At 55.6% G+C, this 70863-nt stretch overlaps 3 protein-coding genes; 2 read left to right on the top strand and 1 right to left on the bottom strand.

Annotated features, from left to right (window-relative positions):
• Positions 1 to 39269: 39269 nt before the first annotated feature.
• CHC_T00005868001 (hypothetical protein) lies at positions 39270 to 39512 on the top strand. Its single transcript, XM_005717499.1, has one exon. The coding sequence runs from the start codon at positions 39270 to 39272 to the stop codon at positions 39510 to 39512; it is 243 nt and encodes an 80-aa protein (XP_005717556.1).
• An 802-nt stretch (positions 39513 to 40314) lies between these two features.
• Positions 40315 to 40689, top strand: CHC_T00005867001 (hypothetical protein). Its single transcript, XM_005717498.1, has one exon. The coding sequence runs from the start codon at positions 40315 to 40317 to the stop codon at positions 40687 to 40689; it is 375 nt and encodes a 124-aa protein (XP_005717555.1).
• A 1205-nt stretch (positions 40690 to 41894) lies between these two features.
• CHC_T00005866001 (hypothetical protein) lies at positions 41895 to 42516 on the bottom strand. XM_005717497.1 is given in 2 exon segments: positions 41895 to 42153; positions 42154 to 42516. The coding sequence occupies 1 exon segment, from the start codon at positions 42514 to 42516 to the stop codon at positions 42154 to 42156; it is 363 nt and encodes a 120-aa protein (XP_005717554.1). The 3' UTR covers positions 41895 to 42153.
• Between the last annotated feature and the right edge of the window lie 28347 nt (positions 42517 to 70863).

Here is a 70863-nt window from a genome sequence, read left to right as displayed (position 1 = left end):
GAAGTTATCCCACATTTTGGTACTCTTGTGGAGGGTATAACTCTTGAGGTTGAGCCGCACGCGTAGTCGCTCGATCGCGCGCAGAACCGTACGGACGGAAAAGGTTGGGAAATCACCGCGTCGATCGCGAAGCGTATTCGACGATGAACCAACCGGAAGAAGGGGGAAACTCCGCCTCCGGGCGTATGAGCACCGCAGTGGCAGTGGCGCACTGCACTCCCGGGTGGAGAACCCGGAAGCCCTGCTGCAGCCGCCACCGCGACCGGGCCGCGCGCGAGCGTCCGCATCGGATTTTTTGCCGGCCGCGTCGGCAGGCACCGTGAATCGCGTCCAATGGATGACCGACGCAATTCAGCCGCGCCTGCAGGCCTGGGTCGAGGAGTTCCTCACTACAGAACTCCCCCAAGTCGCGCGCGTGTGCCTCGACCGAACGGTGCCCGCACTCGTAGACGAGCACGTGCGCAGCGCGATACCACCGCTTTTGGACGAGCTACTACCCGCTCTAGTCCAACGCGAGGCGGTGACAGCGCTCGCTACTATGGACGAAGAATCCCCGTCCGGTACGGCTCTAAAGGAAGCGATCAGCTCCGCCGTGGCCAATCGTCTGGCCACGACCTTTCCCGCCGAAGCAGGAGTCGACGCGCACGCGCAGCGCGACTCAACCGCTCCGGATTTTACGCTACCGCACGCTGAACCGATCGGCGTCGCACCCGGGATCGGTATAATGGCCCCTCACCCGGAGGGTAAGACCATTCACCTCCCACCAATTTATGGTGCTACAGGAGGACCTACAGTAAATGGCCCTCCCGTACTCGCCGATACGGCTGGCCCCCGCGGGACAGAAAACGCCCGGGGCGCGTCGCGACAGAAAAGCGACAGCCGTATCGGTCGAGCAGAAGAAGCGCACCCGGCGCTCAAGGATATAACTCGGAGGGTACAGAAATCTCCTCCGAGGAAGAAGACCCAAGACGTCGCTACAGGGCGACGCGCAAGAACCGCGACGGACGCTACGCGCGATACCGCGATGCCGGAGGGGTCGGTTACCCCTCCGATGATAACGGCGAAGGACGCTATACGCGATACCGCGATGCCGTAGGAGGTGGATACCCCTCCGATGACGAGGGCACCGAGTCGGACGAATCGCGCAGAAGCGACCGCAGAGGTCGCAATGCGCGCGACCGACGTCGGTTCCGGCGAGAAGACTCCGACCTGGACGGCTACAGTAGCCCCGGTGGCGGAGGAGACCGCCATCGCAGGGGCAGAGACCGCCGGTCTGCCCCAGGCGGGATCCGAAACGGTTGCCGGTGATCAGGCCGCTGAACGACCTGTTCAACAAGGCCGTCGACTACCGCACGTATAGGCTGGAAAATCGCAGCGCGCGCTACGACGCGAGTACCGCGCGGCGAGTTAACCGTTATAGGAAGAAGTTGGACGTTCAGCTGAAACCCCACACGTTCGGTGGTCAATATCCAATCGCGGTGCTAGGGTTTCTCGCGCGCTTCAAGATGGCCTGCCACCACAATGGGGTCAGCGAAGGCGCGGCCGTATGGTGTTTCCAGTTCTATTTGACTGGGCAGGCTCACGCCTCGCTCCATTCCAGGCTACACGGGAACACCATGGCGGTCGATGTGGAGCAGCGCGATATGCTCGAAACCTACGTGGAAGTTGTTAACTTTTTATTGCGCACGTACGCGACGGACGAAGTTATTTCCGAAGCGGTCGGTGATGTCACCTCCTTCCGTCAGAGCTCTAATATGACGGAGGATGTGTACAGTAACTAGTTGTGGGACAAGGCGTTGCGCTGGGGAACCGTATTTTCGGACAGGCGCTTGAAGTCCCTTTTCGTTGAGGGACTTCTGCCAGCGACGTGTGCGCAGGTGCGGAATTATCTCGCGACGCATCCGGTCGTGGACTACCAAGCTGTGGCACGCTACGCGCAAGTGATAGACGAGACGCACCGCTCGGCTCGAAGACAGGCGACTTCGTTCGCGTCGCCTCAAGCACCGTCCGATTTGGTGAGAAGATTCACGCGCAACGCGCGGACAAGGCCCGTGCTGTCGGTCGAGTCCCTATCTGAACTCCCGACAGCGCGCGGAACCGAAAAGGAGGAGATACTGGCGGTGACGGACCATTCGGCGACGCGGAGCTCGCTTAGCTCGCCGCCGACTAGCTACCATCCGTCACCTGCCTCGTCCCCGGCGGGAGCACCTATGGCGCCTGCCTAACACGGTGACGCGCGCGCACATCCGTACGGAAGGCCAGTACAGAACCAGCGGGTCCGGTTCTTCAACCAAGGATTACCTGGACCGCGGCCGTGTCGGTTCTGTCTGGACCTGACCCACCGACAGGAGCAATGTCCTGTGGTGGCGGACAGCGCGCTGCAGTCGAAGCTTTTGCAGGCCCGCGAGGCCAATTATCAAAAGCTTCGGATGCGCCAAGGTCTCCGTCCGGGTTCGCCATTCGAGCGGCAGCCGCCGTCCGTTTGGCGAAATTCGCGTGCGCGGGCTCCCACGGGCATCAAAGTGGTCGAGCCGCGCGAGACCGTCCAATCGGAAGGATCCGCGCGACCGCTGACGGATGAGGAGCCAGAGGACCTTGGGTTGACGGGGGAAGCCGGGGAGGACGCATAGAGGCGTCGACGATCCTCCCCGTGCCAAGCCTCAATAAACAAGGCACCCCATCGACCGCTTCGGTACAAGCGCAATCGCAGAGCCGAACGGACGAAGCGGCAATTTGCTTCTTCAAGAAGCAAAATTATAAGGTGACCGCAACGGTCGGACAACGACGCGCGATGATGTGCGCCATCACGCCGGTCCTAGATTCGGGCGCCGGCCCGAATCTAATACACCTCCGTTGTGTAGCCGAGCCGTGGCGCGCCGCCATCAAGTCCGCGCGGAGCCCGCCGTTCATCGACGCTTCGAATAGGTCGACGAAGGCCCTCAGCGAGCTCAAACTGTACGTCCGGATTGGTGAGTTCGTCTCGCGCGTACCCTTCTTGGTCGTCACCAACCTCGCGGTGAACTGTATCCTCGGAACCACGTTCTTGGATCGCTACGTGAAGGCGATCCTACCACCGCAGAGGAAGGTGCTTTTCCATCATGCGCCGTCCGTAGCGCTGAAGGGAGTCACACCCTCGAGGCACGACCGCAAGATAGCCTCGAGGGGACCGTCGCAGCAGCTCCCGCAGGAGGAAAATTCGGCCCACCGGAAGCGTGAAATGGGAGACCGCGTTGGTCTACCTCGATGACATCATCGTCTACTCGCGAACCGTTACGGATCATATGGCACACGTGCGCGAGGCACTACGGCTTCTACATACCGCGGGCGTGTCGCTAAAATTGGCGAAGTGCGCGTTTTTCGACACCTCCGTAACCTATCTCGGGCACGTCATCCGTCCGGGACGGTTGGAGGTGGAGCGACGCAACGTCATCGCAATCGAGCGGGCGCCCGCGCCTACGAACCAAACGGAACTGCGATCCTTCCTCGGGATGTGCAACGTTTACCGACGGTTTGTGAAAGGATTCGCCAAGACCGCCGCGCCGCTGAATGAGAAGACCGGCAAGAATCAGCCCTACGAGGTCGAGATCTTAACCGATGCGGAATATGCGGCGTTTGAGGAATTGAAGCGGCGCCTCGTGTCGCCGCCAATCCTCGCGCTGCCCCGCTGCGGACGGAAATATACGCTGGAAACCGACGCGTGCGGACACCAAGTGGGTTGCGCCCTTCTACAGGAGCAACCCGATGGAGGTACTCGACCGATCGGATATTGGAGCCGCGCTTTGGCCGATGCGGAGCGCAATTATACGACTACCGAAAAGGAATGCTTGGCCGTAGTGTGGAGCATCCTCACCCTACGGCCGTACCTATACGGAAGCGCGTTCAACCTCCGCACGGATCACGACGCCCTACGCTGGGTCCTCAATTTGGCGGACAGTTCCGGTCGGCTCGCTCGCTGGCGCCTGCGCTTGGCGGAGTACGACTACGAAGTACAGTACCGCCCAGGCGTCAAGCACCAACTCGCGGATGGCGTCTCGCGCCTACGCACCGACGGCGGAGACACCGCTCCGGTCGATGACGAGGTCCCGTGCTTCGTTGTCCAGTCGCAAGAAGGCAGCGCGTCCCTCCTGGGCAAGGTGCACTGGGACCCGACCCAAGACCGTCTGGACAGATTTCACGTGCTCTCGGTTACTCCCGAGGAACGCGACGTCTCGTCCATCTCGGCCGAGGATTTCCTACGCGAGCAGGCCGACGATGCCTTCTGTCGCGCCGCGGCCGATACGGTCGGAGAGCCGAACTCGAAGTTCGACGTCGACCGTTACGGTTTCCTCGTAAGGAAGTCCCCGCTGGACGGAACCCTGCAGCGCGTCGTACCAAATCGGTTTCGCCCCCGGGTACTGTACCTGGCACACCATCCGAGGCTGGCCGGTCACCCGGGCGGGACGCGTATGTACTACACTCTGCGAAGGGAGTATTACTGGCCGCACATGGCCAGTGACGCGTTTGCGACCGTACGGAAATGCACCTCGTGGGCGCTGCTACCCGCGGGACGCTTGTCAAGAACCAGAAAGATCTCAAGCTGTTACCGGCGGCGGGCCCCATGGAGTTTGTCGCGATGGACCTCCTGGGCCCGCTGCCCAAGACCGCGCACGGAAATCAGCACGTACAGGTCATTACCGATCGGTTCTCTAAGCTAACCCGCAGCATACCACTACGGACCACCACCGCTTCGGTCGTCGCAAGTGCGTTCCTCGACAACTGGGTCTACGTCTACGGAGCGCCGCACTACGTGTTAACCGACAATGGCCCGCAGTTCGCCGCGAAATTCTTCGACGCCGTATGCGCCCTCCTGGGGGTGAAGCATTATCTCACGACAGCCTACCACCCCCAGACGAATGGGCAAACCGAACGGTTCAATCGCACGCTGGTGCAACGTCTCCGACACTACGTGGAGGAGCACCAGCGGGATTGGGATGACTACGTGCAACCGCTGACCTTCGCGTACAACACGCAGGTCCACCGGTCGACGGAGACCACTCCGTTCGACCTGGTGCTGACGCGACCACCGACCGGCTTGATCCTCCCCAGTACTGTACCGCAGGACGCGGGACCCACATCGAGGACCCGCGGACCCCGGTGCAGTACAAGAGGGCCACGCTGCGCAAGCTCCGCGACGCTCTCGACCGCGCACGGACGAAACTCACCGCATCGCAAAAGCGGTACAAGGATAATTTCGACAGGAAAGTCCGCCTCCGTCCGGTCGTGAGGGCGGACGATTTCGTCTACGTGTATCGCCCGCCCCGTCCGCTGACAAGCGTCGAACGTCGTATGCGTGGGCAAAGTCCGACCGATACGGAGGACCTCTCCGTCAAGCTGTTGCCTAAGACGGAGGGTCTATTTCGCGTGCGCTCCGCTACGGATACCACGGTCCTGATCGAGCAGGACGGCGTGGAGAACCGCGTGAGCATCGACCGCGTGACTAAGATGCCACGCGGGCCGGGGGATATCGCCACCCCCGCAGCGGCGACCAAATCGGAAGTTCCCGCGGCTGCCCCGAGTGAAAAGTACGTCGTTGACCCCATCGTCGGACACAGTACGGCGCGGGGCAGGACCCAGTACACGGTGCGCTGGTACGGATATACCGCTTCGGACGACACGTATGAGCCCGCCGATGGGCTCCCGCAGCCGTTCATAGACCGATATTGGCGCACTCGCCAACGAGAAGGATCTACTCAAGCATAAAGCGGCGCTTAGCAGCACCGCGTCGCACCGTTCGGACGCTCGCGCTCGCACGCGCATCGCAGCGCGATTCGACATATGGGAGGCGCTACGTTCGCGCATTTTCGCCCCAAACCGTCCTATTTGCAGTTTTCCCGTATCGGTACCATCGGCTCCGTCTCGATCACGCGCATGCGATGCCGTTCGCGGAACCGGGCTACGATTTTTATTCACCCTAGGAGGGGAGGAAACGTAGCCCCAAAGTACTATCTAAGTGCGCAAGTTGGCGAAGAAGAAGAGCACTGACAAACGGTTTCGTTTAATCTGGGCGATGCCCCTACTGTACTACTTAAGTAAGGGAACTTCGGCGAGCTGGGGTCTAGAAGTGGCGCGAGCGCTTCGCTGAGGGCCCCTCTTCGACGTCGTCGGGCGCGGGGCGCGAGCCCCCGACCGTCGACGAAGACATCGGAGGCGCCGCCAGGCGTTGGCTCACCACCGCAAGGACGTCTTGTACGGAGCGCAACTTCGCGTGATGCTCGTCGCGCTCGCGCGTCGCCGCGGCGGAAGATTCCTGCAACACCGCGACGGTCTTCTCGAGCTGCCGAACCCGGAGCATCCAATCGAGTGCCTGCAGTAGCGCCGCCTCGACCGATGACGGAGCGTCCGCCCCCTCAAAGGAGCAAGCGTACTGCAGCGCCGTGAGGGCGGCCTCCTCCCGGAGGCGCTCCGGGGAAGCTCGACCGGCCGATTGACTTGCAGAAGGCTTCGGCATCGTTGTTGGTCGCGATCCGGTCTCCGCACCGGTCACCGCGCCTATGTGCTGAGTGACCGTGGGTGGGTCCGAAAATCCCTCCACGCCGACCGGACGTCTTAAGTCGCGCCGCTCCTGAGCGACCCCCTTTGGAGAGTCGCTCTGTATGGAATCCACACAGGTGGACCCTCCAGGAGCGGGTAGCGCGGGCGTAGCGACGGGCGCCACCGTATCGGAAGCGATCGCGAGCGAGGGCCCGTCACCGTCATCGGCCAGTGCCTCAGCTACGATGTCCGCGTCAACGTATCCGTACGCCGCGTCGTGGTCTCCCGCGCCCGCGTCGGCGCTTCCCCAAGGCGGCATGTCCAGCGCGCAGCCACGCTCCCAGCTGAACCATACGAAGTCCGGCCGGCCGGTCCAGTCCAGACTTGTCGAGAAGGTCAGCAGCTGGTCCGCGTGCGCCGCGTCGTACGCAGAGCCTTCGAGGATTCCCTTGACGCCGACCGGACGGATGAGGGCAATTAGCCCCGCCGAAAGGCGGAAAAGCACGCCGCGCTCAGCGGTAGGCTCGTCCCGCCTCAAGGACAACCAGGGGTCGGGGCACTTCGTGAAGAACGGTAACCCCTCGCAAGCGGCTCGAAGGAAGCACAGCAGCGCGAGCACCGCCCATTCGGGCAAGACGATCGCGCGCACAAGCTTGCGCGTACGGTCCGTTTCGGCCGACTCCGCCCGACCGCGCGGCAACCAATGCGCCGCGACGTAGGCCAGCGCACTCGGCGTCGGCACGCAAAGGTGCTCCGGCGCCTCGAGGTCCGGCCAGTCCGGAGGAAGCTCTGGATACAAGCCTCGTCGCGCTGCGCTGGGCACCGAGAAAAACCTTGGTGTTATGCCACATGTGGAAGAAGTTATCCGCACGGCGCCAGCGCAGCCGACTCTCGCGCGCAGCATCCTCGCCCCACCGTCCACGGTCCGCGACGCTGTACGAGTGGTTGAAGGGCCGCGGGAAGGCCACCAAGCGGATATCCGGCACGACGCCATCGTAGCGACTGTACCGACCGAATAGGTTGAGGAGCGTGATGTGGTACCGCTCCTCGCCACCGCACCGGACGTAGAGCAAGTTGCTGCCAGTCGCAGCGGGCGTACGGCACGGCACGTGGCGCCATCGGGCCTGTCAAGCTCCTGCCCGATTCTGCTGCGCCACACTACCGCGCCCGGATGGAGTCACGATGGCATGGCTCGCAGAGACCGCCTGGAATCGCGCCGAGTCCAAGAGGCGACGCCGCACGTATTCGTCGAACGTCATCGGAGGCTTGCGACCGGATGCGCGTCGCCGCGCTCGCCGCCGCCGGTGGTCCATCGAGGACCCGGGCAGCAGCGACCGGACGGAATTGAAGCCACTTTTCAACCAATTCGACGCGCTGGGGGTCGTGAGGACCCGCCCGAGCGGTAGCGTCGACCCCTGCTCGGTTCGCTGCGAGGGCAAGACAGCCGGCAGTGCCGGCGTCTCACGCACAGTCCCGAAGTCGGCTCTTGGCGACGCCGTGCCCGCGGCAGGCAGCGGCGACATGGGAGGCGGGGGCAGTACCGCGGGGTTCGCCGGGCCCGCCTCAACCGTTCTTGGAGCGGCGCCGTCGGAGGGCGGCGGCAAGGGCCATGTCGGTCGTTCTTCTATCGGTGGCGGAGCGACCGGATCGGACGCATCAGCCCGCAAGCGCGTCGCGGGCTCAGCCAAATCGGTTGTCGACTCTGTCTCGCCGCGGCGAGTGCGTCGCGCTTGAAACGCGGGAATCGACCCGGGTAACGCCGGAGCCCTTCCAGAGCTCGACGGCGAACCGATCGGAGACGCGTCCGCGGGGGTGTTGCGATGGTCCATGGTTGGTCTGCGGAAGAGCTGGGATAAGGGAATGTTGTCGTCGGGGGAAAAATGGGAGGAGTGGTGGTGAAGTGTGGGGGAGTGTTGTGTGGAAGTTGGTGGTTCTGGGGATTCGCGTGGGAGGAAGCAGAAGACGCACTCTCCGAATCGGACGACATACCTGACTTATATACCGTCAGGTCGGTGAAGAGCCACGAGGCGTGGTCGGCCGCGCGGAGAGGCTTCCGTCGGGTCATCGCGCGCGCAGGTTAGGGAAAAGATGGAAGAGGCCGCTGGGAAGGAAATTGGGTCGCCACGAGGATGTGGCGACGGATAACGAAGGGGGTCTGTGATACAACGACCGGCCCGCGCGTTGGTCTACAGTACAGACGGCCGTGACGGTGCACACGTGGGCGGGTGTGCCCACGTGTAGGGAGCGCGCGCGTGTACCAACCGGTCGTGGCGGGGCGCACGTGTACAGTAGCACACGTGTCGTCCGTGCGGTAGTCTACACGTGTTACGTGTGCGCGTTAGCACACGTGTCGTCCGTGCGGTAGTCTGTAAGCAACACGCGTGTACAGTAGTGCACACGTGTAGTAGCAGCGTCCGTGCGGTAGTAGTAATTATGGCGCTAGCTTTTTAATTGTGTACAGTACCCGGCACGCACTAGACGGCAGGTACTGTACTACTGTACTGGGACAGGTGTCCGAGGCATCCCTCTGCGGGGTTAAGACCTGGCACCCGTCCCCACCAGTAAACGGGGGCAAGCTCGCCCCCGTCCCTTTCGCGCCTATATACGTCCGTTTCGGTTGTCTATCGCGCGCGCTGGCTTCTAACCCGTTACCGGTCGCTTCCGTTCACGCACCACGGGGCGACTGCGCGTAACCGGCCAGTGAGCCACTCCCTTTTCGCGAGCTCGTCCGATCGGTTCAATTAGCGCGTCGCGTCCACGCCGCGTGCTCCCTGGCTATAGCCTCCGCCTCTCACCCAACCCAGGGCGGAGAGGAGTTATCCCACACTCCTCCGCGGCGAGCGCTGCCACCACCTCGTCGCGTACGAGGGGGCGATCTTCTCGTCTAGCAGGGCGCAGAGCGCGGTGTCCGCATGCTCCGCCACCAGTCTTGGTGCCGTTCGGTCGAGGCAAACCTGGACGACCTGAGGTAATTACTCAGCGAGGAAATCCTCCATCCAGGTTTGTAGTCGCGGGAGTAACGCGTCGTACAGTACTTGTACGCGGTTTCCCCCACCAGCCGGTAGCCCGGCGGTGGTGTCCGAAACAGAAGGGGGCTTCTGGCCCCTAGTGGACGGCGGGCGTAGCAGGGCTTCCGGATTTTAGATCCGGGGGCGCTGTGCGCCTTTGCTACTGCGGGTACTTGCTCGCCCGGAGGCGGTATCTTCTCCGGCGGAATCCGCACGGTTCGTCATCGGTGATCACTGGCGATCGACGCGGTGATTTTCGACGTCTTTCAATCTGATCGGTAATTGCTCGCGCTGGCGATGCAGTGCAGCCTCAATCCCTTGTAATTATACCCTCCAGGAGAGTACCAAAATATGGTATAACTACCTTCGTCCCGATCACTCGGAAACGAGGGGGGGTTAGAGGTAAGGGAGCGCGCGCCGCTGGGTAACCCACGCGCGAACGCAGACCGTACGGATGGACTCGAAAAGAGGGAAGTCTCACGTCGCCGGTGACGTGCAGCCGGACGATGGTGTTAGATTCGGACGGCCGGTCACAGGTTAGAAGCCTGAGACTAAAAGGGAAACCGGAACGGTGTTAGCACTGAGCCGTAAAGAGAAGGGAGACGAGTCTGCCTCCTCTTTACTAGGACGGGCAGGTTCCCCGGTCTTAACCCCTGAGTGCGACGCCAGGACACCGGTCCCTCTACAGTAGCTGCCACTTACTGTGTACCAGCTACTGTACACAATTAATTAATTTCTGCCATTAACTACTACTTACTAGTTAGCCTCCGTACGGATTATACACGTGTGTTCGTGGCCACGATCCCGGCCGACGGTTGTACCACGTACTACCAGTGGCCACGCCCGTTGCTACCGGCTGTCCCACGTCGGACCCTTGGGGTACTACAGTATAACCCCTCTATATGAATCTCCTCAAAAGGAATAACCGCTGTAAACGAATACATCCATGCTCCACCGATGCTGGTTCCGTGTTTTTGGCCTGTTCAGGGGGGTGCTAGTAATACGAATTCAAGAATACACTTCTTGGATAGGGCCCTAATTTTCACTTATAATTTCAGGTTCTGGCAACCTCCGTATAATAATAGTTTAATCTCCAAATGATCATTCAACCGGATCAGATAGATCCAAAAAAGATCCATTCTAGGCCGCGCATTTCGTAACGACATTTTTATTGAATGCCCTTGGTGTTATTCTGCTTGATACAGTGCAATACAGCTCTGTACTGCATTGCATCTAGTCTAGGCGGACCCTTTTTTGAGCTGTGGCGCATCGTGAAGTCGCAATTCATGAACAACACCGATTTGACAGACAGCATCATGGCCAGAGTTCGTCTCACAATTTCCCAAAAGAAAAAGATACTTCACGAGATCGACAAAAGAAAAGCAGACGGCAGAAACGTGGTTCAGACAGCCATTGGACAGTGGGCAGTACACACTTTCAATCTTTCCCATCCTTTGCCGCAGCCGACCATTTCCAAAATAATTGCCAAGAGAGCAGCTCTCTCAACCTCTGCAACTCCGAATCAAAAGCGGCGCGGGCCACTCTTCAATGATCGCCTAGACGAAGGGCTTGCTCTGTGGGTATCTGATTGTGCAAGCAAGAGTGTTGCTCTTTCAGATCTTGCTATCAAAGAAAAAGCAAATCGGATATTAGGCGAGGTTAAAAACGAGCTCGAAGACAGTGAAAAGATTGATATGAAATTCAGCAACGGCTGGTTGTACAAATTCAAACAAAGACACGGACTTCGACGCATTAAAATGCACGGCGAAAGTGCCTCTGCCGAAACTGTTGTGGCGACGGAAGTACTGCCAGCTCTCAGGGAAAAAATCCGCACATATGCGCATGAAGATATATACAACGCTGACGAGTTCGGACTTCAGTACTGTCTTGCGCCTGATAGCACAATTGCCGCACAGCAGGTAAGCGGAACTAAAAAAGACAAAGCACGCATTACATGTCTTGCGTGCTGCAATGCAACTGGTACGGACAAACTTCCGTTGCGAATCATTGGGCGGGCAGAAAAACTAAGGGCATTTAGAAGAAAGAGCGGAGTAGAATTGGGATTTGACTACAGGTGGAATGCAAAGCCAGGATGACAAAGATACTTTTTAATGAATGGTTAGAGCGTTTTAACACTCATGTGCGACTTCGTGGGAGGACAGTAGTTCTTTTGTTGGACAATTGCTCTGCCCATGGAAAAGATCACGAAGTTGCCGCTTTAAACCTTTCGAACACGCGCGTTATATTTTTGCCTCCGAACACGACATCTTTGATCCAACTGTGTGATGCGGGTATTATTGCTGCCGTCAAATGTCGGTATCGCCGCTTGCAAATTGCAAGGGTTTAGGATTACATTGATATTGCTGAAAGGAATATTTACAAGGTCGATGTTTTGCAAGCAATGAGATGGATTCAGAAATGCTGGAATGAACTTCCTGCCGAAGCAATTTATAATTGCTGGCGTCACACTAAACTGGTTGATGGAGATATAGACAGTGTTGCAGTGGAGGGGGTTGAAAATGAGTTGACGTCATTGCGAGATGACATATCAGATGTGGTACGCACAGTAGATCGTCCGATGCTTGTTGAAACACTTCTTAACAATCCCTCAGAGAACAGTGCAACGGCGGAGGTCACAGATGATGAAATCATTGGGTTTGTTCTTAATGGAATGACAGATACAGGCGAGAATGAAGATATAGAAGGTCAAACCCTCCAAGTTTGCCTTCCCGTCGGAAGCAGCTACGCATCCTTGCTACTGCAAGGCTTATTATGGAGCAGTACGGAGGCTATGCTCACACTACAGGAGGTATTTCTCGTGTTCAGCGCGAAATAAGGCGTGATCAGCAGGATAGCGCCATTCAGACGAAAATATCGTCCTTTTGGGGCTAGGCTACACGTGTAAAATATTTGAAAAGTGTTCCTCTTCGACGGATACACCCCTCACTATGAATATGACTAGATTCCACCGACCCCGTTCCTATAGGGGGGTTATACTGTACTGTACACGGCGGCGGGCGCGTGTATGCCCACTCGCTACAGTAGCACCCGCCCTCTCGCGCGGTTATCATCTCCCCGGGGGGTTGTGGCACGGAATTGTACTACAGTCGGGTCCATAACCTGTGGTGCAAGGAAGGATACCTCGTTTATTGTCCGCTCGAAGCCAGATCGCCCTAAGAGGCAGACGCCGCCGTCGCGTGACGAGCAGCGTATGTGCCTGTGTTACGTGGGCACGTACGGCTGACTATGGCTATCATGACACACAGAGCGTCCGTAAGAGCGTCAGTATGGTCACCACGTTTCGTTTGATATGCAGCTACAGAGTATCTCCTCAATAGTGCAGTTGTGAGTAGTGCAAACCGCCAGTAGTGCAGGTTAAAACCGCTTGTCACCTCTTTTGACACGTGTATGCATCTTAGAAAAGCAAGGCGTGCATTGCTGCAAGCGTATCACGCTCAATATAGAACAAAAGTTCGACAATCAATTGCGACGGTTTTTTTAAAAATAAAACCACGTTTTAAAAGTGATTTGCGAGATCCTCCCCATGAGTATTGCAGTACGCCAATAGTGCAGTATTCTACCGCGTGGTGTTGTGCGTCTTGGGGGGAGACGCCGAAGGCGGCGTCTCGAGTGTGTGTGACGGTAGAGATGCGCACGAGCGCAGGGACAGTGCGCACGAGCGCAGGGACAGTGCGCACGAGCCGAGGGCAGCGCACACGAGCGCGGGGACAATGCGCGAAGGCACTTAGCAAAGTCTTGCTTATGAATGCTAATGGTGAATGCTCACTAAAGCGTGAAGTTTACTTCGTTCGATGTTCCGTACCCCTCTCTCTCTTCGGCTTTGCAGACAACCCTCTACGATATGTATCCTATCCTATTTCGAGCAGTTGATGCTTTCCTAGGAACAGACAGTGTCGGTTCGAACAGTGTCAGTAGGCTGAACCGTCAGTAGGCTGAACAGTGTCGGTAGGGCGAACCGTTGCAGTAGCGCAAGAAGTGTCGGTAGGGCGCACAGTGTTGAAGCACCTGCACACGCAAAGCTCACTGAAGGTACAGTACGAGCACGAGTAGACCAGTCTCCCCCCAACGAAGTATGCATTGAACCAATGTTTACAGGCCAGAATCGCAAATACTGACGGCGTACCGTGATGGCATGCGGCAAACAGGGATAGGCGGGAAACGGGGATGCAGCATAGCTAATGGAGTTCCCCTACAGTACATGATGGCGGGGGTTTGCGAAGTGTCATTGTACAGCCAGCGCTCAGATAAAGCTTGCAAATGAACCCTTTCGCAATGTGACACTTGTCGACACCAAATTGCCTGAAGAACGGGTTTCATTTGGTAACAATGACAACATGATCTTTGCTATGTTAGAAATGTGCAACTCGGCACACTTTGAAGAGAATGTGCCAAAATATGCAGAAAAATGGCGACAGAAGAAGTATAAAGAACTTTCGGAACTTCCAGCTATATCTGAAAAAGAGCAGGATGTTAAACACTGCTGGCTTATACTCATAGGTTCGATCAATTTACTGAATGACGTGTGTATAGCCCAACGACAGGGAATCTGCTCCTGCGAAGTGTGCATTTCACAACAGTGGCTTTTTCAATTTTCTTCACTCAAAATTTACTAAAAGTTATCATCTTCAAGTTGTGTTCTATCTTCGAAGGGAGGGGTAAAAATTAGTTGCTTCTATCAGCGTTCAGGGGACGTAGGCCGTGTTATGTTGTTTCAGGCATCACTTCTTCTGTTGGGAGCGCGTCCTATCCTGCTCTCTTTTCTTCTCGGCATTGCAGAGCCTCTTCCGCTGATAATCGGAGAGAGAGGGATTAATGTCGTGCTGACTTTTCTCGTGTTTCTGCGAACCAGTATTCCCAGATTTGAAAAACAATACAGTGCACAACAAGACCAAGAATAGTTAGAAGCCTATTCTCAAGGAATTCTCAAAATTGAGCGCAGAATCGATACGGGGACGGCCCATCGTGACTTGGGCGACGAAAATTGGAAGCTCCAAACGTACCTGTACGTAGTCTTTGCGAGCAAACTTATGATTGCAAACGCGGCATGCGAATGACTTCTCAGTAGCGTGCACGGTGCTCATGTGTTTGTTTGCGTCAGAGGGACGTTTAAACTCCTTACCACATTCCCGGCAGGTTCGTCTTTCGATAGGGGAGCTTTGCCCACCTGCAGTTCCTTGATAACCGCGACGGGAGTCACTGGCTCTGGGCGGTCCAGACTGGTGAGTCGGGAAATGCTGGTAAGATGCGGAAGCACGCCCAGAACTCCTATCCTGTGTGGGTCCACCAGGCATGTCGGTTTGGCTGCCGAGACCTCGTCTCGGCGAAGTGGTCCTCGCGCGAGGAGAATAAGAGCTGCGGGGTTCATTTTGGGCACTGGCTAGCGGAGCGAGACGAACGTTAGTCATATCAATGCTTGACGTCATGATAGTATCTACTGACGGAAGTTTAGTCGAAGTCTTGCGGGGAGCCATTGCTTGAGACTGAAAGTAGAGAAGGAAAAAAGCACGAGTAACTGGATGGGTTTTGAGAGGATGTGGTAGGTTGTGGGAAGTCAAAGCGGCCACTTGTGAGCTGATATATATAGGAATGTAGAAGGCGTGCTTACAGAACATTATGGGATACTTTAAACGAAGAACAAGAAGCAAGGCAGAAAGGAAGCAATGTGTGCTGGCCTTGAAGTGTGTCGCACATAGGGGATGGATAGCGAACGAAAACACTCATCTCCTCGTTGTTTCGTGTTAACGGAAGAAGGTTAAGCGAGGGTCAATTGACGATACAACCCCGCCGAAGTGATGCAAAGGAATCATAAACACACATGTCATCATTTATGACGGGCAGCGGTATACAACTTCCGCCTTGTATCACTGAAAAGCAAATTGAAACCCCGTGCTGCCCGGGATGCAGTGGACAAGCTTTCCGAGTCGAATTCGCACCCGCGAAAATTTTAAGAACGCGAGCAACCTTGCACGTCATTGAAGCGGTGTTGTCAAGCGCATACAACACAAGTTGAGCCGTTGTCGGTGTCGTTGCTTAAAAGGGAGAGACGGAAGAACGGCGCAGTGGCCAGTCGGTTGAGCTTCAGTGTTCCACGGAAGGACCACTTACAGCAATTTGTATCATACTGTAAAAGAAACAATGCCCCTCCTGAAGTCAGTATTACTACATGCAACTCACTCACTCCAGTACTACAACAAGGTGGACAACAAAATTTTCGTTAACGTCAGTCTCCTTTTTCTGGTTATGTTTTAGCCGGCGTAGAAATCCGAATCCTCTGCGGCACTCTGGGCCGCTACCGTGGAGTTTTCCCATTTGCACACTCGTCGCCGACACTCTTCCTATTAGCCCTCACGAAGAGGACAACGTCGCGAAGGTCGGAGTCTACCTGTCACAACTTGCGGAGGGATATTGGACGTGTTGAAGGGCAGGTGGATTGCTCCTCAGCTGCTGCCCCCCGAAGGATCCACAAAAAGTACAAACCCGTCATCTTCTTGAGAGCACAGCCAAAAACAAGCCTCAATGAAGCATATTCTCACTCCGATCAGTTTGTCGGCCAGCATTGGAGGCGCGTGCTGATGACCAACTGCATTGCGAGAATTACTCCTGGGTGTTTCCATCTGGACAGCATACATGATGTCATCTTTCGCGTCACTTTTGCGCTTCCAGACTTTTGGAAGAAACGTGAGCAGCTGGCAGCACTCCCTCCTCCCCCCTCCTCCATAATGGCTGACATGAATGAACCTCTCTCACATCAGCCATTATGGAATGAGCCTCGCTCTTTCTCGAAACTCTTTAGCAGTTTGCAACATATTCATGAAATATTTACACATACACCGCATTTCGACCCGTTTAATTGATTCAGCCGTGCCTGTACCAGCGGACATACTGTACCTGGCTTCTGAGTATCAGGCATTACAATGATTCAACACGCATAAAGAAAGCTCGTAGATACAAGTTTTCATCGTATTAGTGTAGTGAGGCGAAATTGCTTTCTCTCTGGGAAAACGCAGCTCATATTATCCGGCATCGCTTCTGGCCCCTGATCGCTGTTGTTGAGGTCTCTCTTTGTTCATACGAAGCTGTTTAAAATATAAAGTTCTCTGTGGATATGGCCGGGGGCCCAACGGCACTTACGCTGGAGAATATTTTACTTGTGCAGCTATCCGAAACGAATCGTACATATCAGGATGCGGGCGACAGTGTGATAAAAAAAATTCTTGCAACAGACGCTGCTCTGAACTGCATACGTATGGTTTCAACTCACCAAAACAGTGAGAGTTCGTATTGTTCCTGTCAGACACCTAAAAAGAAGTGTTGTTCATTTATTCGACGCACGTGAAACAGCTTCCAAGTAAGTATTATAGTTTCCGCAAAACTTCAGACTCTGCCTGGAGGAAAGATGACCGAATTGGCCTTGTTTCCGAACCGGCTATTCAGAGAATTCAAGGAAGCTCTCTGCGAAAGGATATAACAGTGAAACGGTCTATTATTTTTCAAAGTATGGAATGCACAACCGGTATTACATGTGTCCGAAGCGCAGAGGCATGAGTTGTCGTACCGGTGCCTTGGCATTCTCTTGTAGAGTTGTCCGGGACAATGAGACTTCAAACGCAGCTGTCCTGTTGTTTCAGGAGCGCAACGTCATTGCTACAATCACTTCGAAGTATGGCGCCAAAGACGGCCTCCACCAAAGTATTGCTAGGAGCCATTTCGTCGAATGCTCTTCATGAACAGGGGCACGCGTATGGAGGACAAATATTTGACTCTTTTCTTGCATGAAAGATCATAAATCTTTCAGTACTAACGTACGAGGTTCAGAAAATGCTATCTGCAGAGCCCATATCTCATCTCTGGTGGTGAAGGAGTGGTGGAGTACATGCATGCAAGGGTGATACAAAGCCTGCCTGTTCTCCAGCATTACTTTGCGATATTTCCTTACTATTGCGTCTCAGCCTTTCGCCGTCTAGAGAACAAGGTGCAGAAAGGAATCACTGCATGCCCAGGCGAAGAACACCGATTAGTGATGCCCTCAGGAAGGCACAGGGTATGGTTGCCGGAGGCAAACAAAAGTCTAAGGAAGCGTCTCTAGAATGTCGAGGACTTGTTTAAAGCCCTCATTCACGACTTGGCCTCCCTTCAGACTACCTCCTACTGTAATCGGTAATACCTTCTACTCTGAGTTCCTCCTCCAGGGCGCTCCCAGGAGATAAATAACTATGCTCTCATGTCAGCATATGCAGAGAGCACCTCTCCTACTATGGTCAGAAGAATTGCAGTGCCTGTCCTTCCGGTTCGATTTATGTGTCAGCAGCAGCTGTGTCCTGGCTGGTACGTACCGACTGGCACAAAGCGTCGAACAGAAAAGCCAAGCACACGAAAAATGGCACTGGTGGCCGATCACAATAAACAAAAGCATCTCTTTTTCTGACACTTCGCAGAACAGCTAGCTGGCACCAGTTACACAAGCCACCCGCCGCTGCATGTCAGATGCAGAAGTCTGGTCGTCGCCGTGCGTCCGACAAGAGGAGAAGAACGCCCCCATGCGTCCGTCCAGAGAAGAAGGTCGCCGCCGTGCGCACATGCTGCTGCAGAGTGTTTCAAGATCATCCGTAAATGCCCTTAACATTCAAAAACGCACATGATCGCGACCTGATTGCAGAGGTATTGTAGCTCCTTGCCCAACTGGCTAATCGGCCAGAGGATCTTGGCGCGGTTTCGCAGGTTAGTGATTGATTCCGCTTCTCATTCAGTGGGTGTGGAGGTGGCTAGTTTGATTCTCCTCTTCATTCGTAAAAGCAAAACACCATCGTGCACATATTTTAGCAATCATAAAACCATATTTCTTGTGTCTCTCTCCAGGTAGGAAACACACAATGTCGCAACGGGATTGCAGACAAATCTTTAACCTTTTTCGGGTGCATATCGTCCGCTCTGCTCTCGAGCATGAACAAGGGCTGACAAATGTCTTCCTCTACCGCCATCTACGTCTCAAACACTGTTCCAAAGTTCGTCAGGCCAGAAATGACACGGGCGAGCTATAAATGACTCAGAAAATTTTACAAGCGGCAAAGACCTGGGGCATGCACGACAGTCGGCAGTCTTTGTAGACTCTTCGTAACTGACGTCAGAACGCAACTAGCCGCTGAACTATTCCTTAATAAATAGGCAAGACATACGGTCACAAATGTTAGGGATACCCTCGATAGTACAAGCGCCAAATAATAATACATCAAATGTCATCCCTTCCCAAATCAACATGATATCACTACCTTTTCCCACCTGGGCATATCTCTTTCTCACAGCGATTCTTTGGCTTCAAACAAAAACACTTTCGCAAATGATTGCATTACTGCTGAGGAGTCGTAAAATTGCTCAACACCTCATTGACTGCCTCTTGAAGAACTTCTCTGCCTTCTTCAAGTCTTGTCTTGTTCAGATGATTTTTTTCTACAAATTCTTCCGGAAGCTTCACGACTTCTAGTTGTATGGAATTGCTGTTGACGGCGAAGACACCGGAATAGTCCTCGTACTGGATACACTCTAACGCCGACAATGGCGTGCCTCGGACGGCACGCAGACCGCACGAAAAGGAAATTAATAGGCGAACAGATCGCTGCGCAGAAAAAGGGACGGTATGCACGGATGCGAGGCGCTACGAACGGACGAGGAACTCGTATCGGTCGACGTCGTAGCGCGAGTCCGGGTTCCCCACGGTCTCGGCAGCCGCCCTACAGAAGGGGTCCTCGGCCTCTTCCCGAGGGAACTCTTCCACCGTTACGGATGAGACGTCACGTTCTTCGGGTATAACCGCGAACGCGTGCTCAGCACTCCCCGGCTTAACGGAGGTCTCCCAGAGTACGGTACCTCGGCGGGGATTATGCTCCTTCTCTCGCCATTGTACCGCGAAACACGGGACCTCGTCGTCAACCGGTTCGCAGGTTGCGCCGTCAACTCGGAGGCGTGATACACAATCCGCGAGTTGGTGCTTAATACCGGGTCGGTACTGTACGTCGTAGTCGTACTCGGCTAGGCGGAGACGCCAGCGCGCTAGCCGGCCGGAGCTATCTGCCAGGTTGAGGACACACGACAGCAAGGCATTCCTTCTCGGTGGTGGTGTAATTTTTCTCGGTGTCGGTTAGAGCCCGACTTCAATACTCGATCGGTAGGCGGTCACCGCTCGGTTGCTCCTGTAATAGGGCACAGCCGATCTGGTACGCGCAAGCGTCCGTATCCAGGGTGTATTTCTTTCCGTAACAGGGTAGAGCGAGGATCGGTGGGGACACGAGGCGCTTCTTGAGTTCCACGAACGCCTCGTTTCCTCATCAGTAAGAACCTCGAACTCGAAGGGTGGATTCTTCCCCGTCTTCCGGTTTAGGGGAGCGGCTATTTTTGCGAAGCCCTTTACAAACCGATGGTACACGTTGCACATTCCTAAGAAGGATCGCAATTCCGTCTGGTTCTGGGGAGGTCGAGCGCGCTCGATGGCGACCACGTTGCGGTGCACGACCTCCGACCTACCTGGTCGGATCACGTGCCCCAGGTAGGTGACCGAGGTGTCGAAGAACGCGCACTTAGACAGCTTCAGCGACACGCCCGCGTCTTGCAGAAGGCGCAAAACCTTGCGGACGTGCGCGAAGTGTTCCGTGACGGTCTTGGAGTAGATGATAACATCATCCAGGTAGACCAGTGCGGTTTCCTATTTCACCCGCAACAGTATAATGTCGACGGCCCGCTAGGAGGTAGCCGGGCATTATTCAAACCGAACGGCATGCGGAGGAAAGGGTACAACCCGCAGTGCGACGCGAACGTCGTCTTGTCGCGGTCCTCGTCGGCGATTTCTACTTGCCAATACCCGCTGATGCAATCTAGCGTGGTAAAGACAGTAGCCTCGCCGAGGGAATCGATGCACTCGTCCATCCTCGGCAACGGATAGGAATACCGAACGGTGACTGCGTTGAGCTTTCTGTAGTCGACACAGAACCGCATGGTACCATACTTTTTAGGGACGAATACCACGGCGCTTGCCCATTCGGCCGTGGCGGGTTCGAATACCCCTGCTCGGAGCATGCGGTCGATCTCCGTTTTCACCTTTTCCCGTGCGGTTGGTCCGGCGCGGTAAGGCGCCTGGTAAATCGGGCGAGCACCGGGCTTGAGCTCAATGCGGTGCTTCGTGGCCCCGATTTTTCCCAGCCGTCCGGTCCACATGTCCTTAAATTCGGACAGTACCTCGAGGATCTCCGAGCGTACCTCGTCGTCCTCGGCACCGATGTGGACATCCTCCTGCCAGGAGTTGGGGTCCTCCTCAGGGGCGGCGGTGTCTTCGGGTTTATCCGTTCCAACCGCCTCGAAGGGCGGCTTGGGCGGCGTAGTTTGTTCAGCCCCGCCCTTGTCCGTACGGTTGTCGGCGGCTTCTTCCGCGCCATCTTCTGCTGTTGAGAGGTTTGAATTAAACATCCCTCCGCCTTCCTTAGCTTCGGGCGTTTCCGCGGCCGACTCGGCAAGGGTCAGGATGTGAGTGGGCGACGAGAGAGCCAGTCCGACTACGGTATGCTTCGGGATGTGAACCGGGCGGTGCCCAAAATTGCTGAGCATTACCGAGAACGGTTTTTCGGGGACAACATCTATGACCCCCTGTGCCATGGGGGTCAAATTCTTGTGCGCGTTTTTTGGGGAGTTCTGTAAAAAACATAGCCCCCCACCGGCGTGCCGACCCTCACCATGGCCTGCGTCACCGGGGGAATTGTCACCTCTCTGACGAGGCGGATCTTCCGCGACGGTGTGTTGGCGGGGAACGCCACCTGCTTCCGTTCGGTTTTATCCGACGGCGGTAGTTGTTGCGCCGTGCTCCTCGAGGCCATCTTGCAGTCGTGCCTCGAGGGGGTTGTTCCGACCAACGCCACGGGTGGCGCGTCGTGGAACACGACCTTCCGTTGCGGTGGGAGGATCGCCTTGACGTGGCGATCCAGGAAGTTCGTACCGAGGATACAGTCCACGGCGAGGCTCGTGACTACCAGGAACGGGACGCGCGCCACAAACTCACCGATTCAGACAAGCAAGGGGATTTCCCCTAGAGCTTTCATCGCGCGGTTTGACGCGTCGATGAGCGCTGAGCTCCGACCCGGTTTTATCCATGGTCGCCACGACTCGGCGACACACCGTAAATAGATGAGGTTCGGGCCGGCTCCTGAGTCAGGCACTGGCGTGATGGCGACCATCAACGGCTGCTTCTGACCAACCGTAGCGGAGATCTCGTAATTCTGCTTCTTGAAGAAGCAGATGGCCTGGCCTTCCGTTCGGTTATCCAGCTGCGCTTCAACTAGCGCAGCCGGATCGGGGGTGCCTGAGTTTCTGAGGCTGGGCACGGGGAGAGACGTCGTCGCCTCTACGCGTCTTACCCGGCTTCCTCCGTCAGCAGCAAGTCCTCGCCGGTTTCATCCGCGGCTTGCGCCACGTGGTCTTCGGCATGGTCGGGGTGCGGTTCCTCGACCACGTTGACGCCCGGGGGGCCGCCTGACGCTGGTTTCGCGAAGCGAACGGCCCCTGTCGGTTGAACGGGGATCCCGGGCGGAGGCCTTGCCGGATGCGTAACTTCTGGTAGTTGGCCTCTCGTGCCTCCAGAAGCTTGGCCCGCAGGCTCGCATCGGCAACGACGGGGCACTCCTCTTGTCGGTGCGTGGTGTGAAGGCAGAACCGGCACGGTGGCGGTCCGGGAAATCTCCCGCCGGAGAACTGGACGCGTGGATCCTGCCCTTGCCTCCCGTACAGTCCTGTGCGCACGTCGCCAGAGTTGGCGGGCGGAACCGAGGCACCCGCCGTCGAGGCAGCCGGCAACGGATAATAACTAGTCGGTGGCGAGCTCATCGAGGTCGGCGTGGCGGTTTGGTCCGTCACGGCCAGGATTGCTTCTTCAGCAAATCCCCGGGCCGTCGGGATGTCGGATGCCGACTCAACCGACAGCACGGGCCTCGTCCTTGCGTTGCGGTCGAATCTTCTAGCTGCTCCGGGCGGCTCTGGATGCGCCATGGCTGACATCCCCTATTGACGGGAAGCCCGATTGGTTTCCCCGATCGCTTGCGCATACCGAGCGACGGATTGGTAGTCCACATCCGGGTGCGTGGCGAGGTAATTACGAACCTGGGCGCTCGTAGCTGGCAGTAACCCCTAGACGAACAGGGACTTCAACCGCCTGTCGGCGAATACCGTACCGCACCGGAGTGCCTTGTCCCAGAGGTGGTCACTGTAGACCTCCTCCGTCATGTTTGAACTTTGACGGAAGGAGGTCACATCCCCAACCGCTTCGGAAATTACCTCGTCGGTAGCATAGGTGCGCAACAGAAAGTTGACCACCTGTGGGTATGTGCAGAGCAGCTCGCGCCGCTCCACGTCAACCGTCATGGTGTTTCCATTGAGACGGGACTGGAGTAAGGCGTGAGCCTGTTCGGTCAGGTAGAATTGAAAGCACCACACGGCGGCTCCCTCGGTAATCCCGTTGTGGTCGCACGCCATCTCGAGGCGTGCGAGGAATCCCAATACTGCAATATGATCTGGACCGCTGAATGTGTGGGACCTCATCTGCACGTCCAGTTTTCCGGTAACGGTTAATGTGCCACGCTACTGTAGAGCCGTAGCGCGAGCTACGCCGTTCCAGGCGGTAGGTCTTGTAGTTGACGGCCTTGGTAAACAGGTCATTGAGCGGCCTGATTATCGTGGGCCGTCGTTCGTCGCTCTTCGGAGCAGCCCGGCGGTGTCTGCTCGAGCGACGATGCTCCTCATCCGACTCGGTGTGGTAGTCTTCCGAGTCGGACGGGTCGTGCTGGTGACTGTCTCGGCTTCTATCGCGGCGTGCCCTGTGGCCCCGCCTGCGAGAGTCTTCCGAGCCGGATGGGTCATCATCGGAGGGGTATCCTCCCCCTCCGGCATCGCGGTATCGCCCGTGGCGTCCCTCGCGGTTATTGCGGTATCGCCAGCGGCGTCCCTCGCGGTCTTCATCCCTCCTGTGACGGGGGTCTTCTGCGTCGGAATACCGGGTGTATTCCGCTTCGGTCCTGTGCGTGCTGGGTGCACGTCTTCTGCTCAACCGGTACGGGTCCCGATTCTCTGTCTCGGGGAGCCCCAGGCGGTTGTCTGTCCCGCGGGGGTCGCCAGTACCGGTGAGTATGGGGAGGACTTTTTCTGTGGTCCTCCTTGTAGCACCGTGAACGGTTGGGAGATAGATGGCTCTGCCCTCCGGGTGAGGGTCCATTATATCAATGCCGGGTACGGCGCCGATCGGATCAGCGATATTAAAGCTTGAGCCCAGAACGGTTTCACGGCGCGGCGCCGACGGCGGTACAGCGCCTCTCGTTTCGGTAAATGCCGTGGCCAGACGTATGGCCACAGCGGAGCTAATAGCTCCCTTTAGAGCCAATGCGGTCGGAGATTCGTCCTCCTCCGCGGCGAGCGTTGCTACCACCTAGTCGCGTACGAGGTGGCGATTTTCTCGTCCAGCAGGGCGCAGAGCGCGGTGTCCGCATGCTCCGCCACCAGTCTTGGTGCCGTTCGATCGAGGCAAACCTGGACGACCTGAGGTAATTCCTCAGCGAGGAAATCCTCCATCCAGGTTTCTAGTCGCGGGAGTAACTCGTCGTACAGTACTTGTACGCGGTTCCCCCCACCAGCCGGTAGCCCGGCGGTGGTGCCCGAAACGGAAGGGGTCTTCTGGCCCCTGGTAGACGGCGGGCGTAGCAGGGCTTCCGGATTTTCGATCGGGGAGCGCTGTGCGCCCCTGCCACTGCGGGTACTTGCTCGCCCGGAGGCGGTATCTTCTCCGGCGGAATCCGCACGGTCCATCGTCGATGATCACTGGCGATCGACGCGGTGATTTTCGACCTCTTTCAATCCGATCGGTAATTGCTCGCGCTGGCGATCCAGTGCGGGCTCAACCTCTGTAGTTATCCCCTCCACAAGAGTACCAAAATGTGGTACAACTACCTTCGTCCCGACCACTCGAAACGAGGGGGGTTAGAGGTGAGGGAGCGCGCGCCGCTGGGTAACCCACGCGCGAACGCAGACCGTACGGATGGACTCGAAAAGAGGGAAGTATCACGTCGCTGGTGACGCGCAGCCGGACGATGGTGTTAGATCCGGACGGCCGGTCACGGGTTAGAAGCCTGAGACTAAAAGGTAAATCGGAACGGTGTTGGCACTGAGCCGTAAAGGGAAGGGAGGCGAGTCTGCCTCCTCTTTACTAGGACGGGCAGGTTCCCCCGGTCTTAACCCCTAAGTGGGACGCCCGGACACCTGTCCCTCTACAGTAGCTGCCACTTACTGTGTACCAGCTACTGTACACAATTACTTAATTTGTGCCATTAACTACTACTTACTAGTTAGCCACCGTGCGGATTATACACGTGTGCCCGTGGCCACGATCCCGGCCGACGGTTGTACCATGTGATACCCGTGGCCACGCCCGCTGCTCCCGGCTGTCCCACGTCGGACCCTTGGGGTACTACTGTACACGGCGGCGGGCGCGTGTACGCCCGCTTGCTACAGTAGCACCAGCCCTCTCGCGCGGTTATCATCTCGCTGGAGGGTTGTGGTACGGAATTGTACTACAGTCAGGTCCATAACCTGTGGTGCAAGGAACGATACCTCGTTTATTGTCCGCTTGAAGCCAGATCGCCCTAAGAGGCAGACGCCGCCATCGCGTGACGAGCGGCGTGTGTGCCTGTGTTACGTAGACACGTATGGCTGACTATGGCTATCATGACACACAGAGCGTCCGTAAGAGTGTCAGTATGGTCACCACGCTTCGTTTGATATGTATGATCTGTGAGAGTAAGACGCCTAGCCGTCGTCGACTCAAGGAGACGACGGCTGGACCTTTTAGTCAAGTCTGTCACATAGCATTACAGGGCCACTGTGTAAGCACAGTGGTCTCTATTCCTGATGGCAGGGCAGCCGGCTCAACAAGCGCGTGATATGTGGATTACCGCCATTGCAAATCGGCAACTTCCTGATGACACGCCTCGTGCAATGGTGGTGGGGAGCAAGCCATCAGCGCATGTTGAGTCGGTCGCGAAGGTTCGTAAACAGCTGTTTCCTCAGCGGTTTTGTCATGATGTCTGCCAGCATATGGCGCGTTGGTACGTGCAGAAGAGTGATGTGATTTTGTTTGATATGTTCTCTCAGATAGTGATGCTTGATGTCTATGAATTTGCGGCGTTTTGTAGAAGCGGTCTTCTGAGCGACCTTGATGGCAGAGAGGTTGTCCATATAGACGGGTACACGTCCCTGTGGCTGGCCAAGAAAGTGAAACAGCCTGCGAAACCATTGTGTATACTGTACGGCGGAAGATCCGGATATATATTCCGCCTCGCAAGTGGACAGGGCCTGGACTTTCTGCTTTTGAGAACCCCATGCTACTGGCGTGTTGTTGTAGAAGTGAATTTCGCCGGATATCGACTTGCGGTTCTTGGTATGACCAGCGTAGTCCGCATCAGCGTACGTCTTGAAATGATGACAGTTTTCTTGTTTCACAGGACTGTACACGAGGCCTAGATTCCGAGTACTTGGGATGTAGCGTAGCAAGTTTTTTAAAATGTTCCAATGTCGTTGCGTCGGATCGTGGGCTGCGCAGCTGAGGCGATTGACCGCGAACGTGAGGTCCGGTCTTGTACAGTCGGTGAGATACCGAAGCTCCCCCAACACTTCTTGGTACTTTCCTTTCTGTTTTGGGATGTGCTTGTCCTCCTCACAAGGCCCGTGATACTGCGCTCCATCCACGTGTGGAGAATTGCGGCTGTTACATTCTGTCATGCGCATCATAGATAGAGCCTTTGCCGCATAATTTGGCTGGGATATCTTGATGCCGCCGTCTGTCTGTTTTTGAATTGTCCATCCGAGGTATGAGGACGGGAATCCCAAGCGTTTGACGTTGCCAGGATATTTGACCGCGAGGGCGGTGGCTAGCCAATCTAAGAGGTGGCGTGAGGTGGCGGCGACGAGGAAGTCATCTATGGTGAGTGCTATGAAGATGTATTCATTGGCGGTGTGTTGGAAGCGAAAGAGGCAAGGGTCGTCTTGAGACTGCGAGAAGCCAATTAGATCCAGCCACTCCACTGCACCGCGAAGGTAGTAGAATCCCCCTGATGGGGTTCCGTATATATTCTTGATAAGGATCCCAGCTTTGGAGCCAGGGTGAGCCATTGAGCCGTCAAATCGAGGGTGTTGCCTAAGATATACAGGCTTTTTAAAGCCGTATTTCTCGTGGACAAAAGCAGATTTAATGTCCAAATGGTCCAAGTGAAGGCCATGGGCAGCGGATAGCGCGAGAAGCAGACGAATTGTAGCCTTATCAGCGGTGTGTGCGGCGGTATGGGCGGGATCGAAGTGCACTTTTGAGACCATGCGGTCACCGCGCGCAGTGCATCTGGCTTTCCGTTCTAACAAGATTCCGGATGGTGTTCGTTTGTATCTGTATTTCATAAGGAGAGGTATGAGTTTGGCATGTTTCGGAAGGCGGTAGTTTGGTATCCAGCTGACGACTTTTGCGTTATCGAGTTTGTCGAGTTCCAAATCATGCGCGGCCGCCCACTTTTGTGCATCGGGGTAGCATTTTGCTTGCTTGTGAGAAGTTGGGGCTGGGGTAGTGGCAACAATATTTGTTGGAGTGTGGTGGCGAGCTGTGCAGCGGCGGGCGGTGGGTTGGTTGTGGAAGGAGGTGCGAACGGGGTCTTGGTGTGGAATGTATGGCACAAAGTCGACGGTGCGAGTGCGGTGTGGTTTTCCGGTTGTGAGGTTGAGCACTGTTATGTGTCGGAGGCTGTTGGCGTATAGGTACCTTGCAGGGTATGAACGCGCGTCTAGCTTTTTGACCTTTGCTGAGTCCCGTTTGGCGTGAACAGTACCAACTCGCCCAAAGGCGTGTAGGTTGATGAGGGGCGGTGGATGTCCATACCATTTTGTGAAGGGCAGTTGCTTGGTTGAGGCGTGGCGCGTAACGTTGTATTTAAACACTGCGTCGCGCATGGCATACTCCCAGTATACCTGTGGGAGTTGACTGTGGTACAGTGTGGAGCGTGTCGCCGCCATGAGAGTACCGAGGATGCGCTCGGCAATTGAGTTCTGTTGTGGGTTGTAAGGGATTGTGGGGTTAGGGGTGATGCCTAGCTGGTTGTAGATGTCCATGGCAGCTTTAGAAATGTATTCCCTGGCATTGTCGGTTGTAAATAGGCGTGGGGGACGGCCGTGCGTGTTTGTGACAATGCGCAGGACTGTGTCGACAGCTGGAAGGACGCGGGTTCGGTTTGGAGCGAAGTAGGCGAAGGCGTATCTGGATGCTGTGTCTACAAAGATGATCACGTATTGGTTGCCTTGTAGGGACGAAGGGGTGATCGGGCCGCAGACATCAGATGACAGAGCAATGCAGATGTCGTACGTGTGGTGAGTCCGATGGTGGGGTTGTGGTCTCCGCTTTCCGTAGGCGCAGCCGGTGCAGCTTAATTTGGGCGGCTTGTTGGTGAGGATATGCGGTAGAGACAGGAGCCTTTCACGAGCCATGGCGCTGATTGTGGGAAGCTGGATGTGGTTGAACACAAGGTGCCACTCGTGAAATGCTCTCTCAATGTCCGTGGGCGAACGATGCCGGGTATGTACAGTAGCTAAGTGTACAGGTTTGTGGGGAGAAGGAGATTGTGGTTGTGTTGCTGATGAAGAGATACGACCCTTGGAGGGATTTGTGGCTCGTGCCGTATTTGGAGGTGAACGATTTCTTTTAGTGTGGGGGAGAAGCCGTGTACGTGCGATATAGGCGGTAGGCGTGCCGCCTGAGAGCTTTAACCTGTAGCCGCGTCCTGTCCACGGTGCCACTCCGATGACTACGTTGTGGTCATATTTGTGGAGTATGTTTGCCTGGTTGGGTAGAATTAGCACGGGACCGTGGCGGACGGCAATGTCGTGAACAGAAAGAAGGTTTGTGCGCAGATCGGGGTTGTTTACGGCAGGGAGTACAAGCTCAGTTTTCTTGCTCGTCGTCAGTCGAAGCTGCACGGAATGTGTAGTGCGCGAGGAAGATGAGGTGGCCGTATTTGTGGTTAGCGGCTTTCGAAGTTTGCGCATGTGCGGGAGAGAATGGTTGATATGAGAGGGGTGTGCACCGGAGTCCAAAAAATACGTACAGTCGAGTGTGGGCTGCTGCTCTTGACCGACGTTGTCCAATTGACGCGCCAGGTGTTGCATTTGCTCCGGGGTCAGGAGGGGTTGGGTGGTCTGAGTGATTTGCGCTTCTGTAGTGCGGCGGGACTGCTGTCGCCCACGATGAGGTCGATTGCCGCCCCTTTTGTGGTATTGTTGTCGGGGACGGTTTTGGTTTGTTGAATTGAACGCTTGCCAGATTTGAGTGATCTGGTCCAAAGTGAAGCGTGGAAAACGGTCGCTGCCCCGGTATCTTCCGTAGTGTCCGCGGCCTTTCCCGCGATGTAGTCTGGGATTGTGTGTTTCGGGAGCCATTGAGAATGAGCCAGCTATGGGGCCTCCGACCAAGTTGGAGTTTTTGGCATCAAAGTCACGGACGTCCTGCAAACACGCGTGCAACGAACTGATGGACGAGTGTGCGCCGGTGAATTTTGCTGTACGAACTAGGGCAGAGAACTCTGGGTTCTCTTGAAGGCCCTCAAGCATAAGATTGACCGTGGTTGATTCTGCTTGTATTTTTGGATAATTAGCTGCGATCATGCGTGCACGCAGCGTGCGATGCTTTTCGACGAACGCTTGTACGCTTGAGCCTTGGGCGAGGGTGATCTCCTTTGCCTCAGCTTTGAGTACGCGGTGTGTGAGATCCTCGTTGGACACGAGTGCATCTCGTAGTGCGTTGGTGATTGTAGCGGGGGTGTCGGTGAATGTATCTGCGGGAATGATTTGTAGTACTTCTGGTTCTAAGCTAGACATTATCATAGTGTTGCAGCTTGCCGAAGCTTTGGAGTAGAAAGTGTGTTCCTCACCGACATAATTACCCAGGTTAAATTCGTCTGTGAGGAGGATTTCGAGATCTCTTTGACGGAGGACAAGCTTGAGTGCACATCTCCAAGCGTGGAATGTGTGTCGGTTGAGGCGCGGTATTGTTTCTGTGAATTTCCAGGCAGGGGCAAGAAGTCCAATAAGGGCTTCCAGGGTGTTGCCGGACTGGGTCTGGCTTGGTTGTTGTCCGGGCTGGATGTTCGACATGGTTTGAATTGCAGACTGTAGCGTTTGAGTTTGTGTGACTTGTCGCCAAAGGTCCCCCCAGATATCTGTTGTGTCCCGGTAGTGCCGGGGTTCCGTGCGAGGGCTCAAGTCCTTGAACTGGACAGGATGGTGAATTGTTGGTTCGTGTGCGTGAAAGAGGATCACGCCAAGGTTTGTGTGGGATTAGGGCACGGGGGAAAAAGGGGGGAAAAGAGGCGGAGCGAAGCTCGAACGCGATGATGATGGTGATGATGTGGAGCGAGGCTCAAACGCGAAGATTATGCGGAGCTAAGCTCGGACGCGGGCGTGAAAAGCAATAAGGCTTGTTTGACTAGCAGTGGAATGGGTGAGGGTCCTTAACCTATGATCTGTGAAAGTAAGACGCCTAGCCGTCGTCGACTCAAGGAGACGACGGCTGGACCTTTTAGTCAAGTCTGTCGCATAGCATTACAGAGCCACTGTGTAAGCACAGTGGTCTCTATTCCTGATGACAATTTGCAGCTACAGAGAGTATCTCCTCAATAGTGCAGTTGTGAGTAGTGCAAACCGCCAATAGTGCAGGTTAAAACCGCTTGTCACGACTTTTGACACGTGTATGCATCTTAGAAAAGCAAGGCGTGCATTGCTGCAAGCGTATCACGCTCAATGTAGATCAAAAGTTCGACAATCAATTGCGACGGTTTTTTTAAAAATAAAACCACGTTTTAAAAGTGATTTGCGAGATCCTCCCCATGAGTATTGCAGTACGCCAATAGTGCAGTATTCTACCGCGTGGTGTTGTGCGTCTTGGGGGGAGACGCCGAAGGCGGCGTCTCGAGTGTGTGTGACGGTAGAGATGCGCACGAGCGCCTGGACAGTGCGCACGAGCGCAGGGACAGTGCGCACGAGCGCAGGGACAGTGCGCACGAGCCGAGGGCAGCGCACACGAGCGCGGGGACAATGCGCGAAGGCACTTAGCAAAGTCTTACTAATGAATGCTAATGGTGAATGCTCACCAAAGCGTGAAGTTTACTTCGTTCGATGTTCCGTACCCCTCTCTCTCTTCGGCTTTGCAGACAACCCTCTACGATATGTATCCTATCCTATTTCGAGCAGTTGATGCTTTCCTAGGAACAGACAGTGTCGGTTCGAACAGTGTCAGTAGGCTGAACCGTCAGTAGGCTGAACAGTGTCGGTAGGGCGAACCGTTGCAGTAGCGCAAGAAGTGTCGGTAGGGCGCACAGTGTTGAAGCACCTGCACACGCAAAGCTCACTGAAGGTACAGTACGAGCACGAGTAGACCAGTCTCCCCCCAACGAAGTATGCATTGAACCAATGTTTACAGGCCAGAATCGCAAATACTGACGGCGTACCGTGATGGCATGCGGCAAACAGGGATAGGCGGGAAACGGGGATGCAGCATAGCTAATGGAGTTCCCCTACAGTACATGATGGCGGGGGTTTGCGAAGTGTCATTGTACAGCCAGCGCTCAGATAAAGCTTGCAAATGAACCCTTTCGCAATGTGACACTTGTCGACACCAAATTGCCTGAAGAACGGGTTTCATTTGGTAACAATGACAACATGATCTTTGCTATGTTAGAAATGTGCAACTCGGCACACTTTGAAGAGAATGTGCCAAAATATGCAGAAAAATGGCGACAGAAGAAGTATAAAGAACTTTCGGAACTTCCAGCTATATCTGAAAAAGAGCAGGATGTTAAACACTGCTGGCTTATACTCATAGGTTCGATCAATTTACTGAATGACGTGTGTATAGCCCAACGACAGGGAATCTGCTCCTGCGAAGTGTGCATTTCACAACAGTGGCTTTTTCAATTTTCTTCACTCAAAATTTACTAAAAGTTATCATCTTCAAGTTGTGTTCTATCTTCGAAGGGAGGGGTAAAAATTAGTTGCTTCTATCAGCGTTCAGGGGACGTAGGCCGTGTTATGTTGTTTCAGGCATCACTTCTTCTGTTGGGAGCGCGTCCTATCCTGCTCTCTTTTCTTCTCGGCATTGCAGAGCCTCTTCCGCTGATAATCGGAGAGAGAGGGATTAATGTCGTGCTGACTTTTCTCGTGTTTCTGCGAACCAGTATTCCCAGATTTGAAAAACAATACAGTGCACAACAAGACCAAGAATAGTTAGAAGCCTATTCTCAAGGAATTCTCAAAATTGAGCGCAGAATCGATACGGGGACGGCCCATCGTGACTTGGGCGACGAAAATTGGAAGCTCCAAACGTACCTGTACGTAGTCTTTGCGAGCAAACTTATGATTGCAAACGCGGCATGCGAATGACTTCTCAGTAGCGTGCACGGTGCTCATGTGTTTGTTTGCGTCAGAGGGACGTTTAAACTCCTTACCACATTCCCGGCAGGTTCGTCTTTCGATAGGGGAGCTTTGCCCACCTGCAGTTCCTTGATAACCGCGACGGGAGTCACTGGCTCTGGGCGGTCCAGACTGGTGAGTCGGGAAATGCTGGTAAGATGCGGAAGCACGCCCAGAACTCCTATCCTGTGTGGGTCCACCAGGCATGTCGGTTTGGCTGCCGAGACCTCGTCTCGGCGAAGTGGTCCTCGCGCGAGGAGAATAAGAGCTGCGGGGTTCATTTTGGGCACTGGCTAGCGGAGCGAGACGAACGTTAGTCATATCAATGCTTGACGTCATGATAGTATCTACTGACGGAAGTTTAGTCGAAGTCTTGCGGGGAGCCATTGCTTGAGACTGAAAGTAGAGAAGGAAAAAAGCACGAGTAACTGGATGGGTTTTGAGAGGATGTGGTAGGTTGTGGGAAGTCAAAGCGGCCACTTGTGAGCTGATATATATAGGAATGTAGAAGGCGTGCTTACAGAACATTATGGGATACTTTAAACGAAGAACAAGAAGCAAGGCAGAAAGGAAGCAATGTGTGCTGGCCTTGAAGTGTGTCGCACATAGGGGATGGATAGCGAACGAAAACACTCATCTCCTCGTTGTTTCGTGTTAACGGAAGAAGGTTAAGCGAGGGTCAATTGACGATACAACCCCGCCGAAGTGATGCAAAGGAATCATAAACACACATGTCATCATTTATGACGGGCAGCGGTATACAACTTCCGCCTTGTATCACTGAAAAGCAAATTGAAACCCCGTGCTGCCCGGGATGCAGTGGACAAGCTTTCCGAGTCGAATTCGCACCCGCGAAAATTTTAAGAACGCGAGCAACCTTGCACGTCATTGAAGCGGTGTTGTCAAGCGCATACAACACAAGTTGAGCCGTTGTCGGTGTCGTTGCTTAAAAGGGAGAGACGGAAGAACGGCGCAGTGGCCAGTCGGTTGAGCTTCAGTGTTCCACGGAAGGACCACTTACAGCAATTTGTATCATACTGTAAAAGAAACAATGCCCCTCCTGAAGTCAGTATTACTACATGCAACTCACTCACTCCAGTACTACAACAAGGTGGACAACAAAATTTTCGTTAACGTCAGTCTCCTTTTTCTGGTTATGTTTTAGCCGGCGTAGAAATCCGAATCCTCTGCGGCACTCTGGGCCGCTACCGTGGAGTTTTCCCATTTGCACACTCGTCGCCGACACTCTTCCTATTAGCCCTCACGAAGAGGACAACGTCGCGAAGGTCGGAGTCTACCTGTCACAACTTGCGGAGGGATATTGGACGTGTTGAAGGGCAGGTGGATTGCTCCTCAGCTGCTGCCCCCCGAAGGATCCACAAAAAGTACAAACCCGTCATCTTCTTGAGAGCACAGCCAAAAACAAGCCTCAATGAAGCATATTCTCACTCCGATCAGTTTGTCGGCCAGCATTGGAGGCGCGTGCTGATGACCAACTGCATTGCGAGAATTACTCCTGGGTGTTTCCATCTGGACAGCATACATGATGTCATCTTTCGCGTCACTTTTGCGCTTCCAGACTTTTGGAAGAAACGTGAGCAGCTGGCAGCACTCCCTCCTCCCCCCTCCTCCATAATGGCTGACATGAATGAACCTCTCTCACATCAGCCATTATGGAATGAGCCTCGCTCTTTCTCGAAACTCTTTAGCAGTTTGCAACATATTCATGAAATATTTACACATACACCGCATTTCGACCCGTTTAATTGATTCAGCCGTGCCTGTACCAGCGGACATACTGTACCTGGCTTCTGAGTATCAGGCATTACAATGATTCAACACGCATAAAGAAAGCTCGTAGATACAAGTTTTCATCGTATTAGTGTAGTGAGGCGAAATTGCTTTCTCTCTGGGAAAACGCAGCTCATATTATCCGGCATCGCTTCTGGCCCCTGATCGCTGTTGTTGAGGTCTCTCTTTGTTCATACGAAGCTGTTTAAAATATAAAGTTCTCTGTGGATATGGCCGGGGGCCCAACGGCACTTACGCTGGAGAATATTTTACTTGTGCAGCTATCCGAAACGAATCGTACATATCAGGATGCGGGCGACAGTGTGATAAAAAAAATTCTTGCAACAGACGCTGCTCTGAACTGCATACGTATGGTTTCAACTCACCAAAACAGTGAGAGTTCGTATTGTTCCTGTCAGACACCTAAAAAGAAGTGTTGTTCATTTATTCGACGCACGTGAAACAGCTTCCAAGTAAGTATTATAGTTTCCGCAAAACTTCAGACTCTGCCTGGAGGAAAGATGACCGAATTGGCCTTGTTTCCGAACCGGCTATTCAGAGAATTCAAGGAAGCTCTCTGCGAAAGGATATAACAGTGAAACGGTCTATTATTTTTCAAAGTATGGAATGCACAACCGGTATTACATGTGTCCGAAGCGCAGAGGCATGAGTTGTCGTACCGGTGCCTTGGCATTCTCTTGTAGAGTTGTCCGGGACAATGAGACTTCAAACGCAGCTGTCCTGTTGTTTCAGGAGCGCAACGTCATTGCTACAATCACTTCGAAGTATGGCGCCAAAGACGGCCTCCACCAAAGTATTGCTAGGAGCCATTTCGTCGAATGCTCTTCATGAACAGGGGCACGCGTATGGAGGACAAATATTTGACTCTTTTCTTGCATGAAAGATCATAAATCTTTCAGTACTAACGTACGAGGTTCAGAAAATGCTATCTGCAGAGCCCATATCTCATCTCTGGTGGTGAAGGAGTGGTGGAGTACATGCATGCAAGGGTGATACAAAGCCTGCCTGTTCTCCAGCATTACTTTGCGATATTTCCTTACTATTGCGTCTCAGCCTTTCGCCGTCTAGAGAACAAGGTGCAGAAAGGAATCACTGCATGCCCAGGCGAAGAACACCGATTAGTGATGCCCTCAGGAAGGCACAGGGTATGGTTGCCGGAGGCAAACAAAAGTCTAAGGAAGCGTCTCTAGAATGTCGAGGACTTGTTTAAAGCCCTCATTCACGACTTGGCCTCCCTTCAGACTACCTCCTACTGTAATCGGTAATACCTTCTACTCTGAGTTCCTCCTCCAGGGCGCTCCCAGGAGATAAATAACTATGCTCTCATGTCAGCATATGCAGAGAGCACCTCTCCTACTATGGTCAGAAGAATTGCAGTGCCTGTCCTTCCGGTTCGATTTATGTGTCAGCAGCAGCTGTGTCCTGGCTGGTACGTACCGACTGGCACAAAGCGTCGAACAGAAAAGCCAAGCACACGAAAAATGGCACTGGTGGCCGATCACAATAAACAAAAGCATCTCTTTTTCTGACACTTCGCAGAACAGCTAGCTGGCACCAGTTACACAAGCCACCCGCCGCTGCATGTCAGATGCAGAAGTCTGGTCGTCGCCGTGCGTCCGACAAGAGGAGAAGAACGCCCCCATGCGTCCGTCCAGAGAAGAAGGTCGCCGCCGTGCGCACATGCTGCTGCAGAGTGTTTCAAGATCATCCGTAAATGCCCTTAACATTCAAAAACGCACATGATCGCGACCTGATTGCAGAGGTATTGTAGCTCCTTGCCCAACTGGCTAATCGGCCAGAGGATCTTGGCGCGGTTTCGCAGGTTAGTGATTGATTCCGCTTCTCATTCAGTGGGTGTGGAGGTGGCTAGTTTGATTCTCCTCTTCATTCGTAAAAGCAAAACACCATCGTGCACATATTTTAGCAATCATAAAACCATATTTCTTGTGTCTCTCTCCAGGTAGGAAACACACAATGTCGCAACGGGATTGCAGACAAATCTTTAACCTTTTTCGGGTGCATATCGTCCGCTCTGCTCTCGAGCATGAACAAGGGCTGACAAATGTCTTCCTCTACCGCCATCTACGTCTCAAACACTGTTCCAAAGTTCGTCAGGCCAGAAATGACACGGGCGAGCTATAAATGACTCAGAAAATTTTACAAGCGGCAAAGACCTGGGGCATGCACGACAGTCGGCAGTCTTTGTAGACTCTTCGTAACTGACGTCAGAACGCAACTAGCCGCTGAACTATTCCTTAATAAATAGGCAAGACATACGGTCACAAATGTTAGGGATACCCTCGATAGTACAAGCGCCAAATAATAATACATCAAATGTCATCCCTTCCCAAATCAACATGATATCACTACCTTTTCCCACCTGGGCATATCTCTTTCTCACAGCGATTCTTTGGCTTCAAACAAAAACACTTTCGCAAATGATTGCATTACTGCTGAGGAGTCGTAAAATTGCTCAACACCTCATTGACTGCCTCTTGAAGAACTTCTCTGCCTTCTTCAAGTCTTGTCTTGTTCAGATGATTTTTTTCTACAAATTCTTCCGGAAGCTTCACGACTTCTAGTTGTATGGAATTGCTGTTGACGGCGAAGACACCGGAATAGTCCTCGTACTGGATACACTCTAACTTTTGGGCATGTCGCACTGTTCTACCAAAAGCGGCCAGAACGGAGTCCCGGCGAACGTTCCCAGGAACGCCAGGATTGGTCCCTCCAAATCTACCGGGTATTCCGTTCCCATTGTTTTGCCATTGCTGGTATATGTTGTCAACAAACGCATGATGAAGGAAAAACATAGGGTCGTTCGGTGCGGTCCCCAGAACAGACATGTCTCCCCCGATTCCAACATGTGGGGAGCCATGGGACGCTTCAAGCGCTGCAGCAAAGCTCGCAAAGGGGACATCTCGCCCGATGAGAGCTTGAATTGTCAACCAGTTGTCAAAACGGAAAATGGAGCCCGATTGAAAAGCATTGAAACCTCGTCGCACGCAATGAGTAATTTGGTGGTCTGTCTGCCAGTTTGCAAAACTACCCCAAGGGATACAACCTGGTTGCCCAGGAGCGGAAGAACCACCAGCACGATTCCATATGGGTGACATCGCCGGGTCGTCTGCATCCACAGCCCAATTCCAATACGGAATTGCGATTGACGGATTCACCTCACGAAGCAGATTTTCGAAAAGGAGAATGAACATACGATGCCAGGGCAAGAAGTACGACCCTCCATGTGCCTCAACGACAAACTCTGTATGTATTCTGGCGAGATCCTCGTACTGGTTAATCGCGGGATTTGCTCGGCTTGGTGTGCTTTTCAATGCGTTTACGGCGTTTGCAAAAGTATCCCACTCTTCATCGGTCATATCACGAATCTCTTTTCTGGTGCGGTCGCCGTTGCATTCGAACAAGTCGTTGTATATCCGAGCAGTTTCGGTCGTCGGAAATGACGCAGGATCAGGCACTTCTTGATTTTGATCCTCGTCCGGGATCGCACCTTGGCTAGCACCTTCTTCAGGATCTTCGGCAGGGGCTGTATTCGGGGCTTGCGGAGCGTCTGGTTCTTGCTCTCCGGGCTCAGGGACGGGAGCGGGAGCGGGAGCGGGAGCTGGAGCTGTCGCAGGAGCGGGGGTTGGAGCGGGGGTTGGAGCGGGGGTAGGAGCTGGCGCAGAAACGGACGTAGGAGTAGGAGCGGGAGCAGGGGCAGGAGCCGGTGGGGGAGCAGGTGCAGGAGCGGGGGTCACGGCGGCCGGGGGTGGAGTGCTTCCTGGACGTCTACACACATTTGACATACAAAAGGAAGCCCCACGGTCACATCTGTCAAACACAAGAAATTCATTTCAGAAGGAGAAAATTTGTGAGCGCCATCGCACAGAGAACCTTCACCTTAGTGGATTGTATTTCTGGCTTGTGCAGAAAAACAAGCCAAAGTTCATCTTGATGTATAGCCTGCCGATTGTAAACTTACCCAATATCGATAATGCATCTCGTACTTGAGCAAGGGAACTGCTCTGGGCAGCAGAGGGCACCACTGGAGCTCTGGAAGCACTGCGCTTTGACTCGGTGAATTGATAGAGCTAGAAGAACGCCTGAAAATACCGTCAAGTGAGAGAGAGCCATAATATTCGAACTAATGTGTTTCAGTAGACGGAGCGCACCGCCCTGAACGCTTCTTGGCAAGTATGCCCTCTTGTGGGGAGCAGCACCTGGCAGAAGAGAAAAAGGCAAATGATTATCTCCTGCAGTTTGTGTCCTACCGGGGAAGGGGCTTGTGTATATTGGCACCACACCTTGGAGTGACTTTGACTAAACAGACATGCCCAGCGCAAGGAAAAGAATTTGGTATCTTGCATCCCCACCTCATGTGAAAGCCACTGTCCGGACCAACTCGTCAGGGCTGGACGTGTGTGGTGGCCTTTGCAAGCTATGGCGAAAGGCGCATAAACTGGACGCGAAGAAATGTGATGGGATCCAACTAGTTTGTTGGAAACTTTGGCCCGTGAGGTAAGTATTGGTTGCGTAGTACAAAAGGCGGCAGAAAAAAATATAGTTGCTGCTCTGGCAAGGGTATGCCCGGTTGTGATATGCGAGGTGGTCTTTGTTGTTAGCAACCGACTCTGCCCTGGGCCTCTGTCCCTGGTGTGCCCTGAGAGAGGGCTTCGTTTATAGTGGTCAGATTCGTACTAGGCGTCGGCCCGGTGGGGGACGAGCCATGTTGGCGTTTGCTGGGCCAAGTTCAAGGTTCGCAAGCATCATGTAGCGGACCCGAGTTCTCGCCCAAACTCAAGGACAATGTGCAGTCTTGTACAACATAGTTTGAAACAACAATAATGAAAATCCCATGTGCAGGCAAAGCACTACAACGTGTCATAGAATCTTCAAGCAAGTGCAATCTACCTTCTTCTCCACATCTTGCAGGATGCAATCAGTGAGGGAGACACTCAATTATTTGTTCACACGGCATCGCAGACTGGTTATTGATAGAAAGATGGAGGTGAGAGCCAAAACGAGTAGTTGAATGTGTAAGGGAGGTGTAATGGAAGTGTATCGATGGGCTAACTCTCCTTTCGAGTCGTGCGTGATTTCTTCCCGAGGGCAACGTACAGAGGCGTCAAGTCGCATTGCTTCCTGCCATAGACATTTTGAGAAGAATTGGCCAGGTTAACCAAAGCCTAGCTGACGGTATCGACGACAGATGCGAGCTGACCGAAGGCCGAGGACAAGGCGAGCTTGAGAAGATGTTGTACCGACTCGGGGCGAGGAGGGTTGCTTGTTGCGGATTAAAGGCTGCCGCTTCCGCTCTCTACCTCTGAGAGGTAGTTTAAAGGATGAGGCTTGGCTGACGAACTAAGAATACATTGGTGGCCCGCAAAGATTTCGGTGCTGCCGATGACAATGCACGGAAAGGAACAAGTTGGATACTTCTCAGATACTCTTGATAATCAGCGAACCGGTGTTTGCATGCCTCTCTTTACTCACGAAAAGCCGCCATGCGCAGCTCACTCGGCAACAAATGTTCGACCCCAACAACGGAAACGGAAACATCTCAACCGAATTTCTCTGTCCGCGCATTACTATACAATTAACAGCACTGTACCCAGTGTATGTCGTCCTCCAGGGCATGGAGATGGCTGCTGAAGAATGGCTGCTGAAGAAAAAAGAGTGAGTGTGATGATCACACTCTTTTTTCTTCGCGCCGAAGCTTGTGTGACCAATACGTATGCAATAGAGTGAGCAAGGCGAGACAGCAAAGTCGCCGACTTTATATAGAAGTGACGTAATCATTTGTCAACATAAGTGTTGACCTTTACAGTCCTGTGGACAACACTTATCTGCCTTCCCTGATGATCAACCTGGTGATATCTCTCCGTACCTTACTGGCTGAGCGCAGCAGCAACGGTGGAAATATGGAGGAGCCGCACGGCACTCCCGATGTACCCCTTACGGAGAGTGCCTCGGTCGTTACGGTGAGGACAACACCGAGCATGGCTGCGAGCCTATTTGGCTGCTTTGAAAAACGATGAAGCCGCCGAATAACAACTCGATGGCGTGCCATGAACATAGCAGTGCTGATGGAAAGAGTAAAGCAGGAATATACCGAGGCGATTACGACGGAGGCAACTGAATTCATCGCTAGGCTTTCCGGTTTCTGGAGACTTGTTGGGCAATTGTTTGCCGAGGTAGTCGTAGATAGGCAGGGCACTTAACATTTATAGGAGCAGTGGGTCATTACATATCTAGTAAGGCACTGCGCACAACTAACAACTGCAATGGTGAGGCAAGGGCTGTTTCGGCCGTCGTCGGAACCAGCTCCAGTGTATGCTGTGAGTAGCATTTCCGGACTTTGACGGCTAAGGAGTGGAGGTAGGCGAAGAGTCTTGTGCGCAGATTACGGCGGGCGTTTGCGAGGGAGCATCCAGAGAAGTTGGTTCGCAAGAGCATGTGCCTGCTCGACGAGGACCTCAATATTTTTTTTGCTGAATGCAGGGCCTCAGCATGGACGGGTTATGACTTGTATCCAATCTCAGGAGACGTTGAACAACGGGCAAAGCATGCTCGTTCTCGGGCGATAGAAGCCCCATGTTCTTCCAACAAATACAGTGCATGCCCGAGCAGGAGCGACGTCCATGTCCAAATGCAAAACCCTGAGGCTGGACATGGGTTCGACCCAATCCGACGAACGAGAAGCCCACAAGCAGCTTCGAGGAGCTTTCAGGCCTGGCGCTCAGAAGAATACGATGTCTTGTTATTTATAGATGACAATATATACTTATATATATATATATATGTATATATAATACAGAAATGCGAATGACACAAATGGGCCCCCTGGATTTGACGTGTGTGTGGATGGGTGAAGATCGGAGGGACGCGTTTTCACGGGTCATGAGCCGAGTTTGGGTCGTTTGTTGTTGAGAATGCATTTTACAAGGACCGCGTTCGGCCTCAAAAGACGTCTTGTTCTCCACAATTCAAATGGGACCGGGTTTTACGAGTGATTCTTTGGCAAATGGTTTTTTCAGCGGTCTTCTAGGGAAAGTATCTAGCATGCGACCCTGTCCTTCCTCCTGGCTTTCTACATGGGGCCAATATGCGTCATGTTTTCAATGGTGCTCTACCGTATGTGTGTGACACAAGCATATCCTACGCCCTAACAGGGATTCACCGCCGCAGAACGTGCCGCACGTTCCAACATCAATGGTGCAGCCGCCACTGTGATCCAGTGCGAGGTTTACAGTCGAGAGCCGCTCAGCCTTTCTTTTATGTGTACAGGGTAAAGTTTATGCCCTTCAAAAGAGATAATCAAAGACGGAAAGCAATCGCATTCATACCAGCGCTACTGTATGTGAGGCACTCAACTGACACCGAGTTCCTGTAAATAATGTTAATAACATTAATTTTAAAGCCTGAATTTTGAGTGCGGTCAAAATATATTTTGCAGGCGTAGCCAGAGACAGCGACAAGAGTCTTGTTGTATTTCACATTAATTGTTCCCTTGGGTAAAGTTAACTGGGTTTCAGCTATTTCTTTCGGACTTTCGGACTCAGATTGAGTATACACGTGTGCACCTGGCAACGCCGTTGAGACAGGAGAAGGCGCCAATAATATTTGCAGTGGATGTACGAGCAATGACAAGGTGCATTGCTGCACGAAACCCAATAAAGGCTTGAGAAATTGTAGATCCCCAGGTAAAGTTTAACTTTAGCAGGAGCAAACCCCCCCGCTCAGTGACTTGAAGCCCCACATGACCAAAACCAAAACGGTCTGCAATCTGTTTGCGTGACGCATGTTGTGTGCCTCCTTCAGCAATTGCTGCTCTGCCTGCCATCTTCCCCGTCATTTGTTCCTGCACGTGTAGATCCTGTCTGACCGTGCGGTTCTTCACTTGACCGTACGTGGCTGCCCTTCTTTCGACGTCGAAAAACGACACAGCCCGCTGATTGAAAGGCGTCGACCTACGGAGATATATATATACCCACAAAGTGTGCTGGCATCAGTCTCGTTCCAAGGGACAGCGTAGAAGATTGCGAACGTGGTCAGGCAGAGCACATTATCTTAGTCCAACTTCAGTCATAATTTATTGTCGGTTTCTTTCTATACCACTATTTTCTACCTACACACAAAGCATGCCGTGTAGGCAGCTTAGTTGCCGAGAGCAGAGGCTTGGTTGACGATGTCAAAGATAGATGCAACTTGACCGATGATGCCCTTCCCAGTGATGACCTCGGTGGTGAGCCCGAGCACGAAGCCAATCATAGCTGCACGCCCGTTCAGCTCCTCAGAGAAGGCAGTGAAGCCCTGGGGAATCTTCGGCAGTGACGGCACGGTAGCTTTCTTCTCGATATCGTCCATTGACATGGCGAGGGCCGCACGGCGAGTCGGGGTGGCGATCGGCGTGCGACGAGGGTTCAGGGAAGAGGAGGCCAACGCGGAAGAAGCGCGACCAAGGACGGGGGCGGCGGAAACGAATGCGGTGGTGGAGTTCATAATTCAGTGTTGAGTTGGTGAGAGTCTGGGATAGGGAGAAGAATGTGAAGGTTTGTGTTGAGGTGAGGATTGAAGTGGGAGTGGTGAGATGGCGAAACGGAGGTCGGGGAACAACGATTTTATAGGGTTTGTTACTTGCTGAAAATGCTTGCATTCAAGAGCACTACAGTGCGTTCAGAGACAGAAACTCACCGAAATGCAAAGTAGATTGCGACCGCATCGTAGTGGATGAGAGGTATTCCATGCTTTGCGCTCACCAATGAAAGTAGACTGCAGGTGGTAAACTAAAACGTCAACGTCAAACCCCACATACGTGCGGCGCAGAACATGCGACACGAAATGGATTCAGTTGGGATCGGCAGCTGAGATCCGCCGGATCAGGGCAGACAGGCAACGCTTGACAGGCTGATTTTCGACCGCCTGAGGTGAGATAGCCGAGATTCTCCGTTGCAAACCAAAGGTGGCGGAAATAACGGTCAGGGGTGGCGCATCTCATCAAATGGGAGGCCGAGATGGGCTCCTCAAGAATCAAAACGGTTAAAACACTATTAAAAATTTCCGTTGTTTCAGTGATGATTATCTACAAAATGGGCTCTCACTGAATTTTCCTTTTTTAAATTTTTTTATGCTTTTGAACCTATGAAACCCGTTGCATTTGTCGAACTGGTCCCGAGACAAGCAATAGAGAGTTAGAGCATCTCCAATGGTTCTGAACAAATCAACAAAATACTTAATTTGACAATTTGATCAACCAAAGACACCCCCAACGGTACGAAAAAAAGGCAAAAAAATAGCAACTCACAAAAAACTCGTGACCAAATCGGGCTGATTTGGTCCCATGCACATCGCAGTCAAACTATTTCACTTTCCAAGTGCCGATCAGATATTGGATAAAAATTGGCGCGAAGACCGAAATACTCTACAGCTCACTAGGCCACTTGTGCAAATAGAATGGGCATGCGCATTTACGAACTGTATACTGTACGCACCTGCGCAAATACGGTATAGGCATTGTCATTGCCAACATACTCAACCATTTATCAAATTATAAATATTTTGGATTGCAAGCAATGTGAATTGAGATTACGAAGTCAAATTGTGCGCTTTCCGTAATATCCAAATTGCGCGGTCTTTTAGGAAGTCTCCCGCTCTTTTCCAAAACGATACAGTAACTTCGGAAGAACAGAGGTCTTCTTCAAAGTACACACCCCACCGCATCAAAAGCCCTTCCCCATGTCTCCCTTTACTTCAACTAACGCAGCTACTGCCCTCTCTCTACTCGCAGATGCAGCGGTAGAGAGAGAGAATGAAGTCGAGGTGCAGCTGTCTCAACCGCTCCAAGAGGACACTGACAAAGAAAACGGTTCCGAGTGTCCCATCATGGACACTTTTTATGATCAGGGCGGGGCAGAAGGTATCAAGGAGATGACTAACTTCTCCCCAATGCAATTTGAAGGGGTTTGGGAGGAGTTTAAGGGGCACATAATGTCCGAATATAATGTCGGACGAGGACGGATATGTGACAACACCTACAAATACTATTGGTAACTCCTAGGTCTTTGAGAAATATCCACATGTTAATGTGGGAGCCCCATATTTCCGGATGTGTTCTACAGTACATCACCTCAAAATATCCCTCCTAGCATCACTACCACCAACGTTCTCACCTCGATCGACATCCCCGATACGATGTCACATTCTGCAGCGTCCAAACTGGACAAATTTGCAATTGATACTGAGAACAACACAAAAAGACCACAAGGGGATCAAGTTTCACCCTGACTGAAGATGCGGCCATTGTTATGGCCTGGATATCAGCATCGGAGAACCCTGTTATAGGTGCTGAGCAGAAGAGTGCTTCGTTCTTTACATGCATCGCTGAGCTCTATAATGAAAAGTTTAAGCCGGCCAACCGGGAGTTCAGATCTATAGAGCCTGTCAAAACAAGTAGCAGGGCCATACACAAAGAATGCATGCGATTCTCTGGATGCCATGTTCGAGTAGTACGTTTACAGCCAACAGGAGCTTCTACGGGTGACATTTTAAACATGGCCACCGCATTGTACAACAACTTGGAGATGGTGAATTACAGGGATGATTTCGGGAAACCATTCCGATTCATGCAGGTTTGGAATATCCTCAGGAAGCATGACAAATTTATGGCTGTAGATGTCGAAGACAGTGGAGAAACATCCAATATGTCGGTGTCAACAAAGCATGGGGCACCTAGATGGAATACAAATGGTGCTACTGTGCTTGAAAGTAATGAGATTGAGCTATTACAGCGGCAACAACAAAGACCAATAGGTCGAAAAAGAGCAAAGCAGGAGAATGAAAAATCAAAGGTTACTTCAAAAAAGTTGCGTCTAGCTGCCGAGACCGTTGAAGCACAACGTGAACGCAATCAGGCTTTGAAACGACATTATGAAATTATGTCGATTACAAGCGCCCTGTGGTACAACCGTAGGGACGCTAAACCGCAAACGGAAAAGGACAGGCTGTACCTAAAAATGAGGGAGCCTGGGGAACCGCTACACTACAGCGTCAGGTAGAATAATCCGGAACGGTAGGAAGCACTGGACCAAGGAGGTACACTACGCAGGACACGCGCAGTCGTTCTGGGGTGTAGAGCAGTACGACGGGTGGCGAGCTGGAAACCTGAGGGTCTTACTTAACCGTACGGAGAAAGGACCAGGGTAGGAAGTAAGGGGAGGCGTGCTTACCTCGGTTTACCTCCAGCCCGGTGCCCCCCAATCTTATACCCTGTAGTAGGGCGGTGGCACCGGACGGACTACAGTAGCTGTACATACTGTAGCCAGCTTACTGTAGCTTACGGTAACTAAAAATGACTACTGTACTAACCCACCGATCGGTCGCGCACTACGTGTACACCTGCACTAGGTGGTGTCACTAAGTACACGTGGACTCCCACGTGGCCACATCTACACGTGCTGGCCACGTATGCACCATATCGGTTAACATCTTACTACTGTACTCGGCGAGGCCCTTGGCGCCCACCTAGTACAATAGCGCCACTTGGCAATTGTACCACACGCCCCATCTACTTGTGACACAGCGGAGGCTGTTGAATACTTCAATATCATGCACGCTCGCGCTTTGCGAGACATCCGCAAAGAAGAGGGAATCAAGGTATCAGAAAAAGACACATCAAGCGGTTCTGCGGTAGAAAGCGAAGCGAATGAGAGCGATTGAGAAAAAAACAAATGGATCATAACTAATCGCCGTGCGCTTTTCGCGGCCTCGTTCCTCGGCCAGCCGCCGCTCCGTGGACTTTGCACGCGGCCGCGAAAAGAGCACATAGCGCGCGAAGCGCGCGGCGATTGCGATCATTCCCTCCCTATCTTCACCCAAATATGTTCCATGACGAGCATTCTAGTGTTAAAATATTCTACTTCATCACTTGTGAAGCGTGAGAGAGCACCAATAGCTGGAACGGTTCCGGGGGGAGGGTCCGATCCTATTTGTCCACCATGAGCCCACATTGGAACAGTTCCGTCTCCGATTACAATATCACTCCCTGCAGCTTCAGTAGAGTTTGTCGCATCTCCTTCGTGAATACGATCTTCTACCATCATGTTATGCAGAAGCACACAACATTTCATGTTGACCTTCATAGAACGCGTGTAGCAGGAGCGGCTCGGTCCAGCGACGATATGCCATTTCCCCTGTAAAACCCCGAACGCTCTCTCAACATCCTTTCTAAACCCTTCTTGGCAGGCGGCCATGAGCTTTTCCTTTCGCGTTGTCGGTTGGGAGACTGTCTGGACAAAACAAGGCCACCTCGAGTAAATTCCGTCAGCAAACCAGTAAGGTATGCTCCGCTTTTCTCCGTTTATCTCGTATTCGAGCGATGGCGGATATGTTCCGTCCGCAATCTTGTTGGAGAGAGTTGAAGCTTCCAACACATTGATGTCGTTAGCACAACCTGGCATGCCAAAGAAATAATGCCATATCCAAAGCTGGTCATCTGCTATGACCTCGACCGTTAGCGCCGCCTCACCCTCTTTGCCTTGATACTGACCATGATACGCAGTTGGACAGTTCTTCCAGTACCATTTTGCACAGTCAATGCTCCCCATCATACCCGGTAGTCCCCTCGCTTCTGATCGAGCCAAAATCCTTCGTAGGTCCACGTCACTAGGTGCTCTCAAATACTCCTCCTCGAAACAACACACCACGCTATCGCAGAACCTGCCCGAACACTGCAGCACAGTTGACTCGCTGATACGTAGGCATTCATCCAATGAATCTGCGGCAGATCCATACGCTAACTTACGCAATGCTGCAGTAGCTTTTTGGTAGTAAGTTAAACCTTTCCTACTAGTACAGTCTTGGCGCTGTGTAAAGAAAGGATCATGCACTTCAAGTGCATCTTTGATTCTTTGAAAAACTTCTCGAGACAGCCGAAATCGCATTCGGAACTGCTGGTCGCTGTACACAGAAGGTTCCGCGAAATAATCTTGAAACAGTCGCAGAGCAGTGCTTGTCTTCCTCGTTTAAGGTTCGGAGCCCTGCCAACACGTGAGCCACCATGTTTGCGCGGCATGTCGTCATCACTGCTGCTAGTGGGCAGCGTATCAACAAGGTGGAGCAGCTGATCATCAGCCATCTCCTCGACGTACGGGTTGTCCATGTGAATAGCGGCTCACCGCTGGGGCTGACCCTGTGTAGTATAACACCCCCCAACGGAGAGGGGTGTATACTCTGCTCGACGTAGACCCCGCACGAGGGGCGTGAAGACGGGGAGAACACACAGCTAACGAGACAGGGAACCGGGCCCTGGTAGCGTGGTAGAGCGGGACGATCGGGGACGAGCGTACGCGCGGGCCGATCTACGCTTCGACGCCCCGGAGCAGCGCTGGGTAACGTACCAGCGCTGACGGGCGGAGGCGGATCTAGGCTCGCTCGCGTACGCGGCTGTCCCCTACCCGCTTTGTCCCGTTTAACGCGGGCGAAGACGGATCGCGCTCGTTTGTTAAGCTGGAAGACGGACCTAGGCGGTAGGTCGTGGACAAGTCCGTGCTTGTCCCCCTACCCCGCCGCCGGTCGCGCTCGTATTTAATGTATACAATGCGTCTATCATAATACAACAGTACCGGGATGGTGTAGTAACTTACTGTAGCGCGGGTCGTCCCGCGCTGTAATGCTGTCAGCCGTCGGGGCTGACAGCACACGTGTGAGACGCGTACTGTGCGCGCGGTGGTACGCGCCTCCTACACGTGTACGCGTGTGGTCGCTTGTCCTCCGTACACGTGGCGGTACACGTGTGCGCGTGTGTGGTTCGTATTGATCTGATCTAAATCTAATCGCGAACCGCCGTTATGCCACACGGCCCCCTCCTCAAGAGTGATCGTCCGCGTTCACCCTTGAGGAGTGAGAGAGCCATGTCCGACCCGGTCGCTTCCCGAGCCGTGGTCCTGCTCCCCCTTGATCCGGCGTTGTCTCCGGCGCCGTCCACCGATCGACCTTGGCCCCCTTACGTCCCCGCCGTACTCCGTGCTCCCTGGTTTTGCATCCTCATCCACCTCTCCTCACCCGCCACGGCGGGTGTCCCTCGTCGTTGCCACTCACGCGCTCCTTACCGCGTCGTCGTCCTCATGTCTTCGCTTCCCGAGGCTCGTCCTTCGTCTGGGGGCTCTTCCGTCGGGCTCCGCGCGCTTCTGCCGCTCTCGGGGGCCTCCGTGCCCCCGCCTACAGTACCTCCCCCGGGCTCTTCCGGGGACTCCGTCGCGCATCCTTCTCGCATAGAGGGATTTGTCGCTCCCGCGGCGCCCGCGCTGCCGCCCTTCCAGAAGAGTCGCGTCCCCTCCGGGTCCACCGGGAGTGTGGAATTTCGTCCCGCCTCGTCGGGTGCTGCGCTGCCCCAAGGGGGCGACGTCATACGCAGGAAGGTCGGAGAGGTTCCTCCTGACAACATGTCCGACGCGCCGCGTACGAGCGCGCCTTACCAGCCGTGCCCCGGGTCGTATGGGGCATGGGGGAGCTGCCGGCAGCCGGGCCTCCTGCCTCCGAAGACCCGAGGTAATCTCGACGCGGGGGCGGAGTTGGCCGACGACACCACCCAGTGGTTTACCACCGCCCTGGCCCGCTCGATGCCGCCGCTTGTGGAGCGGCTCGGGTTCCCGTGGCGTCGTTACGCCAGAACTGGAATCACCCTCGCGGAGTTTTTATCGCGTGACGCTTTGCGCCCTGATCTCATGCGCGTGCGTCGCATTTATGAGGCAGGCCGCGTGGACGAGGCCGGCCTCGTCCTTGCTAGGCTGACGGGCAAGGGCGGGGGAGTTCCATATCAAATCCCCGACGCGATCCCTTGCGACAGGACGTTCGCATACAATTCCGGTGAATTCATCTATGTCGACGGCATGGGCGAGCACCTGGTTGGTCGTTTGCCGGGCGCACCGCGACGGTTCTTCCTTTCCGAGGTTGAGGAGCTCTACCTGAGTCCCCGTCCTTATGCCTATTCGAAGGCTCGCGTGGCTCTCCAGAAATCGGCGAGCTCCCTCATGCGCCTCTATTCGGTCGCGGTGTCGCCCCACGACTGGGCGACCTACCGCCACTGCGAGGAGGATGACGGCCGCGTCTTCAGATCGGCGTCCTTCGAGCAAGGTATCACTCCAAGGGACTTCCCCGAGCTACCGAAAGCTGTGCTGGAGTCCCTTCCGTCCTTCGGAGTACACGCGTTGCTTCCGTATGATTTAAAGCATTTTGGTTACGCGTGTGCGGACCCCGACTACCCGGCCCACGCCGAACTTGTACACAACTTCGAACGTGAGTGGGCGTGGGCCCTCGGTCACGCGTTTATGGCCGAGGTCCACATCAACCCTCGCGTGTTTGTTCAGCCCACTAGGGTCGTCGCGTTGCTTGGCAGGGTTGCTTTCGACCTCCCCGTTGTACCACCCCACCCCCTGGAAGTGAACTCCAAACACGCGATGTGGGACTTCGCCTCTGTGCTGTCCCTAATGCACCGCACGTGTCAGGTCTCCGAGCGTACGCATCACCCGTGGACCGACTACACCACGGGCGAGCGAAGCGCTTCCTCCTGTAGGACCTGCAGTCCGACGAGTTCGTCGCGAAGCCGGCCTCTCCCCAAGCTTCGCCGATTACCACGGGGAGAGGGGCCGGTGTGGGCTCCGTCCGTCGCGAGGCTCAACGTAAGCGACACCGAGAGGTGGAAAGCGATGTCCTGGCCTTTGCGTCGTGGCGCATGATCAATTTCCAGTCGCCGGAGGCATCCGGTGTGTCTCCTCAATTTGCGTCGGGGGTTCCGCCTATTCTCCCTCTGAGTTTGGCGCGTCAAGACCCTATTCTCCCTTCCGCGACGCCACAGCTCGTCTTATCGCCGGGGGACATCTTGGCCATTCCCGGCCTGGCTCGTGCCCTCAGGACCTCGTCTAGTCGCGTTTGGAAGGTCTGCGGGTTGTTGAGCACCCTCGCCAGCTGGTATCTTGCGCGCAGCGACGAAGCACGCCGAATCAACGCGGAGCGGGAGGTCCACGCGGCGGACCTCCGCCGAGCTCAAGGAGCCTTAGACAATTTCCGTGAATCGTCCCGTCGGCATTCGGAGGCTCTCGAGCGTGCTCTGGCGGATCGCGACCGATACCGCCGCGAACGGGACGATCTCCGTGTCGCGGCATAGCGAGGGGTCGCGACACCCCGTCACACTGGGGCGTCCGTATCGCGCCCCGCCGTGCGGGATCCTTATGCCCAACCGGGATACGAAACCCTCCGTGCTGAGGGTGGTGGCTTCACTCATGACGCGTCGGCCCACGTTTGGCCGCGGCACAGCGAGGTCACCATGCCCTCGTTGGAGGAGCTCGGGTCAGAGGTGCCTCGGCACCTGAGCTACTGTCCCCCGCCTTCCCACGTCTCTGGTTCGGCAGGGGCGCCTGATGGCCCGAGGCAATAAGCGTGACGTCCCCGCACGTCCTGTAGACCTCGGAGTTGACGATTCGATCTCCGCGTTCGCGTAAAATTAGTAGACCCCCTTTCTTCGTAGAATTCGTGGATTCCTTCCCCGCGTTGACTTCGCCACGGGATGCCCCGCGTCCTTCGAACCTTCCTATCTCGGCACGGCAAGACGCGGCGTTCTTGTGGCGGCCCGTCTCGCTCCACCGGCGCGGTGCTGCCTCTTCCTCGTGGCATGGCCTTAGCTGGTCTTCCCTGCTATGCGGGGCTACCCACTACGCGCTCTCCATCCCACCCCATCCGTGGAGGTGGGCACGGAGCACGTGGCTGGCCGTCGGGGCCCCCCCTCGCGTCACGCAGAACCCGTGGTCGCGATCGGGGTTGGTCCCTCCCCCATCGGGAGGGACACGCGGAGCCTCGTATCCCCGTCGACCGCGGATGTCGGGCGGGCGTACCGCTCCCGGAGGGGCACGTGGGGCGTCATATGAGATAAGACGTCCATCGCCCCCGTCCCCAAGTCCTCGCTCGAGAGCGGAGACGGAAAACGGAAGTCTCCGCTTTAGCGGAAGTGGCTCTCGCTATAGGGAGGCAGTAGTGGGGCGAGCGCCGGCTACGGCACGTAAAAAAAGGGGGGAGAGTCGCGCTCCTCCCGAGGGGATCATCCTCATAAGTAGACGCGGACAGCGCGAGCCGCGCGCGTCTCCTGACAATGGGGGAGGAAATCATACGCCAATTGAGACTCCCGTCGTTACTTTTCCGAGACTTTTCCGCCGCCGACCAGGACGCTGTTTAGAGGCGTGAGCGGCATGTCCGCGCCCGCATCGCGACCGATGCCGCGCACACGACGTTCGACGACGTGCTCATGCTCCGGAGCGACTGCCCTGCCTTGCCATGTTCTCCTTTCCACGCTCCTCAATTTGCAATTTCGACAGACTGCTCACTCTGCAATTCCGATTCGTCGTCTGCCCGTGCGGTCGACGATGAAGCAGCCTCAGCATCACCTAGTGCGTGCTCTTCTGTACACCGGATACAAGCCGCATTATTCGACCGTGCACCGGCTCCTTGACACGTAAGTCATCACTCGCAACGAAGCCGGGCGTCTTTTCCTGTCGGGGCTTCGCCGTGCGTTATACATCGTCCCGCCTTGAGCGGCGACGTTGTCCCCTTGGTGTGCGCCGAGCGCCGGCGCGGCGCGCGATTGTCTTTGTCTCTGCGTACGCGCTCGCGGAAAAACAACCGTCAGAAAGTAGCGTAGAGAGGACCTGCGCGTGTGGGGAGGGGTCCCGTCCCCGGGTTCGCCAGTGTCACGATCGCGTCCGCGCTAGTGTCGTCGTGGTTCGTTCTCGTAGTTCGCGGGGAGTGGTTCGCGTTCTTCTTGACGCGTGTGCGGTGGTTCGGTGAGTCGCGAAATCTTCGTCGTAGGCAGTATCGGGCGGTCGGCGCGGGGACGCGCCGGTGTGTTGGTGCGGAAGATAGAGGGGTTGGGTTGTGTGCGGTCGCGAGGAGTCGCGTCCCTGGCGCGCTGGTGTCACGATCGCGGTCGCTTTGTCGCCCTCATGATTCGTTCCCGTACTGTGCGGGGAGGTGTTCGTGGCGTGTTACTCCCGTAACCAGTTCGCAATGGTGGCTTTCACTGTCTGCCTGACGTAAGGCGGACGCCCGCGTGCCCTCCGACCCCGCGGAAGGAAATCCGGGCGTCGTTTCGGGACCCGGAGTCGGGCGCGCGCGCGGTGGTTCGGTAAGTTGCGACAGCTTCGTCGTAGGCCCCTTGGGCGGCACGAGCGCAACCGTGTCGGCGTATTCGCCTGGGGGAGGAGTCAGGGTCCCCGCTCTGGTGCCCTCTCAGTGCGGTATGCCCCTTACCCCAGCGAAGGGCAGCTTGCTCCGCGCGCTGACCTCCGCTGTCCGATTGCGTGTCGCCTGTGTCGACACTTGTCCTGTCGGTCGTATGCGCACATGCGCACGTGCGTCTTGTGTCGTGCACTACAGCCACGTGTGGCGGCTGTAGGCAGAGCGACGCGCGTTCGGACGCGTAAGGAAATTCGGGAGACCACCCGGTGGATGACCGGAACCGGGATCCGGGCTCGGCTTGGGCGGTAGAAAAGTAGCAAGGTAGTCAGCAATAAAAGGGGATGGAATTAAGAGAAAAACAGAGCTAGCAGGACGGACAGCACAGTAGTTAACGTAGGTCTCGCGCGGGGGGGATCGACGCGCGCCGGGAACACAGGTGGGATTCTAGGGGTGTAGATGGCTCGGTCGGTATGGGCGAGCCAGTACCGAGTCGAGGCTACAACCTGGAATCCAGAAACCAAGGTAAATGACCCGAGGCTTCGTGCCTCTTTACTTTGATTATCGGGTTGACTATATAGTCCCCGTCGCCGTAATGACGAAGCTAAATTATACCGTAATTTAGAATAACTAGAATATAACGGGTGTAGCCCCGAGGGGACCAAGTAACGGCTCCTATAGACCCGACAGGTGGCAGAGGGCTCACACGTGTCCACCGGTATGGTCCGGCAGAGAGACAGGGGTCCACGTGTACCCGAGGCACACGTGGTGCCGGCGAGCGCGATTTTGGCGAGATTAGGACAGCTGTCCCGGTACAGAGTACAGTGCGCTACAGATCCCCCTTCTTAGAGAACCACGCGTCCCCGCGCGTAGGTACCGTAGAAATCATCACTAAATTATCGCGGTTTTTGGACCAGCGACCGAGGGTAAACTGAAGGCGTGTGTTTTTGCAAGCCAGCTTGTCGGAGGCGGTCTTCCGCAATATTCCAACTTTCCATCTAGCGCGGCCGGCTTGTCCCCGCCTTCCTTTTGCAGTTTCCTCCACACAGTCCACGCTGTCACGGTACGCGGAAGGGAACGAGTTGTCATCGGAGAGGCGTCTTGCCCGGGTCGGCACGGCGACGATGGATCGGTTCCGCGACCCCTACGGGGAAGCGAGGGACGCGGAGGAGGCGGAGGTGCGGGAGTGGCCGTCCCCTCGGTTGCTGCGTGGCAAGGGCATGTCCGACGATCCCTTGCTATTCGAACGGGCTCCATTCTTTGCTCCCGAGGGGTTACGGGACACACATCTCGTGCGGTCGTACGCGGATGTGACCGGTGCTCTCCCGGGGGTCTCAGTCTACGAGCTGTATGGTCACGCGATTTTTGCTACCGTCTCGTGGTGGACGGCAAGCATGTCTGGCCGAAGTACCGCCGTATTAGGCGTGACCGACGTCAGAGATACATGTCGTCGTTGGTTCGTCGGCTGTCGAGGACGCCGTGCAATCGCCCAATTCCCGTAGAATGGGACTTTGATACGTGGGCGTATCGTACAGAGGGCGATCGCGGTTACGTCGCCAATCTGCGGCGATTGTTGGATCATCTACCGGAGCGGGATGAGGAGCCGGGGATCGCGTACATGGCGTGGGACAAGCCGATCCTCTCACCTCGCTACGACAGGTATGTAGAACGGGAAAGCAACTCCGGGTATTACGACAAGCTCAAATACGAGCGTCGGATGCGCAACGCTCTCGGCGTGTTTGTCGCCTACGAGTGGATCGAAGCGACGACTTTCGAGCCGCGTTCTCGGTATGAGCGGTATCCTCATATACCGCATTGGTTTTTGCAGTACGAAGTCCCTGCGGACTTCGTTGCGGAGGTCCCACCTTGTCTGGTGTATTTCGGCTTGAGTCTGAATGACTCGCCGCAGTCTCCGCGTTGGATGATATTTCTCAGCGAATGTATCGCTATCGTGGCGAAAAGGTTCATTTGGTCATCTCTGGACGGCCGGTTGTACGTGTTGCCGACCATGGTTGTCCAATGGTTGCGCAAGCTAGACTTGGAAGGTGTCCTTGGTGGGGCATGGGTTTGCAAGCAGCTGAATACGCTGCTCGATCTTCATGACCGGGATGATTGGCCACGGGTGACTTATGGTCAGGGCCACCATTACAATCGCTCTGATCGCGCGAACGCGTCCCCGGGGAGGCGAGACGACGCCCGCGAACCGAGCGCCGGTAATTGGATCCGGCTCGACCCGGGGTCGTTTAAGAGCCTTCAACCGGAATTAATGCAGGGGTCTCTGGTCCCTGTGTCAACGGCAGTAGCTACGCCGTACACACCCCGCGAGGGTCAAGACTCGGCGGGTCAGCCGGGTGGACCGGTACAACCGGAGGCTCCCCTGGGGGGCGAGAGCCCGACAGTTGGGGAGCAACCCCGATCGGTGACTTCGAAAGGGGAGTCGGGTGTACGGCGGCGTATGTTTGCCGAGTTGGGCGTCTCCGAGGACGAACTCTTGAAATTAGTGAGCAACGCCGAGTTTGTGGCTGGAGTGAAACGCCTCAAGACGGCGGCGGATGCGGGGGTTACCACGTTCGTGGTGGACACCCCGATGGGAGGGACGGCTCCGGCGGCGGCGACGGTCGAGGGGGGTCCCCTCGATTCTGAGGAGGGGTCGATCCCGTCGGATGCACCGGTGGCTCCGGTCACCGGGGTCGAGGATGATCTCGTCGATTTATGAGGAGTCGGGATGTGGCGTGTATGCTTCCTCGTAAAGGAGCACCCCGGGGTAGCCCGTAACTCACGAGTCAGGAAAGAGGGGAGATACTCCGAGGGAGGTATGCTGGTTAGCCATAAACGGGACCTCTCTTCTCATGATTGCCTTTTGTAGACGTTCTCGGATACGCGGGGCGGCGCGCGGTAAGTTGATGCCGAGATGCACGACGTGAGGGCCCGAGTCGTTGTCAGTGACGTTGATATCGGTGGGCTCTGTACGTGGAGGGTGGTCCGCGTCTCCCCTTGTGGTGATCCGGCTCACGGGCGAGCGTCGTAACGACGTCACCCCGGGAACGATTTTCCCGCGATGCTCGTATACGACGCGACGGATCGCTCCTTTTTTCATTATGGCGAGTGACGGTTGTCTCTGCCAGGGGCGTCGAAACCGGGACGGGGTCAGTCCTCTATGAGGGTCACGCCAACGTTGATTCCCGCTTATCTCGTGTGTCGGGCTCCAGAGGGGACACACACGGCGGGGGAGTCACTCCGGCCTGCCGCTATAGCGGGCAACTACGGGACGTCGCTCGCGAGGACGGAAAGGTCAGAGAGGCGCAGATTTCGCGTAACGTCAGCGTGTTGCCGACCAGTAGAAGTAGGGGGTGACGTGACTGTCCTAATGCATGACCCCGGGTTGCCGCACGCGGTACTCAAAGCGGGCGCGAGGGTGCCATATGACGGGGCGTGACTTGAGGCGTCACCACCCGAGGAGAAAACACGACTCCTAAGTCGGAGGGCGGCGGTCGCGAGGCGTGATCACGCCGGTTGTGGCGTACAGCCGGTTGCACTTGACGTCATCCCGACAGACCAGTAGGGACGTTGCGGCTCTCGGCTCACGTGAGGCGGATGACGGAAGTGCTATGACACGAGGGCCCGTGTGCGGTCGACGGGGTCCGGGACGGAACGGATCACCCGTACCCCGGGAGGGGGAGGTTTTCCGCCGTCCGACGGATGGTGGGGTCTCTGAGGGATGGTGCTGCCGAAACCGCTAGGTGGCGGTTGCCGCGACCCCGGCAGGGTGAGGGCCGTCGTCAGGAGAGGACACGGGGCACAACACCAATAACTAAACGGTGAGCGTGTGAGCTAGTTGTCGACCCCCACGCTATCCGGGGTGGACCATAAGTGGGGGTCCGCGGTGGGGAGACGCTTGCGCTTGCAAAACGGCACAACGGTATTGTAATGGATGTAATTTGCGGGTTCCCAGGTGTCATCGTCCACGGTGTATCCGTACCAACGGACTCGGAAGAGTGGTATCCCGTCCGGTCCCGGCTTGTGTCCGGTCAGCGCCTCAACCACGTAGGTCTGTGTGGCCTCCTCTGTAGGGGAAGGAGGTCGTTTCGTCGCCTCAGCGGGCGTGTTTGACGCGTTTTGATATGAGGAATCAACAGCGGTTGACCGGTGAGGAGGGCTTCCCAGGGACAGGAGGAGGGGCTGACCGAAGGTACACATAGACGCAAATTTGGCGACGTACCTCTCGGCGATCTCCTCTGTACCCGGCGGCGTCTCATTGGGGCAGCGAGTGGAGTCTGCGGTCACCGCCGGTGCGGCCGGCTCGGTCGGGGATACTTTCTTTCGAATTGTTCCCGAGTCCCGTTTCCACGTGTCCTGTGGCCTAGCGGTGAAGGTACGCGTTCGTTCGTTCGGCGACTTATCGCCGTTCGGGGCGCCGGTCGCTCGCCGGGGGCGTGTTGCGGTACGCCTCGTCTCCAGGGCATGCGTCCCGCGGTGACCCGTCGGCTCTAACCGTGACGGTAGCCGTGGGGGAGGGAGTCCCTCCTTAGACACGGAGCCTTCGCCTACAGTTGCGGATCTCCTACTCAATTGGGAAATGACCCAGGCGTGCGTGCCGTCTCGGAGAGCGTGCAGTAATCCCGATGCAGGAGGGCCCCCTTTGGGCTGGATAATTGATTTCGACCATGAAGGCCGTGTTGCTTTCGCGCCATGCGTCGCGTTTTCGATCTCGTTCTTATCGCGAGTAGTGTCTTGGTCCTCAGGATCCGTTGACTTTGGCGGAGATATATCCGGGTTACCTGTGCCGAGGTCGTCTCTCAGCGGGCGGGGAGGTGCCCCGGCGGGGATGAAGGTAGACGCGTCGCCGTCGGTTGGCGTAGGTGACGAGGGTTCGGCGTCGGCGGGTATGGTCCGTGGAGGGGGAGCCTCCACAATGCGGTCTCTCGAGACTCTATCTTTCAGGCCTGTCGTCCGGGCAATGGTCACTGTATGCTCGTCGAGCGCCACCACCGGGAACGGGCCTTCCGTCCGTGGGGCTAACTTGTTATTGACCCGGTCCTTATCCGTCTTCTCATCCGCTCGCAGGGATGTCTCTGGTTCGATGAGGACTTGATCACCAACCGAATATTGTGGTGTTGGCGTCCGTAATCTCCTATCGAAGTCGCGTTTATATCGGTCCTGACCCGCGAGTAGCGTGTCGCGGGCTGTTGACATGAGCCCGCGTAACCACGTTAAGAAACGGAGCTTGTACTGCGTCCGCGAGACATCGTGTTCCAGTGTAGGGGTTTGTTGGATGGAAAGCGGCGACGGCGTCCGGGATAACACAAGATCAAACGGCTTCATGCCGATCATGCGATACACGGTACAATTGTAACCGTAGGTTTGCGCGTCCGTGAACTGGTCCCAATCGCGTTGGTTGTCGGCTAGGTAGTGCCGTAGTGAGGACACCAGGGTGCAGTTGAACCTCTCCACTTGTCCATTAGCTTGTGGGTGATAAGCTGTGGTGAACACGCTTTCGACACGAAGGATTTTGCACACGGCAAGGAAGAACCATGACGTGAATTGACTCCCATTGTCGGAGAGTAGTCTCGGCGGTAATTCTCTTAAGCGGCACCGTTCGGGTCAGCTTTGAGTAACGATCAGATATTACCAAGAGGTATCGATTGCATCTTGGTGTTCTGGGGAGTTCGCCTAGGATGTCAATAGCGATAAACTCCAATGGTCCCATCGGGGGGAACGTTTTCAAATTCGCGTTGTGCTTACGCAATTCAATGCGAGCTTTCGCACAGTTGGAGCACCTTCTGACTGTGGCGTATGCGTCGACGGACAAACTCGGCCCGTAGTACCGTTGTCTTAATGTGTAGAACAGACGCCTGCCTCCGGGATGTCCCGAGGCGGCGGGGTAATGCGCCATATAGAACACTCGCTCGCGCAGAGCGGTTGGTACGACGATTTGCTCAACACCGTCAAGGTGCGCTTTCCGACAAAGTAACCCTTCCTTGTTCATGAAGAACTTGGAGAGGCGAATTTGGGCCACACCCTCCCCCTTCTTAAGATGGGAAGCGATCTCCTGACAGAACGGGTCGGGGGGTTGAGCGAGTACAATCTCGTCGTGTGTGATCGCGGCCTTGGAAGCCGGGGGGGCGAGGGCGACGCATCCGTCGTGAATGTCGTCGTCCCACTCCTCGGATTCCACTTCCGGCTTGTCTTCGTGAAACTCCAAAACGGAGAAGCACGGCATTTCTTCGTCGATGGGGACGGTTGTGCCCCCTGTAGACGGTATTCGACTGAGGGCGTGGGCGAGACAATTCTTAATGCCCTTCACGTACGTGACGTCGAATTCAAACTCGGCTAGGCGCAAGCGCCACCGTGCTAGACGCCCGCTTGCGTCGGCGAAATTCATTAACCAGCGAAGGGAATGATGGTCGGTGTTAACCGTGAATCGCTCGCGTTCCAAGTAAGGACGCAGCGTCTGAATGGCCCATACAATAACCAAACATTCTTCCACCGTCGTGGAGTAATTCCTCTCCGCCGACGAGAGCGTTCGCGACCAGAACCCGACAGGGTATCTGTTACCATCCTCGTGTTGCTGTAATAACGTGCAACCGAGTTGGGCGTCGGATGCATCCGTGTCGAGGGATACGGTAGCCCCAGCCGCGGTAGTCGCAATACCGGTGAGGAAATCAGGAAAGTCTTCAGAGCTTCGAAGGCAGACCTGCGGTCTTCGTCTAGTTCTGGGAGCCGATCGGGCTCCCCCTTCTTGAGCATGGACGTCAACGGCGCCGCAATCTTGGCGAAGTGGTCGACGAAATGTCGGTACACGTTACACATACCCAGAAACGAGCGGAGCTCGGTCTGGGTTCGTAGCGGCTTGGCCTCGGCCAAGGCCGAGACATTCTTCGGGTGGACATGAAGTTCCCCGGGTCGAATGATGTGGCCCAGGTACTCCACGAAGTCCTGAAAGAATTTACACTTGTTCAATTTCAGTGATAACCCCTCTTGTTGTAACGCAGAGATAATAACCTTGATATCCTTGAGGTGCGTTTCATAATCCTTCGAGAATATGATAATGTCATCCAAGTACAGCTCTTCCATCGGTATCCGGAGAGGAGAATGTCCAACATCCATTGAAACGTGGCGGGCGCATTCATTAGCCCGAACGGCATTCGGTTAAGTTGATAAGTGCCAGCATGACACGTGAACGTGGTTTTCGGACGGTCTTCTTCCGCAACGGGGATTTGCCAATAACCCGAGTTACAATCTAGAGCTGTGAACATGTTTGCTTCACCGAGCGAGTCCAGACACTCGTCCATGCGAGGAATAGGGTAAGTGTCCCGTACTGTCATCGCGTTCAAACGTCTGTAATCAACGCAGAAACAGAGGGATCCATCCGGTTTGGGGATGAGAACCACCGGGGACGCCCACTCTGATTGTGATCGGGAGATGACCAGGCTTGAGATCATACCATCTACGGCGTCTTGTTCGGCTTGTCGAGACCGTGGTCCAGCCCGATATGGCTGACATCGAAACGGCTTCGAGCCGGGGTGGAGTTCGATCCGGTGCTGCGTAGCCCGGACTTCCCCGAGATCGCCACTCCACATACGGGAGTACGGCGTAAGCATGTCACATACTGGCGTGCGGACATGCGACGGCAGATGTTGGAGGGAGACAGCGTCAATCTCTTGGGGTTCTTCCTTCTACGAAGCCGGGGGGAACTTCTCCCCCTTCTCTGATTGGGGCTTGTCCCCTTCTGTAAATTCCGCCGCTAGGAGGGCGTCGAGAGGCATCGCGGGCGTATCATGGCGCGCGGATGAGGGGTAACGTACCCCGGCACCTGGTTCTTCGAGAGGCGCTTGGGGGCCGAGGCGAAGTTTGCTACCAAGACCTTGAACTCTCGAAGTGCGGTGATGTGCGCGACCCCATTCGACAGGGAGACGCGGTGTTTCGCATATAGCTGCGGGTTGGGTTCCAATACGGAAAGACCCGTACGACCGTTTGTCACGTGCACCCAGACTTGCGTCCCGGGTTGTATGATAACCGGACGAGAAACCTTGAGTTTGGGGGAAACTCGACCCGGGTCGTTTTCATACTCCTGCTCCGAGGGAAGCGGAGGTGCTTCGGCTCGACGAGTTGCCGGTTTTCTCACGATGGGGACTTCGTCCCATCATCGAGCTCGACCACCTTCCGACGTGGATAGATGGCCTCGACAAACTTGTCGTTAAAGTCACAGCCCAGGATGACGGGGGCTGCCAGGCGCTTGCACACGATGAACTTGCATTTCATCGTGGGAGTTGCTAGTCGAACAACGAGGGTGGCGGAGCTGCTTGTTCGTAACGGCCGCCCGTTCGCGTCGGCGATCGTCGGGACTTCCCCCGGTTCGATTAAGCTCTCCCATCCTTTGGGCAGGGTGTCGGCGCGGGCAAAATTGGAGCCGGCACCCGTGTCCAGGATGGTGAGTTGACGCACCATGATGGAGGTGGTGAGCCCAAGGTCGGCGTAGACCTTGTAATTGCGTCGAGACAGTGTACAAACTGGCTCGACGGCCTTGTCATCGGGGGAGCGCCTCCCGTTGTTAAGACGCCACGGTCGGCGGAGCGTCCCCATGGCCGTCGGATCGGGGTTGGAGGGGCTCGCTTGGCGAGCGTGTCTCCGTCCCAAGACGCGGATCGCCGGCTTCGGGGGCGGGGGTGACGCGGTATACCGCGATGGAATGTCAGGGATTTTCAGCTGTGGGTCTCGTAGTTTTTCGGAGGTGCTGCCTTGCGGCTAGGGGGCCTTGACTTCTCCGAAGCGGAGGGAGACTTTGACGGCAAGACGGGTGCGATCAGCCGATTAGCCTCGAAACTGAGGAGGGCTACAGCGCGCAAGTACGCGTCTGCGGGAACACGGGCCTTCTGTGCCGCCATGAGCTTCTTAAAATTATGAGGGACGAGCGACACATCGCGCACCTTCATGCTACAGTCGGGGTTAATATGATCCCCGACTATGTAGCATGTGTAGCATGTGTAGCAGATGATTTGCCGGGAAGGTGTCTTCATGTCCGGGTTCCCTCTCGACCGGCACAACCGGGGGACTTCTCGCGCGGTCTCGGAACCCGTGGCGGGTCCTTGTAGGTCGGCCGCCGCTCTCCGTAGAACACCGAATCCTTGTCATTGAATGAGGATCCCTCGGTGGGAAATGAAGGTGACCCAGCTGCCGCGGCGAATGGCTCGTCATTGGCGAGGAAGTTCTCGGCGTCCAGGCCGGTATGATAGCTCGGGTTCAGACCCGCGGTTGTCGATGAGGGCATACTGTCTGCCATCGCCAACACTTGCTTGGCGGCGGGTCTCGCGAAGTCGACGCGTCTTCTTCCGCCAGCCGTCTGCGCGCGGTAGGGCGCCCCTTGAGCGCGGGCTTCGGCCACTGTGTCCTCGAATGAGGATCGGGGGCGATTCTCCCTTGCTTGGAGCACCAACGGCTTGATCGCCGGAAGGAGGCCCTCTATGAACAAGGTAGTGCGTTCATAGGGGGAATGGATGTCCCCACACCGCGCGAGGGCGGTTAACATACGAGTTGCATACTCGATCTCAACTTCGCCCAGTTTTTGGCGTAAATCCCGGACCACAGAGAGCGCTTGCTCGATCTGAATATTCGTAGCATACGTACGAAGCAACCAGTTCACTGCTGCTGGCCACGACGCAATCGCTTGATTGCGTCGGAAATATCCTCGATGGGATTCATACGCCTCCTTCGCCGGCGGGTTGAGAAGATGCGGCAAGGCCATTAGAGCCATTGCCTCCGATATTTCTGCGTTGTCGAAATTCTCCTTACATCTAGCCAAAAAGCTGATGACTTTGATCGGGTCGGACCCGTTAAACTTGTACTCTCCCATTACGGCGAGGAGATATTGCACGCGCTTACGCGTCGTGACGTACACCTTTGCATCGACGGTGGGGTCGGTATTCACGAGACGGTAAGCTCGATAATTACACGCGCCTCGGAAGCGGTGGTTGGTCGGTTTCCACACCGTTACACCCTTCGCCTTCGGGCCGAAGCTCGGTTGTGGTATCGTGAATGCCTCGGCTTCGGAGTCCGAATCGGAGTCGGATTCTGAAGCTGACGGCGGGGATCGACCCGAGTAACCGGAGAAATCCTCCGGTCCAGGTCGGCTTCCGTGGCCGGACTTGTGACGGTGGCCTTCGGTCTTGACCTTCTTGTCGCGAGACGATCTTGGTGACGGGCCTCGGGCGGCCGCTAGGTCCGGGGTAGGATCCCGTTGTCCCTCCATCGTCAGGGGATCGGGGAGCGGAATCCCGGCAGCCGTGAGGGCTGATTTAGTGACGTCGGCGAACAGTAGATTTTCGTCCAACGGTTGTAACGCATGTAACTGCGGGTTAGATCTTGGCTTCGACGCGGTCGACTCGTCTTGTCTAGCGGGGACGGGTCGTGTTCGTGCCGATTCCAGGGCGAGGTTACGCCGACGGAGGTCGTTGACTTCCTGCGTCAGGCGATCTACTTCCTCCCGTAGAGGAAGGAGCGTCTTGTTGACGGTGGACCCGATGTCCTTCTGTCACGCTCGCGTGAGAACGCCTTCTAGTGCGGCGAGGCGATCACGTCCCTGTTGGGACTGTACCTCCGCCTGAGTGGCGATCTTACCAGCAACAAGGCTGTCTAACATCTTGCGTATCTTGGCGGTGTGCGAGTTGAGTTTCTCCTCGATTAAGTTGAGAGAGAACCTCTCGGCTTCACGGAGGCCTTCGCGGCGGTTCGGCGTGATCCACGCCGCGACGGGCGCTGGGACGTCTCTCGGACGAGTGTCATGGGTGTCGTGCACTACAGCCACGTGTGGCGGCTGTAGGCAGAGCGACGAGCGTTCGGACGCGTAAGGAAATTCGGGAGACCACCCGGTGGATGACCGGAACCGGGATCCGGGCGCGGCTTGCGCGGTAGAGAAGTAGCAAGGTAGTCAGCAATAAAAGGGGGAGGAATTAAGAGAAAAACAGAGCTAGCAGGACGGACAGCACAGTAGTTAACGTAGGTCTCGCGCGGGGGGGATCGACGCGCGCGGGGAAGGCAGTTGGGATTCCAGGGGTGTAGATGGCTCGGTCGGTATGGGCGAGCCAGTACCGAGTCGAGGCTACAACCTAGAATCCAGAAACCAAGGTAAGAGACCCGAGGCTTCGTGCCTCTTTACTTTGAGTATCTGGTTAACTATATAGTCCCCCGTAGCCGTAATGGCGAAGCTAAATTATACTGTAAACTAGAATAACTAGGAAATAACGGGTGTAGCCCCGAGGGGACCAAGTACAGTCCCCGAAGGCCCTAGGGGTTGCGGAGGGATTACATGTGTCCACGGGGGGTCCGGTAGAGCGGCAGGGGAGTCCACGGGTACCCGTGGTACACGTGGCGGCGGCCAGCGCGAATTTGGCGAGATGAGGACAGCCGTCCCGGTGCCGAGTACAGTGCACTACAACGGGACGACTCGGAGCCGGTCACCATGGCGAATACACCTAACGATCGGTGCGTGAGGGAAAGGCGCAGGGAGGAGAGCTAGAAAGGGAAAGTGGGTCAGGGAAGAAAGAGGACACTCGGATGCACGAGAGTATCGACTGTTTCTAGGTCGGGAGACCAAAATGTCGTGCACTAAAGTCTCTTGTGGCGGCTGTTGGCAGAGCAACGCGCGTTCGGACGCGTAAGGAAATTCGGGAGACCACCCGGTGGATGACCGGAACCGGGATCCGGGCGCGGCTTGCGCGGTAGAAAAGTAGCAAGGTAGTCAGCAATAAAAGGGGATGGAATTAAGAGAAAAACAGAGCTAGCAGGACGGACAGCACAGTAGTTAACGTAGGTCTCGCGCGGGGGGGATCGACGCGCGCGGGGAAGGCAGGTGGGATTCTAGGGGTAGATGGCTCGGTCAGTATGGGCGAGCCAGTACCGAGTCGAGGCTACAACCTAGAATCCAGAAACCATGGTAAAAGACTCGAGGCTTCGTGCCTCTTTACTTCGATTATCGGGTTGACTATGTAGTCCCCGTCGCTGTAATGACGAAGCTTAATTATACCGTAATTTAGAATAACTAGAATATAACGGGTGTAGCCCCGAGGGGACCAAGTAACGGCCCCTATAGACTCGACAGGTGGCAGAGGGCTCACACGTGTCCATCGGTATGGTCTGGCAGAGAGACAGGGGTCCACGTGTACCCGTGGCATACGTGGTGGCGGTGAGCGTGATTTTGGCGAGATTAGGACAGCTGTCCCGGTACAGAGTACAGTGCACTACATCTTGCCCCACTGTACGTCATCCCTCTTTTTGATTATTCCCGGAGGCGGCGGCGGTTTGCTGCCGGGCCCTCGGCGGCGATGGCTTGACATACAGTGTCATTCGGACTGTATTTTCCCCATATTTTTGGTACGTTCCCCCAAATTATTTTGGGTACCTGGTAACGGATTGACTGGAGAGGTAGGGCGGCCCGAACGGCTTTTTAGTTCTTGTAGGCCCGCCCTTTTCCCATCGGTACCTCTTCGGTCGTGCGCGGTCGCGGGATCATGAGTCTCCCTACGCGTGGAGCTCGTCGCGACCGCTCGCCTCATTTCCTGGCTAGGAGGGTGGCGTCGCCCTCCTGCCTCTCGTTGGTGAGTACGCGACACATTGCGTTGCCTGCAGTTCGTGCCGCTTGGTATTGGTGTGTCGCGTAGTAAGCTTGGACTGTCCATACGTCTTGGCGTCGTTCTTGCTTTCCGATTCGAGCCCCCTATCGGCTGGTGTTATCGTGACGCGTTCGCGTTTCTTGGGAGATCGTATCCTCCCCTCGTGTACTCGATGTTCCAGGGCGTGCCATTTTCGTTGTACAGTCCGTACTGTCTTCGCTTTTCGCGCTTTGTCGACAACGTCGGTCGTGTTCGATGACCTTGACGGTCAATACGTTTTGGCGTCTCGCGCTTTCGTTTGCCACCCTCGGTCGGGTGCATTTGTCCGTCCGCCCGCGTCATCTGTTCCTAACCGCGACGTGTTAATTAGGCGGAGACGAAGCGGTTGGGGGCCCCCTCCTCAAGAGTGAACGACCGCGTTCAATTCGGAGGAGAGGTCTCTTCCTGTATGCATTCTCAGTCGCTGCGCGTATCGCAACACTAGCTCCTCGGGGACATGTGTTCGTTCAGTCCAAGTGGGTTGGTCGTAGTCAGACTACTTGATGAGGAACTCCGTAATTCCGTCCTGTACCACGCGATGCCTGAGCAGACGCTCGACGGCGTACTGCGTGCCGTTGGTGACCTTGTCGGCAAGGTCACCTGGGGTTGTTGCACTTGCTCGTGGCGCGTCCGTCGGAGGGGGCGCGTACACGCAGCGGTCTGCCGAGACGCGCTCCGTCACCCAATCACGGTCGATCGTGACGGTTCGTTTGTCGTTGGCCAGTACGCGGTATGGTCCAACGGCAGGCGACGCGAGCTTGCTCGACGTCTTCGCCCCATCGGTGGGGTTGAGGTACACGTAGTCCCCCGGCTTGAGTCGCGTGTTAATCCTTCGTACGCGTTTATCGAAGTCGCGTTTGTAGCGGGCTTGCGTACGATGCAAGCTTTCGTAAGCTTTTTGGATGGTCTCGTCCAAGGTCTTGAGAAACTCTGCCCGTTGAGTTCCCCTGTCCGGAGGGGGCGCGTCCCGTCGGCTCTTCGAAGAGAAAACTCCGGCGGGGGTCTGCTGAGCACGAGCTCAAAGGGTATCGTACGCGTGGTTCGGTGTACGTGGGAATTGTACGCGTACGTAAGCGGTCCCACGTACACGTCCCAATCATCCTGATGCTCGTTGACGTAGTTCCGAAGCATCGACGCGATAGTCTGGTTGTAACGTTCAACCTCTCCATTCGTCTGGGGATGATACGCGGACGTATATAAGTTAGTTATCCCCAGTACGCGACACACGCTGTGGAAGAACTTCGCGTTAAATTGAGGACCGTTGTCCGACAACAGCGAACGTGAAACACCGTATTTGAAGATCCACGCGTCACAGAATGCTGTCGCGACAGTGTACGCGGTCACTGTTTGAAGCGCGACCACTTGTGTTAACTTAGTGAAGAGGTCTGTGATAAGGAGGAGGAAACGTTTCCCTGCCTTCGTCTTCGGGAGCGGACCCAAGATGGCAATCGCGAGGCTCTCTAGTGGCCGCTTGGCGGGGAAAAACCTCAAACGGTTGAGGTGTTTCCGCCACTTGACCCGGTTCATCGCGCAGGTCCGACACCCTCGCACCGTGGCAGCGACATCTGCAGCGAGATGGGGCCAGTAGTACTCGCGTCGAAGGGCGAAGTACATACGATTCTGGCCCGGGTGTCCCGCGATGGCCGGGTTGTGGCACAGGCGGAGGAGCCAAGCGGGGAGCGTCCTAGGTACCACCACCTGCGATATCAGGATAAAATGGTTGTCTCCGTTTGAGCACCCCTTGGTGGTCCTCGAAGAACGCAGAGTCCCGGGACTCTGACTGTCGTGCCAAAACGGTTTGGCAGAAGTCATCCACGCGTTGCTCCTCGGCTATCTCCTCTATCGTAAGAGGGGCCGGAATGTCGTCCTGCGGAGGCGCGACCGAATAGTCGGGCGAGCCGGCTTCGGAGTCTTCGGCGCGCTCGATTTCGGCGGCTCCGAACTGGTCGTTCTCCTCCCAAAACGAAGTGCGTCCTCGGAGAGCGGGGGATTCATCGTCGCCTCGCGCTTCGTCGCGCATTCGTACGAGCGACCTCGTCCTTGACCCGGCTTGGTTCCGTGTCGTCACGAAGACATGGACGGCCTGATGGTCACAGCTCGCGGTACAAACGTGGTCCGCGAGCTCGTTCGATACGTCTCGACCGGTCGTACCCCCGTCGAAGGTGGGAATGTCGTCATCCACCTCGACGGTGGGGCGAGGGTCATCGGCGACACGAGGCGACACGAGGCGTGACAGGGCATCGGGCACCTGATGCACGCGCCCGGGGCGGTACTGAATGGTGAAGTCGTATTCAGCCAGACGTAGCCGCCACCGGGTGAGTCTTCCGGAACTCTCTGTGAGGGACATGAGCCACCTCAAGGCGTCGTGATCCGTTCGGACGGTGAACTTCGCTCCTTCTACGTACGGCTGTAGTGTGCGGACGGCCCACACTACGGCGAAGCACTCGCGTTCCGTGGCGCTGTAGTTGCGCTCGCTGTCGTTCAGCGAGTAGGACCAATAGCCTGCGCGCCGACAATCGTTTGGCTGGGTGTGCTCCTGGAGCAGCGTGCAGCCAAGCTGGTAGGCACTCGCGTCCGTGTCGATCATGTACGGACGGCCGTACTGCGGTAGCGCGAGGATTGGCGGAGCGATCGTACACCTCTTGAGGTTCTCGAACGCGTTCAGTTGGGCCTCCGTGGGATTGTAGAAGTCAGGATTTGCATCCTTGCTCGTCATGTCGGTCAGAGGACGCGCTATATTCGCGAACCCCTTAACGAATCGGCGTTATTCGTTGCACGGCCCGAGGAACGGGTGCACTTGCGTAAGTGTCCTCGGGAACGTGAACGTCTTGAAGGCATCGGCCGCCGTGTCCGCCACGCTTAACTTACTTGGGGAAATGACGTGCCCCAGGTAGTGTACCTTCGGCTGAAAGAAGCTACACTTCTTGAGCTTGAGGGAGATTACGGCACTCCCAAGCAAGCTCAAGACAGTGTTGAGATGCTTCGCATGTTCCGCGTGTGTGCGCGAGAACACTATGACGTCATCGAGATAGACGAGGCATATTTTCCAGCGAACGCGTGAGAGAATAATATCCAGGGCGCGTTGGAAGGTGGCCGGTGCCTCTTTTAGTCCGAACGGCATTCGCAGGTGGCGAAACGTGCCCATGTGCGTCGTAAAGGTTGTCTTATCCCGGTCCTCCGGAGCGACCGGGATCTGCCAATAACCGGAATTGCAGTCCAACGTCGTAAAGACGGCTGCATCTCCTAACGAGTCGATGCAGTCGTCCATACGCGGCAGCGGATACGAATCCGCTGCAGTCTTCGCGTTGAGACGCCGATAGTCTACGCAGAACCGAAGAGAGCCGTCTTTCTTCGGTACGAACACCACCGGGGAAGCCCACTCGGTGCTCGCGGGTTCGATAACCCCTGCGTTCAACATCTTGTTGACCTCCTTCGCGACCATTTCGCGCATCGCGAGTCCCTTACGGTAGGGCATCGAGCGTATCGGCTTCGTACCCGGTTCGAGGGCAAAGTGGTGCTCCGTTGCTCGGATAGTTCCGAGCGCACCGCTCCACAAACTCCAGTGCCTACGGAGCATCTCGAGTACGTGGCCACGGAGCTTGTCATCCTCGATGTATGACAAGTCAACCTCTTTTTCCCAATCCATCGGTGGATTTTCGGGATCCTTATTCTGTGGGGGTACAGTACCCCCCGCCGTCGGGTGGTATAAAGGCCGTTCGTCTGTGTCGACCTCTCCGTCATCCGCAGCGGTCTGGTCGTCGGAGTTGGATCGGCCAACTCCTACCCCTCCGACTTGATCGGTCAAGTCGGTTAGGTGTAGCGCGTGCGCGATCCCCTCGGCGACCCTCCGTTCGGGCGTGAGGATCGCGAGGGGGTTGCGCTTCCCGTATCACACGACGGTGTGCTTCGGAAGCCGCCTCTACCGTCGCGAGAAGTTCGCGACGATGACGTCGAAGGTATGATTTGGTAGAACCTTCGCGACGCCATTCGTCAACCTCACTCCCTGTCGGTGTTGGAGTGAGGGCTTGGGCTCCAGGAACACGAGGACCCTCCCCGCGGTTGTCACACGCACTCGGGCTTGTGACAACGCGGGGATGGTAACCCAGCGGGCGATTCGGATCGCTTGCGGGGCCTCCTCGCGTACATGCGGCCGGCTCGTCTGGCGTCCGCGTCGCCTGGTAGGGGGAGCCGGCTCCCAGTTCCCGTCGACGATGGCTACGGAGCCACCGTGGCGAAGTTCGAGCTTCTGGCCATCGATATCTATGCTGCGTACGTGGGCATCGATGAACGCGGTCCCAAGTAGGACGGGAACAGCGAGCTGTTCGGCCACTACGAAAGGTATGCGGAACGTCGTGTTCCGCAACCTCACAACGAGATGGACGACGGCCGTAAGTAGGAGCAGGTTACTGTTCGCGCCAGCCAGTCGGGGTAATGACGCGTCCCGTATCACGTAGCGGGTCCAGTCGGGAGGGAGGTCGGCCTTCCTCACCAAGTTTTACCCGGAACACGTATCGACGGCGATCGTGTGGGGCTTGAACGCGTTGCCTCCGGTGGCCACGGAGCCCAAGACGTTGTATATTTTTGACTTCATGAGGCACACGAGGCCATCGTCTATCTTAGGCGCGACCTTATCGGTGAGGTCGTTCCGTCGGGGCTTTCGCTTTCGGTGTTGACCCCTTTTGCGCTTCCTTCTACGCGTTTCTTGGGGCGTCCGCGGCTCGGTGACGCCCCCTCGAGTGCTGGGGTCCATATGCAGAGGACCGTTCGTCGGCGGGCCTTGGCTCACGGAAGCTAGGAGATCGACGTGCTCCTTCCGGTCTGCATTACTTCCATCGCGTTCGCTCAGCATTACCGGGGCTGACGGTGTCCCGGTGGTGCTCTCCTCCAGCGTCGGGCTAACGGAGGCCTCGACGCTCGCGTCCTCCTGCATTGGCGTCGCAGGAGTTCCCGTGCTCGCTTCCGGAAGTGGTGGATGTATTATCGGAGAATACCCCCGTGTCCTTGGCGAGCACGCGGGGTCCGGTCTAGCTCGTATGGATAAGACGGCTCACGCGACGGCGTGTACGTAACCGTCTTTACCCTTTTTTCGAACTACCGGTGCTATCTCAGTTACCTTCCTGGCCATCGGTGGCCAGGTCTCCTTCGGGTCCTCGGCCGCGTGGGTCGGGACGACCCCCCTACTGCGGCCGCGCGTCATCAGCGAAGTATTCGCGTACTTCTTGACCTTGACCTGGGACGTCCGGTCGTCGCAGGATATGAGGGACGAGGCGAGTCGGGTCTCCTTCGTGCTCCTCCGTGGGTAGAGGATACGGGTTCTCTACCCAATCTTGCAGGTACATGATCGCGTTTTGTACCTGTTGCGGTAACCGAGAACGGTCTCGGTCCCCTCTCCCTCCTTGACGGGGATAATTTGTGTCCGACGGGCGGTAATCCGGTCGATCACGATGATTGAGTTCGTTACGACGATACCCGCCTCCGCGTGAGGCGAAGTGTGTGCCCCCACCCGAACGATTCGGGAAACCTTGACGCGGGGGGTGGCCCTCGCCGACTGACTGCCGGAGGAGATTACGCGCTCCGGGGCGCGTCTCCATCTGGTAGCGGTAGTTCCTGTACGCCGTGAACATCCGTTGTTCCGGCGACAGGAACCGGAACGCGTACATGGCCCGTCCGTACGTACGGCATAGCCAGCACACATACGCGCTGCCATCCGTGGAGGCGAAGGTCGCTGCTTGACGCGCCTCCTCATAGGGGCTTCGGCTCCTGCATCTCGACTCGAGATGTCGAGCTCTGCGACCCGGGGGTCCGTACCCCTTGCCACTCTTGGAGTGGCCGCGAAGGCGGTCGCGTAACTCGATGTCGTTCCGGTCGACATCGGCGAGGGGGGTCGTCCACCCACGGGTCCTCCTCCTTACGTAATGAGGACAGGGTCGGCCTGCCAATCACCCTCCCCGATGTGGAGGGTCGAGGCGGGCGAACTTGTTGCGGCGGACTTCGTAGTCCTGCCAGCCCTCCCTGCCGGTTTTGTATCTGGCAGGGGTAAACAGCGCCGAGCGCGGTACGTCGTGCCTTCCGCTGTGGCGATGCGGCGGATGGTTGGAAGATCGGTCTTCTGGCGGCTCTGCAGCCGCTGTACGGTTTGGGAA

This window comes from Chondrus crispus, genomic scaffold (assembly GCF_000350225.1).
Source record: "Chondrus crispus Stackhouse genomic scaffold, scaffold_32, whole genome shotgun sequence".
In the NCBI taxonomy this organism is placed as follows: Eukaryota; Rhodophyta; class Florideophyceae; order Gigartinales; family Gigartinaceae; genus Chondrus; species Chondrus crispus.
Note: the sequence above shows the minus strand (reverse complement) of the source record. Positions and strands in the feature narration are given on the sequence as shown.

Coding starts and splice junctions, on each gene's coding strand:
- CHC_T00005867001 (XM_005717498.1), top strand. CDS start 40,315: ATGTGCCTGCTCGACGAGGACCTCAATATTTTTTTTGCTGAATGCAGG.
- CHC_T00005866001 (XM_005717497.1), bottom strand. CDS start 42,516: ATGCAAGCATTTTCAGCAAGTAACAAACCCTATAAAATCGTTGTTCCC.
- CHC_T00005868001 (XM_005717499.1), top strand. CDS start 39,270: ATGCACGGAAAGGAACAAGTTGGATACTTCTCAGATACTCTTGATAAT.